Here is a 71,829-nt window from a genome sequence, read left to right as displayed (position 1 = left end):
TGGTTGTGGAGAAGTCGGGCACTATAAGAGAAACTGCCCTAAGGCAACAACAGCAGGTGGCACAGGGAGAGTGCTAACGATAGGGCAAGAAGAGGCAGTCGTTGATCCCATAGTTGTTTCGGGTACGTTCCTCCTCGACAACTCTTATGCATGCATTCTTTTCGATTCTGGTGCGGACAGGAGTTTTGTTTGTCATGCATTCAAACATCTTCTCAAACATAAACCTCAACCACTAACTGAAACATTTACCGTCGAGATGGCTAACGGTGAGAAAGAGAGCACTAATAATATATACGTAGGCTGTACCCTTACCTTGAACGATCATTCTTTTCCTATCGACCTTATGCCAGTCTCCATAAAAAGCTTCGATGTCATCATCGGCATGGATTGGTTGAGCCCCAATCATGCTGATATTCTTTGTTACGAAAAAGCTATCCGTCTCAACCTTTCCTCTGATGAAACTCTCATGATTTACGGCGATAAACCCAGTTCAAACCTTCGTATCATTTCGTGCATCAAAGCCCAGAAACTCCTGCGAAAGGAGTGTTATGCATTCCTAGCCCACGTCATTAACGAGAAGCAGGAAGTTAAAGACCTCGAGAGCATCCCCGAAGTCTGCAACTTTCCTGATGTTTTTCCCGAAGATCTCCCGGGAATCCCTCCCGAACGCCAAGTCGAGTTTCGCATCGACTTAGTCCCCGGAGCTACCCCCGTAGCTAAATCCCCATATCGACTAGCACCGGCAGAAATACAGGAGTTATCCAGTCAGCTCAATGAGCTGCTCAGCAAAGGATTCATCAGACCGAGTTCCTCACCCAGGGGAGCCCCGATCTTATTTGTGAAAAAGAAGGATGGATCATTTCGGATGTGCATCGATTATCGAGAGTTGAACAAACTCACAGTCAAAAACCGTTACCCTCTTCCACGAATCGACGACCTCTTCGATCAACTTCAAGGAGCCAGCTACTTTTCCAAAATAGACCTAAGATCAGGGTACCATCAGCTGTGAGTCCATGAGAGTGATGTTCCTAAGACAACATTTCGGACTCGGTATGGTCACTACGAATTTGTAGTGATGCCCTTTGGTCTAACCAACGCACCGGCGGTATTCATGGACCTGATGAATCGGGTGTGCCGTTCTTTCCTGGACAAGTTCGTAATCGTAATCATCGACGATATACTTGTCTATTCCAGAAGTGAAGAAGATCATCGACAGCTCTTGAGATCGGTGCTGGAAACCTTAAGGACGGAGAAGTTGTACGCGAAATTCTCCAAGTGCGAATTCTGGATTCAAAAAGTAACTTTCTTAGGTCACGTGGTAAGCGAGGAAGGCATACACGTGGACCCCTCCAAAATCAAGGCGATAGAGAACTGGTCAGCACCGAAGACACCCACAAAAATCCGTCAATTCTTGGGTCTCGCTGGCTATTATCGCAGATTTATCCAGAATTTCTCCAGAATTGCCAAACCCTTAACCACTCTAACTCAGAAAGGCGTACCCTTTTGTTGGAGTGAGAAGCAAGACACTGCGTTCCAAACGTTGAAGCCGGCCCTATGCAGCGCACCTATCTTGTCTCTGCCCGAAGGGACGGAGGACTTCGTTGTCTACTGTGATGCATCCAATCAGGGCCTAGGCTGTGTGCTCATGCAACGGGGAAAAGTCATTGCTTATGCCTCAAGACAGCTGAAGGCACACGAAGTCAACTACACAACGCACGACCTGGAATTAGGAGCAGTGGTCTTCGCATTGAAGATATGGAGACATTATCTCTACGGAACCAAGTGCACTATCTTCACATAAAAGCCTGCAACACATCTTCGATCAGAAGGAGTTGAACATGCGACAACGACGATGGGTTGAGCTACTCAGTGACTACGAGTGCGAAATATGCTACCATCCCGACAAGGCCAATGTGGTGGCGGATGCTCTTAGCCGAAAGAAGTACACGAGTCGCAGTACGAAAGCACTAACTATGACTATCCATTCCCACTTATCCGCAAAAATCAGAGAAGCCCAGCTGGAAGCCTTGAAACCAGAGAACATGTCGGGTGAAGCCTTAAGAGGAATGGAAAAGAACCTAGAGATCAAGGGAGACGGAGTCTATTATTTCATGGATCGGATCTGGACCCCAAAGTTCGGTGGTTACAGAGAGGTTGTAATGAACGAAGCTCACAAGACTAGATACTCCGTTCATCCAGGCTCGGACAAGATGTACCTCGATCTCAAGAAACTGTATTGGTGGCCGAACATGAAAGCAGAGATCGCTACCTTCGTGGGCAAGTGCCTGACTTGCGCCAAGGTAAAGGTCGAATATCAAAAGCCCTCAGGTCTTCACCACCAGCCGGAAATACCTGAGTGGAAGTGGGAAAGAATTACTATGAATTTTATCACCAAATTGCCCAAGTCTCCAAGTGGGCACGACGCCATTTGGGTAATTGTCGACCGACTGACTAAATCCGCCCACTTCCTACCGATCAAGGAAAACTTCAAAATGGAGAGACTCACGCGAATCTACATCCGAGAGATAGTTCGACTGCATGGTGTGCATGTGTCCATTATCTCCGATCGAGATAGCAGGTTCACTTCGAGGTTCTGGCAGTCACTACAGAAGGCTCTTGGAACTAAGCTGGATATGAGCACAGCTTACCATCCTCAGACAGATGGGCAGAGTGAGAGAACCATCCAGACCTTGGAAGACATGTTGAGAGCATGTGTTATTGACTTCGGTGAGTCGTGGGACACCCATTTGCCCTTGGTCGAGTTTTCCTACAACAACAGTTACCACACCAGCATTAAGGCTGCGCCCTTCGAAGCCCTCTATGGTCGCAAGTGCAGATCCCCTCTGTGCTGGGCTGAAGTGGGCGACACGCAACTAGCCAAGGGGCAAGTCCCTGACAGCACTCTCACTGGTCCAGAAATGATCCGCGAAACCACAGAAAAGATCGTACAAATCCGAGAACGACTTAAAGCCTCACGAGATTGACAAAAGAGCTACGCAGATAAGCGACGAAAACCCTTGGAATTCCAGGTTGAAGACCGTGTCCTGCTAAAAGTCTCACCCTGGAAAGGCATGATAGGCTTTGGAAAGCGTGGAAAGCTAAATCCAAGATACATAGGACCATTCGAGATCCTCGCTAGGATCGGTCCCGTAGCCTATAAACTTCGTTTACCGCAAGAACTTAGCAACATTCATCCTGTCTTTCACGTTTCGAATCTTAAGAAATGCGTATCCGACGAAACCCTTACAATTCCTCTTGACGAGATTGAGATCAACGAGAACCTGAACTTCGTAGAAGAACCAGTCGAAATCATGGATAGAGAGATCAAACGAACAAAACAAAGTCGCATCCCGATAGTGAAGGTTCGCTGGAATGCCAAGCGGGGACCTAAATTCACTTGGGAGCGCGAAGATCATATGAAACAGAAGCATCCACATCTCTTTTCTATTCCAGGATTTGTATTATATGTTCGAATTTCGGGACGAAATTCCCTTTAACGGGGGGATGATGTGACAACCCGAAACTTTTATTCTGTACGCTTGGTCAACTTTATCAACATTGAACTTGATTCCATTGCCTTTTAACGCCGTTTAAGAGTTAGTTTAAGTGTTCTAAGTTTGAGTACAGCCAGGAATGAGATTAGAAATGAGTCAACAAGTCGTATAGAGACAAAACCAGGCCATACACCCTCTCGGGAGGAGTGTACGGCCGTACACCTGGGTGTGCGGCCGCACACCCACCCTCCAGCCGCACACTCACCCTTATATATATAAGGTGACCCTCTTCATTCATTCTTTTCATTTGGCTGCACTCTACTTCCTCTCTCTACTTTCTCTCTCTAAAAACTTCATCCAAGAACACTCTAAGGGCCTCAAGAACGTGAATTACTCCATCATTCAGCTTGTTATAGTGGTAAGACACCTTGATCTAAGCTTAAAACTCATCATGTTCTTCGTGTTCTTCGTCACTTGAAGGTGTACGGCCGCACACCTTCATAAGGTGGCCGTACACACCTCAAAGATTCTCCAAGGTGAAGAGTTTGGCCTTTATTTGCTAGTTGGACTTGGTATTAGCCTTGAAACACCCGAAAATCGACGTTTTGAGCATGAATGAAGAGTGTACGGCCGCACACTCCTGTGTGCAACCGCACACACATGCTGACCGCACACCCTGGCCGCACACACACTCTTTTGGCCGTACACCTCCCTTGTTTGATCATATAGGGTCCCGACAAGCATTTCCAAGTCCTTAGGGTGGTTTCCAGTCATGTTTAGTCATGAAACACCCTAGTTCTAACACACATATGTGTTATCACATGTTAATAGGATCCACTTGCGTACGAAACACCGGTTGACACTCAGCATTCGTAACCGATCATACACCCAGATCCTACGTCAAACGGTGAGTTCATACCCCTACACTTTTCCGAGTTTTTCATGATTTCAGGGGGGGAATACAAGCAAAAGTACAAGGAAACTTGTGCTCAAGTATATTATTTTGTGTAAAATAATTATATGTTCAGTATGCTTTTAACACAGAAAACAGTTTTACCAAACGATTAAGAAATTAACTCGTAGAAACAGTTTTCAAAACTAAAGCAAGGAACTTGTGAATCTTGTCATAAAATGTGATATTTTGCAAAGGATTCATACAAAACATAAACAGGATTTTCAGTATTATTACTTGTAAATTTGTTAGGCTAAGTTTTAAGACACGTCCTTGGTAACACTCCACCAGATTCGAGAGTGTAGGACTAACCCTTGTAACCAGAATCTCTTGGAGGGAGAGCGTGACTATTGTGTATAGATCTATATGAGACTGACTATCCCGCACCTTCGCTGCTAGCTACAGCAGGACCGTTAGGTTCAGGGGTGACAAAGTCATAAAAAGATACTGGCCCCGATACGTGCCTTATCCAGTCTAAGTACGGTTATGACACTCACAACTTAGGTAGCGAAAATTTACTTTTGTAATAATGAAACAAGTGAACTAACCTCAAAGTAATAACCGATTTGATTACTAGAGGGCATTAGTTATACCCTTAGGATCTAGTTCACTACTTATTTATTAGTTTTATTTATGTAATAAGGCTAATACACCTCACTGAGAGCAAACAGGGTTTTTTAGGAAACCACATCTAACGATACAAGTATGGTAGATACTTGTAGACTTCATTCCAGAACTGTTAACCAACTATCAACTTTTAAGGAAAATATAGGATTTTCCTGGGATAACTCAACCTTACATAAACAGGCTATTAAGCGAATAACGAATGGGTAATCAAACATCTTTTATAAGAAAATACAGGATTTTCTTGGGAAATACATTTCAAAGGATCAAAGAAACATTTCTTTCACCAGAACTAAATGCTTATGAACTCACCAGCTTTATGCTGATATTTTAAAACTGCTTGTATTCTCAGGGCAACAATAGACAGATACTCTTGCCAACTTTTGGAGAAGACGGAGCATTTTGGAGTCACGTCTTTTACTTTTGTTATATACTATTATGTATAAACCATGTTTTCAAACAATGTAAATATTCTTATTATAATGTAATGGTTGTGTTTACTTCGCTTACTATGATACAACTGTTGTGATACTACGCATGACGTCCTCCGCCCCGGAACGTTTCCGCCATCGGTTTCGGGGTGCGACAGTCGAGGATCACAAAACAGGGTGTGAATAACCATGCAAACTTACATGGTGCCCCCAATGTTACAGTCACCTATTTGATGTGCCGGTTAACCACACACGCTACACCGAACTATGACAAACATCGAGTCACCCTTCGCTACCTTTGCTTAGAACCCATTTAGTGTGCCGATTAGCCACCCACGCTCCACTAACGTCTTAGCAAGGGTACAAAGTGTAATTTCATGGAATTGCATCAAATTCACTTTTGCCTAAAGTAACTAAGATTGGGAATTTTGTAAACATTTAGTTACTTTATAATTCATTATACTTTTAATGGAAAGCGTTTTCCATATCCTACCCGTTCGGCTAACGACCCTCCACCAATCAAGGAAGCGGTGGGTGAGAGTGGACACCCATTAAACGGCCATTTTATAGGCCATAACCTTATACCCCCCTTATAGATCGGCTTCGTGAATGAGGCCTACTAACGGTAAGACTAGCATTTATGTTATACATATATAATATTATACTTTTAATGTTATATATAGTATAAGGGTGCATTTTACACTTTTAAAATACTATGTGGTCTACTTTAATAAATTACACTTTTAATTAAATTAAATATAAACCATGTCACTATGGATTTATTAACTTTCTTTTAATTGTACACTTAATTAATTTAATAAAACCATAAGGGTGTAATTTGAACTTTTCAAAACTTAGGGTTTTAGAATTTAAAATTTCAAAATTAAACCTTTAATCAAAAAATTAAATTCCAAAACTTGAGGGAAAGTTTTGAAACCTTTCAAAACTATCTAGATCAAAATACAAATAAGGCAATTAAACAATTAATTGGTGATTATCTAGTTTTTGACCTAATCCAATTTCATGCAAGATAATTGACCAAATAATTCAAATAATTTAACATTTATCAAACAAGGTAACAATTATCTAATTAGATGACCAAAATCTTTTATTTTTACAAAGATAATCATAAGGAATCAATAAAATTCGTATTTTATTAATTTGAAACAATTATGGCAATTATCCTAAGTCAAAATAGGCAAAAAATCCGAAAATCCGTCTGTCTGACAGCCAGACTCGTCGAGTCACCATATGGACTCGCCGAGTTCATCCTACTCGACGAGTCTACATTAGGACTCGAAGAGTTTGTCAGGCAGATGGCCAAAAACTCGACTTTGCAATCGAGAATGAAACACTAAGCATCAATACAATAGAAACCAACCTGGCTCTGATACCACTGATGGATTTTATACAAAAGAACATCCTATGTGCTCATGCAAACCCTAAAGCTTGGATCTAGGTTTCTCTATTGTACATGTAATTCATCCAAGACTTAAAAAACCCTAGATCTAGCATACTAATTTCAAAATTGACATGTAAGAACAGATCTAGATGATTACCTCTTGTAGAATGGCTTGAATCTCTTCAATCTTCTTTCTTTGGAGCTTAGAGTCACAAATATCACTCCTCTAATGGTTTACAAACACCAAGAGCAAGATAATGGCTTATGAGAAAGAGGAGGATCACCAAAAAAACGTCCTAAGGTTCTTCCAAAAGAGTTCACCACGTTTTTGGGGCCATAGGGGTCTTTATATAGTGAGGCTATTAGGGTTTTCAACTAGGAAACCCTAATTTGACTGCTTAGGCCCTAAGCAGCCCATGGACTCCCTTTAGAACACCCCTTGGACGGATTCCTTATGGGTTTCCCATATAATTCGTCCAACCTATGTTCCAAGGTAATCCATAGCCCAATTGCAATTATCTTATAATTACAATTCTAGTCCCCTAAGTTTAATTAATCTCTTTTATCCACAAAACTAATTCTTAATTAATTCTTGACTAATATTAATTAAACAATATGATTTCTACTTTAATATATTATTCATATAATATAATAATAAATCATAATTAATCCTCTCTCCTCATAAATCATCCTATCAAGTTGCTTTGGTGAAGGCAACCCAAAAGGACCATGCACAACCGGGTCAAATACTTACCATATATAGTTACGGGCTTAGACACTAATCCAACAGTATCAAGGGTCGAGGAAAGGTGTGTGTAGTTTTGTTTATTTTGATCTTCTCATTCTTAAGTGAACATAGATCCTCGCTTGGCATTTCAGTGGATTTTCGCTATTCGTGTTTGACCTTACTCTTTTGATTTTTCCTACCTATGATTCCCCCACATGCTCCTCTTTGGGGTGTGGGTTTTTGTTCACCTTGATCTCGTCGAGTGGGACTACAAGAGCTTCGGCGGTCAGACACTTATTAGGGTTGAATACGTGGAATGTGAGATGTATGAATCTGTGTTCTTGTGGTAACCGAAGACTATAGGTTACTGGGACTACCCTGACAAGGATCTCAGATTGATTTTCTAACGATGGTGTTCTAGAAGTAGTGTCCCTGGGCCTTAAGGGTTGGCATTATGGTTACCAAGGTTGAGGTTGCGTGTGATGCAGCTGGCCTTATGAATCCTAGACTGCCTCGGGAGTTCTCTTCCTACGGAATCCTGAACTAGTGTAGTGTCGGCCATTGCTTGATTCCTAGAGTTGGGTGAGTGGGCTGTCGATTCGGAACAATGAATATTGATCCTTGATGATGGGTTTGCTTGATTCCTAGTAATCGGTGGTCCTATGTGCAATTCACTTTTCTTCTTTATAGGTTAGACGGGTGTTATCTAAGGTTAGAGGCTTGGTCTGATACTTTCCTTACTCATTAGGTCGTTCTATTGATCGGAAAATATATGCTCTTGTGTTGGTGCTAAGTGGTATTGAAGGTTTGGTTACTGGAATGGTTCAAAGATTCGAGTCGATTCCAAACTCAACTTAGTACATGGGTGATGTTTTCGAAAGAACTTCGGGAATATCTGGGGGAGGTTGTAAACCTCTAGGATTCCCTTGATGTCTTTTGTTTCTTGTTTCACATCTTTATCGTGGGGCTAGAAAGGAGCCTATTATCTCTTACATAAGTATTCGTGTGTCTAGATGCTAGAGATGGTTCGAGGATTTGTCATTATAAGTTGAAAGAGTTTTGTTAACCGATTGGGTAAGACGAAAAGTCTCTTCGTAGGGATTGAATTTGGTATGGTAAGGACCGAACCAGTCCGTGTCAAGTGACGACGTTGGACTTCTTATTGTAACAGATGTTAAGTCGGCTTGGAAGGGAGATGACTGTTTAGAACGATAGCGTATTTGATGCAAATATCTTTGATGCTTCCGATTTTTATCATTGTTATTATTACTGCGAATCTTTCATAATGCAATCTCTACGAGGTACCTCTATAATCGCTTGGTGTATACAGGTCATGTATAATTGAGATCGAGAAGACGGTCGACTGAGTGGCCCTGCCCTAAATCCACAATCAAACAAGAAACAGGAAATAAGGCGGAATCACTCACTCTAAGCCTGCAAAATCTCAACTATGTATGACCCTAATGTATACGCTAAGCCATCATAGCTTATCTGTAAGGATCCTTAGTTTTTGTATGAATGACGTGCTTTTATTCGGTTGAGGAAACAATTTGTGATTTTTAATTTATTTGCCAAAAATTTTGGTGAAAATTTTGATGCTTAAATATTTTTGTTTGGGGACATACCAAAAATCCCGGTAGTAATCCTTTCTGCTTCTTCATGTCTAGTCGTCAGACTCCTCCAGCTTCTCCGCCATTCCTCTCTGTTGGGCAATCTCTCTTAAAGTGCCCCGTTTCCCCGCATAAATAGCACACTGGGCTTACTTCAGCGTTGAGGGTTGGAGTGGCGCGTGGTTCCGGAGCCCTACAGGAAGGGGCGGTGTGCCCCTTCTTGTTGCACCTGTTGCAATGCAACTCTCGGTATGCTCCATTATGATGGAAGCTGCACTTTGCATTTTGGAAGGTTTCCAACATATGGTTTTCTTGATGTCAAGGTAGTAGATTTAGTGGGGGTAGAGGCTGTTACAGCTTGTTGTCTTTTGGTAGGCCCTTGAGTTGAACTGTTTCCTTTCTTGTTCCCTTGCTTTCACTTCATGATCTTAGATTTGGGGTTCGGGGGCAGTATCCGTTATTTGTTAAGGATAGTTGTGGCCTTTTGACACAGCGTGGCTGGGTATGGGTACCGGTTACTGGAAGAGTGAGGCAGAAGATATTGGAGGAGGCGCACAAGTCCAAGTTCTCTATACATCCAGGGGCTACAAAAATGTATAGAGATTTGAGATAGAGTTACTGGTGGCCCTGCATGAAGCGGAAGATCGCCTGGTTTGTGGAGCGGTGCTTGACCTACAGGAAGGTCAAGGCCGAGCATCCGCGGCCTCATGGCAAGGTTCAGCCGCTACCCATTCCCATGTGGAAATAGGAATAGATCACTATGGACTTCATTACGAAGTTACCAAGGACGACGAGGGGTGTGGACGCCATATGGGTGATCGTAGACAGACTGACGAAGAGTGTCCACTATATTCCGATCTTTGACAGTATATCCGCTGAGAAGTTGGCAGATATTTATGTGCGGGAGGTAGTGGCTAGACACAGGGTGCCGGTGTCGGTAGTCTCTGATAGAGATGTTCGGTTTACATCTAGGTTCTGGAAGACGTTCCACGAGGAACTGGGCACTCAGTTGCACTTTAGTACGACGTATCACCCCCAGACGGATGGCCAGAACGAGAGGATGATCCAGACACTGGAAGATATGTTGCGAGCATGTGTGTTGGATTTTGGATGGAGTTGGGATACATACCTTCCACTGGCAGAGTTTTCGTACAATAATAGTTACCATGCCAGCATCGACCGACCTCCATTTGAGATGTTGTACAGTAGGAGATGCAAGACTCCGGTTTGTTGGGATGAGGTTGGACACCGAGTCATGCGGAGCACTGAGGTAGTGCTCAAGACTACTAGACTGATTCAGCAGGTGCGTGACCGGCTGCAGGTCGTGCAGAGTCGTCAGAAAAGTTACAGCGAACGGATCTTGAGTTCCAGGTGGGGGGCTGTGTGCTACTAAAGGTGTCGCCATGGAAGGGAGTCATCAGGTTTCGGAAGAGGGGCAAGCCAGGGCCCCGGTATATTGGACCATTCAGGATCACGACCCAGGTGGGTAAGGTGGCTTATCCCTTGGATCTGTCGGATGAGCTTAGCCAGATTCACAACACCTTCCATGTATCACAGCTTAGGAAGTGTATCAGAGACGAGGCCGCAGTCGTCTCTCTAGACGACATTCAGGTGGATGAGAGCCTGAACTACATTGAGAGGCCTGTTGCGATTCTAGATAGGAAGACCAAGGTTCTTCAGAATAAGGAAGTAAAGCTGGTAAAGGTGCAATGACAACACCGAAGGGGCTCCGAATGGACATAGGAGTCAGAGGATGAGATGTGAGACCACTACCCGACCTTATTTAGGTCAGCAGACTTCGAGGACGAAGTCTAGTTCAAGTGGGGGAGATTTGTAACACCCATTCTAGGTATTACTTAATTTATTTAAAGTTTTAAGGTTTTGTGCATGGACTCGACGAGTTGGGAGTTCAAATCGTCGAGTAGAGGCATTACTGGTGGATGCAGGATCGAGACCTACTCGACGAGTCGGAATGCCCGACTCGACGAGTAGGAGCTGTAGAGAGAAACCCTAATTTTTAGGATTTGCACCCTATTTAAAGAACATGTCCTGCCTCTTGTGGCCTCCCTTAGCACTCTATCAACCAGAGAAAACCCTAGATCGACCGTGCACCCTCTTGAGTGAAAGAAAAAGCATGTGTAAGCAATTTTAGGGTGATTGTGGAGAACTTTAGAGCTTGAATAAGAAGGAGATAGGAGAGGAACAGTAGATCCAGCATCTACATCATATTGGCCAGCATCATAAGGTATAAAGTCGTGATCTCGATCTCTAGTTGCTGAGATATCCTTTCTTGGAAGTAAATGGCCATTCTTGGTGCAAAATGGAGTCAAACTTGGATCTGGACTTATCACAAGGATATGGTTCTAGATCTGGACCTCTTTAGGTCCCATATGACATAAAGTTGCTTCCTTTATGCAGTTTAGTCATTTTCCATGCACAAAAACCTTGTAAGAAGCCTAGTTTTGAAGTAATAGCCTTGCAGGACCTTGCATGCACGTAAAGTTTGCAACTTTATGTGATATATACGCTAGGAGAGCTTGGATATGGAGTTTGGGACCTTAGATCCCACTGAAAAGGGCTAAACTTGTAGAAGACTGAAGGAACTCGTCGAGTCCCTTAGCTGACTCGACGAGTCGAGTAGGGTTTACCCGTTTTCGGGTCTCCCGAGTGTTTTCGGTTGTCATGAGCTTTCGGTTGTCATGAGTTTTCGGTTTCATGAGTTTTCGGTTTTGGATATGGAGGGACTCGGTGAGTTACTGATTATAGTAAGCATTCAATATTCATACCAGTAACTCGGCGAGTGAATGAATTACTCAGAAACTCAACGAGTTGCTAGATGCACTCGACGAGTTGAGGTCAACACGGATTGTTGACCTTGATTGTTGACCTTGACTTTGACCAGGGTTGACTAGGGTTGACTTTGAGGGTAAGTATGGGATTATGACAAGTTAATCATATGTTGGTTATAGGCAGTTGAGTTGGAGCTGCGCGTGGGACATATCTGATTCTAGCTTGTCAGTTCAGCATCCGAGAGGTGAGTATTCTCACCATACCAATGGGTCTACGACACCAAGGCCGACCCATTTTATGATATATGGTACACTAGCTGTAGTAGAGATATGTGGTATGATATTTAGCTTTATGCTAAGTGGTATGCTAGTGATTATGTATGTTATTGCATGGAAGACCCCGAGTGGAGCCCGTGGCAGTTGGGATATAAGACCATGTGGGGGAGCCCATGGCATTCCTAGGTGAAGACCATGTGGGAGAGCCCATGTAATGAAGGTATAAGACAATGGGGGGAGCCCACGGCATCCTTATATGTTTATGTATGTGTTAGGTAGTATGATAGATACCTCTGTGATATATGATATGCTAGTTGATTATATATGTGATTTGCATGGAAAACCCCGGGGGGGAGCCCGTGGAAGTTGGATATAAGACCATGTGGGGGAGCCCATGGCATTCCTTGGTAAATACCATGGGGGGAGCCCATGGCACGAGGGTATAAGACCCTGGGGGGAGCCCATGGCATCCTTATATGTTGTATGCATGGCTTATGTGGTAGAGATAACTTTTAGAGCTAATTTGATATGTGTTATATGGATTGTGTGTGAGGTTTGCTCTGAGGGACTCACTAAGCATTAGCTTAAAGTTTTTGGATTTGTTTCAGGTACATCTGAGCCCAAGGGCAAGGGCAAGGCGTGATGGCGCGGCGTGCACTCTCTCAGGTATTTTTATGGGACACTCTGACGTTTTGAAATAAAATTGTAATTGACATGGGTTTTTGAAAACAATTGTACTGGAATTTTGTGGTTTATGGAATGTGTTTGACTAATCAAAAATGAAAGTTTTCTTTTGAAAATTGGGTCGTTACACGTGGTTAACTTGATTATTTAAGGTGTTAAATTAAGTTTTTATGAACTTGCAAAATTAGATAAAAACCCTCAATTCATAGCTATTTTCTTTAGTTTAATTAGTAGTAGTTATTTTCTTATCAAAATTTATATTCCCTGAGTTCAACACCCTGCTTACTTTACTATACTATTACACGACTAGGTACATTGCCTATTTGTGTTTTAGTTGGTTAAATTAGTTAGGTTTTATAAATTTGAAACTGTTAGTTAAAAATAAACACATTATGTTTTAAGTCAGTTTATTTTATTAGACTATCTTAAGCATATCAATAAACTACATATAATCATATTTTATTTGGTTCAAAATACATTTTATATGTTTTACAACTAATTTAAAAACAATTAACTATGATCTAAAAATGTAACACCCCGATGTTCAGGTACTTCCAACACTTTCATGTCATGATAATTGGTCTAGTGGTTGCAATCTTGGGGTTTAGACACGACGTGTTGGAGGCACCAACACGATGTGTCTATACTTTAAAAGACGCGTGTTTTGGTTGAGCAACACCACGTGTTTTCCCTCTGGGCACGGCGTGTTGACCGCTGTGTGTGAACCCCTAATATTCTGGGGTTTATTCCCCTATTTAAGGAATATGGGGGCTAGGGTTTGTCCACCCTCAGTCTCCATCTACCCTCTCAAGCTCAAGAAGAAACCCTAATCTTTTCCTCTCCTATTTGTGAAGATAGTTGGTGTTTTGAAAGAAGAAGGTGAAAGAAGGAAGCAAGGATTCAACTAGCAAGCATCATACGTCAATGTAGCACTCTCCTGGACCATTGTAAGTGTCTAAGTCCCGTTTTTTATCACTCATAGTCACTAAATCTTGAGATATGTCCCCTTTTCTATTTGTTATGGGTTGATGCATTGGGGGGGGGGGATCTCATAAAGTTTGCAACTATATGAATCTCCATGTGAAGGAGACCGTGTAGTGGCTTGGATCTGGTTTCAACCAAAGTTTTGATGCCATGCATAGAAAGTAGGTCATGAATCCCCTTTTTGAACTAATATGGGTTCAAGACATGCATTGGACACGCATGTCTTAAAAAGCATAAATCCTTGGAAAGGTTTAGGTGGTTGAACCACTTCTGGAAGGAAGGAACTTTGAATCTTAGGGATTGAGGACTTTATGGTTAAGCCCTTGCATGGTTAAGCATGTAGTTTGGATGTTTGGACCCTTTTGCGGTCCCAAAGGATAAAGTTGGAAACTTTATCCGTCCTAACCACATTCCTAGTCAAGATTTGAGCCTTGGAGCTCTTGGGGTCAAAAAGGCAGCTGAATATCTTAAGTTGTTAGGAATCTGGCAAACACGACGTGTTGGCTGAAGTTTTCTCGTCTGTGGAACTGTTCGCGGAACACGACGTGGTAAAAAGGGAACACGACGTGTTGGATCAACCCAGGCCGTTGACCTTGACCTTTGACTTCGACTTTGACCAAGTGTGACCTTGAGGGTATTTTGAGTATTCTGGGTTTTGATGGAATTGGTCATTTGATGGTTGTAGGATTTTGAGTTGAGAGCTGAGATTTGAAGTTGGACCTTATCAGTTTTGTGTTGCTTGTGAGGTGAGTTGTCCTCATTGTACTTTCCGGTCGAAGGCACCAATGTCGGCCCATTGGATTGATATCCTATTTTGCATGCTATTGTATTGTTATGATCTGTTAGATCGATACCCTGGTAGTTAGGATATTGGTATGCTTAGTGATCTGTAGATTTGTGTGTTTGGCTGTAGACTGTTACATGATTATCTGTTACATGTGCACATGGTTGGTCGGTGGCTGAGGCTTCACTGCTTTATGCGTAAGCCAACAGGCCAGAGGCATTCCAACCCAATGGTTGAGGGCCTAGGGTATTCCATCCCGAGGATGATTGGACCCATAGCATGTTGGCATTCCAACCCGATGATTGAGGGGCCTGGGGTATTCCAACCCGATGGTTGATTGGACCTATAGTATGTTGGCATTCCAACCCGATGGTTGAGGGGCATGGGGTATTCCAACCCGATGGTTGATTAGGCCCATAGTATATTGTTATTATGCTCGTGTTATTTGCTATGTATTGGTATTTTGGGGGAAACTCACTAAGCTTTGGGCTTACAGTTTTGGGTTATGTTTTAGGTACCTTAGATGTTCGCCGGAAGGCAAAGGCTGATCGTGCACCTCCTCATGTTTTGTTTATGATTTTGGAATACTCTGATATTGAACTCATTTTGAAAAAAATTTATAAACAATGATGGTTTTCGGGTTTGTCAAAAAGTTTAAATTTTCATGAATTTTATGTATGTTACAAAAAAAAAATCCAAAATAAAAGAACTAGATGCAATGGAATTTTGAACTATAGTTATAAATATATTTTTTTTTTTGTAAAAAAGGAAAAAAATTAACTAAAGTTTTAAATTTTTAAAAAAGATTAATAATATTGAAAATATATAAATAAAAGAAATTTATAATTATAAATATATATAATTTCATTCACTGAAGGAATTAAAGAAAAAAACATACATATATCCCTGATGGAATGAAAATCAACACACGACAACGAATAATATTCCACGAGGAATGCTATGTTCCATTCTTTATGGTAACCAGACAAAATTTTTTCCGTCATTATACTCAATTCTTTACCTCTTCAACAAAAACATACCAAATGTACTTTACATTGTTTATTCAATTCTTTTGTGTTGGAGACACATACCCTTTCACAAAAGGCGATTTGGAGGATCTTGAGAACTAGAGGAGTCCCTATGAGATATGTCATGGATATATGCGATATGTATTATCGGGCTACGACCTGTGTCTGAACTCCTGTTAGAGACACAAACCCTTTCCTGATAGAACTCGTCATACACCAGGGTTCGACTCTTAATCCTTATATCTTCGCATTGATCTTAGACCATATGTTTTGTGAGATCCACGGGAGGTGCCTTGTTGTATGATTTTTGTCAATGTCATTGTCTTGGTGGATGATTCGAGGGCCAATTTGGATGTCCGACTGGACACATGGAGGGCGACATTAAAGGATAAAGGGTTACAAATCAACACTGTTAAAATTAAGTTTCTTTAGTGCAATTTTAGTGGGGAAGCGAATGAAGGAATAGACACAACTTTATGGGAGATTGCTATTTTCTCAAAGGATAAATTCAAGTATGTAGGTTCTATGTCCCTTGAAGGATGGGGTGTAGAGGCAGACATTTCATATCACATAAATGTCGGTTGGTTAAAGTGGAGGGAGACCTCTAGAGTACTGTGTGAAAGAAAATTTTCGTTGAATCTGGAGGGAAATTTACAAAGTAGCTATTATGAATGTAATGTTGTATGTATCCGAATGTTGATAGAAATTTGGTTGATAAGATAGTTATAAGAAACTCATTGGAGTGACACAGATCAACGAAAAACATAAGGTAAGGACATTTTAGATGGTATGGACATGTCTTAAAGAGTATACCATCAACAACAGTAAGGAGGGTAGAGTCAATGATGATTGAGGGCAAGGGGAAGAGTGTACATCCTAGAAAAATATGAGGGGATAATGTGAGGCTTGACATGGAGGGACTTGCTCTTATCAAGGACATGATCTCAAATAGGGTGGTTTGGAGGCGAAACATTATGGTTGATGGATAGTCTCGCCACCAAACGTGTATTGCTTTCTCGATCTTTGCTGTTGATAAAGATTTCATGATCTTATGACACTTTTCTGATTATCTATGTATTGCTTAACTACTCTCTATCACTCCCTCCCTTTTTTTGCAGGTTATTAGATCAGTACACCTATTTAAGAAATATTATTGTTTATGTCTTATTGAACATTGTCACTTAATTTTCCTTTGTTTGCCCGATTTTACAGGTTATCGTTGTGTACATGTCATATGTCATCTTAGTGACACAATTGATCTTCATTCAACGGAGACATGACTGTCGACTTATACCCCTACCCCATTCTAATGAGATTCTCGGGGTTTATTGTTGTTGTTGTTATTGTTGTATTCAATTCTTTAATAGAGGCTTATTCTAACATATAAAACATGAGATGTGATATTTCCGCTTATATTTTTATTTATCAACTTAACAATAAGGTGTTTTGACTTTTATACTTTTCATTTTAATTAAAATGAAAGACTCATAAGGATACATTTTTTTAACTGGATAGATAAAAAACACAAAATAAAAATTGTAATATCCAGTTTCAGGATGTTTCTTATTTTGAGATGATGGACTGTGATTCGATCATGTAAAGACCTTGGGCTTAAAGGGAATAAATTTTAGACCTTATTGTATGTTGATAATGATAGTTAAGTGATCTAAGCCCTTGATTTGTGTTTTAGATCCAAAAAGGGTAAAATGGGAAAATTTGATATTTCAGGACTTCTTGCATGAATTAATGAATTTAGTTTGGTATGTTATAACTTACAAGTAAAAAGTAATTGGATAGATTTGTGGGGCTTGCTGATACCTTCGTGTGCATATAAAGATCACCGCAAATAGAGTTGAAACAAAGAAATTATGGTTGTTTGAAGCTGAAATGAAAATATGGAAAACACGTCACGACGAAGTGGTCGTTGTGTAGCCCAAACCCATGATTTTTATGGTTTTCAACGTATTTAAAGATAAGTTCCACATTTTAGGGCATTTTATCAGTCTCCACCACATCTAGAGCTCCTTAGGAGCAACCCTAGCCTCCCTCTTCATACCTTGAGCTTCTCCCCTCTCCTCTCATCTATTTTTGGTGTTTTGGTGCATTATTGAAGAAGGTGGTGTCATTTGGAGCATCAAGAAGGAGTTTTCCAACCTAGATCTTCTACTTCTAATCATCTTGTGTAACATCCGGATTCCCAGATATATTAGTTTATCATTTAATTTGAGATTTGTGGAGTGACTCGACGAGTTGGTGCCTCAACTCGTCGAGTATAATCGCGACTGGTGACGTGGATTAATGAATGGACTCGACGAGTCTGTGAGGCGACTCGTCGAGTCAGCGCTGCTGAAGGGAACCCTAAACCCTAAGGCCTGCGACCTATTTAAGGGTACTTATAGCCTCCATTTCGTCTCACCAGAACCCTTACACCCTTGAGATAAACCCTAACGTCCATAGTGAGCTAGAGTGGTGAGGATAGCTAATCTTGTGTTCATTTTGGCTCATTTCCTTGAAGAGGAAGGAAGGTTCTTCAAAGATCAAGAAGGGAGGGCCAGTGGATCTGTTTCTTCTTCGTCTCAAGCTTCAGATCGAGGTAAAAAGCTTTTACCTTTCTTGTAGGATGATTAGATCTCAAGTTCTTGAGATTTAAGGCTTGTAACACCTTCTTGATGGGGCTATGGATGCATCAAGCCCCTTTTCGAGTTTAGACTTCAGATCTGGACCTTGTGAGGTCCAGAGAGTCCAAAAGTTTAGAGCCTTAGTGAATCAACCAAGGAGTTTTGGGTTTTGGAAGCATTAATGGAGTAGTGGTGGCATATAGAGCAATATATGCCATGCATGGTCGTCAAGATCAAACCTTTACGTGACTTTTGGGTATTAGGAGGCTAGATCTAGAGGTTGGAGTTGCAGATCTGACCTTAGGAGCCCAAATGAGAAACTCGAATGAGTTAACTCGCCGAGTCTATGAGATGGATCGACGAGTCGGATCGGGTTGCCCCAACGTTCTGAACCCAGTGATAACTCGTTGAGTTGGGGGGTTAACTCGACGAGCTGAGTGAAACCCTAGGAAGAGCTCTGAGGATTCAAGTGGACTCGGCTAGTCACAAGGGTGCACTCGACGAGTCAGGTCAACTTTGACTGTTGTTTCGTATTGACTTCCGTTGACTTTATGGTTGGGTCAAGTATGAGCATTTGAGACAAGAGAGGGGTAAAATGGTCTTTTACCCATTCCAAGGGTTAGAAAGAGTGTAAGAGAACTTTTGATGTATTTGAGTAAGAGTGGGGTATTGAATTGAGATGCTTATCTAATATGTTAGGCGGAGGCTAGATCGAGGATTTCGAGCACGAGATTTTACTAGCTAGCTTACGAGGTGAGTCTTCTCACTATACTTTGCCTAGAGTGGCATCTATGTGTGACCAGAGGGTCTTATGTATTATTTGAGTACTGTGATATTACTGCATTATGCTTGTGTGATTTATGCTATGTGTATTTAGAGTTTACAGAGTTAGGACCGGAGGGTCCCACTGAGACACATTGACCGGAGGGTCTTACAGAGTTATAGCCTCGAGTGGCTAATATGTTGTATGTGGTATTTTGGGGAACTCACTAAGCTTTATGCTTACTGTGTTATGTGTTATGTGTTTTTGGTACTTCCGAGGATCGCGGGAAGGCACCGACATGATTGTACACACGTGTTCGAGATTATGTTGAGGATTCTGGGATTTGACTTTTGTTGTGGATTTATGTTGACTTTGAGACACTTATGATTTTTATGAAGTATAATATACGAGTTTATGTGATTTAAAAATGAAAAATTGGTTTGAAAAATTACGTCGTTACATCTTGTAGACTATTGGGAGGTATAAAGTATCAACCTTGGTGCTTACTTTCTTTGGATCTAGTTTTTTTTAGATAGTTCCTTCTTGTTAGAAAGTTTTGAGATGTTTTTGGTGATAAAGTTTGCATCTTTATTGATTAATAAGGTCCTTTGAGTATTATATGTGTCAGATATGGACTCACAAGTTGTTTTGATGGCATGCACAGGGTTTTGACCCTATTTCCCACCATTCTGACCTAGTTTTGGGAAGGAATGTATTGGACATGCATGCCTATAAATTAAGGATTTTTATGGTTCTTTTGAATGCAAATAAGCCTTCTGTAAAGTTTGAGCAAAGGACTTAACGTATTAACGAATGGAAAAATGGAATTGCCAACGTGACCACGGCCTTGCCACGACGTGGTGGAAATTTCCATCATGTTTTCTAATCAAGCAGACCATCGTGTGGCAATGGTCTTGCCACGACGTAGTGGTCTATTGAGTTGACCATTTTGACTTTTGGTCAAACTTGGGTAGAATTGAGTATTTGACTAAGGATTGGTCTCAATTTGGATCTAGGAAGCTTGGGTTAGCCGTTCAGTTGCTAAGTGTGCTATTGAGATTCTGTTGAGTAGTTCAAGTGAGTCTTCTCGCTATATTATATAGGATGCTAGTTGTCTTTGTGACTATTGTATGAAAGACCAGGATCTAACCCCTAACAATTGTATGAAAGATTAGGATCTGACCACTGACAATGGTATGAAAGATCAAGATTTGGCCCCTGACAAATGCATGAAAGACCAAGATCTGGCCCCTGACACTTGTATGTAAGACTAGACTTTTGGCCATTGACAATGCATGAAAAGACCATGATCTGGCCCATGGTAGGAAGTGATTATAAGACTATGATTTGACCTATATCATTCAGCTGGGGTTGAAATAGGCCCGTTATATTATGTATGATATGTGGTATCTTGGGAAGCTCACAAAGCTTTGTGCTTACAGTTTTATGTTTAAACGTTATAGGTTTTCTTATATCAAATGAAGGACATGACATGATTGCATCACATCCATCAGAGATTGCCGCACTTAATAACTCTTATGTCGATATTATGATAAATGTTTTGAATCAAATGGTTTTATTTAGATATTTGAAGTTGTAATTGGAACAAATGCTTTTATTTTTAAATGAAAATTTTGGTTTGAAATTTGGGACGTTACAAAAATATCATTTAACATAAAATTTTACAAGATAAAATTACAAGATTCGTCTCTGGTTCAAGAGTCAAATTGTGCGTTTAGTCTATATTTTAAAAAATTAACCCGAATCGTCCTTTATATGTTTAAAAGTTGCATGTCCGTCCTTGGATTGGTTAACCATACCTAAAAAGACTATTTTATCCTTATCTATTTTTTATTATTATTAACAATTAAAAAAACAAATGGGACCCACTATTAAAAACCCATCACATACACACTACCAACTGCTTTGACCCCTTTCTCTTCTTCTCTTATCTGTCTAAAACCTACCACCAAACCCACCACCTACCACGACAGCTCCATCTGAAACCACCGACCACTGAAAACCACGGGCCACTGCCGCTCCATATCTACATTACCCTCATAACTTTTGCCGCCACTCTAATGGAAACCACTAAACTCCGATTGGTCGAGAAGATGAACATCGTGGCTGTTTTCTCTCTCTCTCTCTCTCCCTCTCTCTCTCTCTTTCTATTTCTTTCTTTCTTTCTATCTCTCCCCCTCTCTCTCTCTCTCTCTCTCTCTCTCTTACTCAGCTCCAACAGACACTACACACCATTGTCACCTCCCAAACTCTTTCTATGATCCACGATCGTTTGTCTCCATCATTTACCATCTAAAGTCGTCGAAGGATATAGCCTCGAGTTAGAGTGTAAGTATGGACGGTAAGGTAGAAGGCGAGGGATTGGGTGGGTGTGGGGGGGGGGGGAGACAACTAGAGTTGCAGGTTTCATGGCAATGGAAGTATATGGTGGTAAAAAAGTTGTTTCTCTACTACCCTGTCACCGGAGTGCAAATCTACTACTCTCTCGTCAGAAAAACAAGAGTTGGCTAGGGTTTGGTGCAATGATGTCGGAGAAGACAAAATAGAGGTGTAGTGGTGTGCTAATCTTTTTGGTGGGTCTTCACCATCGTAGGTGTGCATATCTTTTCGACGAGTCTTTAAATTCCAACTTCAAAGAGGTGTGGTGATATTAAAGGTGGGGTCATAATTTAATTAATATTTTTTTTATAATTAAAAATAATAAAAAAACTTAAAAATATATGAAATAGTAATAGAAAATGATAATACAATCATTTCATGTGTGTCAAAGACGAAGAATGTAACCTTTTACGATATAAGAAACAATATGAGTTAAAATTTTAAAATAAAAACTAAACGCATAATTGCTTCGTATAATTTACTAATATTATAATTTTATTACTAAATAAAATATAAACTGTTTTTACATTTCTTACATGAAAATTGAAAATTGTATTAGGGGCGAGGCTAAATATCGCATATTCGAATCAAGAAAAAGGATGGTAAAAAGGTTGTTTCTCTACCACCCTCTCACCGGAGTGTAGATCTACTACCCTCTCGTCGGAAAAACAAGAGTTGGCTAGGGTTTGGTGCAATGATGGCGTAGAAAATAGAAGAGAGGTGTAGTGGTGTGCTAATCTTTCTGGTGGGTCTTCAGCATCGTAGGTGTGCATATCTTTTCGACGAGTCTTTAAATTCCAGCTTCAAAGAGGTGTGGTGATATTAGAGGTGGGGTCATAATTTAATTAATATTTTTATAATTAAAAATAATAAAAAACTTAAAAATATATGAAATAGAAATAGAAAAGGATAATACAATTATTTCATGTTCGTAAAAAACGAAGCGTATAACTTTTATGATATAAGAACAATATAAACCAATATTATAATTTTATTATTACAAATAAAATATAAACTGTTTTTACATTTCTTACATGAAAATTGAAAATCGTACAAGGGGCGAGGCTAAATATCGCATATTCGAATCAAGAAAAAGGGTCAATGTCAAAAGCCACATTTGAAAACCACCGAGAGATAAAAAAAGCCCTCTTTTGATAGACCTTCATACACAACATCGCCGATCGTTGCGGTGGGACGCCACCACCCACCACCGGCTTCTGTTAACCTGGGGATTCGAACTCATACCATCACCATTTCTCTCTCTTTGTCTCCATATATCAGTAAGCATCATCTTTCTCTATCTCTGTCTATAAATCTCAATATTTCAATGTATCAACGCATATGAAATTAGGTGTGGGTTTTGCTTTCAAGTAAACTCCAATTCACACATGGGGCGTAAGAAGCGAAACGTCGCTACTCGCTCCAAGGCGGCGACACCTGCTGATAATCCTCACCAGCTGCAGCTTTCCGTCGGTACTAATGACCACGATGGTGATGGTGATGTTAGCTCACTCACTACGGAACACAAATTGAGTGTGAAATCGTCGATTGTTCATGAGATACAGCCGAACCTAGAAAACGAAGTCTCGTTAGCGATTGAATCAGATGGTTACTCTGCTGTGAAAGTCGAGTGCGAGAAAGCTCTAAATGCGCTTCGACGTGGGAATCATACGAAAGCCCTGAGGTTGATGAAGGAGATGTGTGCGAAACATGAGAACAAGGCTTACTCGGCGTTGATTCATCGAGTTCAAGGGACTGTCTGTGTTAAAGTTGCTTCCATTATAGATGATCCCAATGCTAAGCAGCGGCATTTGAAAAACGCAATCGAGTCCGCTAAGAAGGCAGTGATACTATCACCAAATTCCGCAGAGTTTGCACATTTTTATGCAAATCTGCTGTATGAAACAGCTAATGACGGAAAGGATTACGAGGACTCGGTGCATGAGTGTGAGCGTGCTTTATCTATCAAGAATCCAATAGATCCTGGGAAGGAGAGCTTGCAGGATGAGAGCCAGCAGAAGATCTCCTCAGCAGATGCAAGGATCGGGCATGTCCAGAATGAGCTTCGTGCATTACTTCAGAAGGCCAATCTTGGTACTATTTCAAGTTGGATGAAGAATCTAGGGAATGGGGAGGAGAAATTTAGGATTATTCCTATCAGGAGGGCTCCCGATGACCCCATGGATGTAAGAGTAGTTCAAGCCAGAAGACCAAATGACATCAAGAAAGCAAGTAAGACAGATGAAGAACGAAAGAAGGAGATTGAGGTTAAAGTGGCTGCAGCAAGGCTGTTGCAGCAGAAACAGGAGTTGTCCCTAACCCAAACAGAAGGGGATAAAGCTTCAGAACCTTCTTCAGGGCCTGGTCAACGAATTGAACGTAGGAAGAACGGAAAGGTGAGGAAGAATGCATCTAATGCTGAGAGAAAAGAATCTATTCTCCCTTTTTGGAAGTCCATGAGTGTGGATTTGAAAAAAAATCTGTTTAAGATAAAGATATCGGATATCAAGGCCCATTTTAGATCACTAAAAGATGGGTTGGCATATGAAATCATTTCTGAAGCTTTATCCTTTGGTGTGAGTAATAATGATTGGAAATTTTGGATGTGTTGTCGATGCAGTGAGAAATTTTCAGATCCTGAGTCACACAAACAGCACATTATACACGACCATGTGGACAGTTTACCCCCAAAATTACAGGCAGTGTTGCCTCCCAATGTTGATAGTGAATGGTCAGAAATGCTTCTTACCTTTCCTTGGAAACCATTAGATGTGAATGCTTCAGTCAGAATGATTGAATTGCAACCAAATTTTGACTGTGTCCCAATAGAATGGGATGAAGATGAAGTTCACAAGGGAGATTTCAACCCTAACAGTTGGCCTTCATCTAATGACATCGAGCGAACAAAGCTTCTTGAAAAAATAAAATCTTTATTCCATTTGCTTATCAAACATAAATGCCTTGCAGCTAGTCATCTTACTAAAGTTATACAGTTTGCAATTGAAGAGTTACACCCTCAGCTTCTTAACTGCAATGTGGAGCAATCACCCATTTGTATATGCTTCCTTGGAGCTATAGAGCTTAAAAAAGTGCTTGTATTTCTTCAAGAACTTTCTAATTCATGTGGGGTAGGTAGGTATTCAGAGAAAGGTAATGCCATGGAAGAGTTACACTTGCAGAGTGTCACACAAGGAATTGGAATGGCTGAAAGAATAGTTTTCAATGAAGACAGTTCAACTCTCTTGTTGGATGAGAACAGGTTATCACATTATGATGATGATGATGATGATGATGATGATGACGATGATGATTCTTTTTTGTCCTGGATATTTTCGGGTCCCACAAGTCGCGAACAGTTGACACATTGGACACGAGGTAGAGAGGAGAAGGTGAATCAAGGAACAGAGATTGTACAGATGCTTGGTAAGGAATTGTCCCATTTGCAAAGCTTATGTGATAGAAAGTTAGAGCATATAAACTATGAAGAATCATTACAGTTAGTTGAAGATCTTTGCCTACAAGAAGGCAAGAGAAGAGAGAATCCTACAGAATTTGTTTGTCAAAGTTACGAGTCTGTATTGAGGAAACGAAAAGACGAGCTTGTTGACCATGACAATGAAGTCAACTGTGTTAACAGATTTGAAGTAGAAGCCTTGACTAACATTCTAAAAGAAGCAGAATCTTTGAATGTTTATGGTGGTTTTAATGTGAGTATGAGTTCTCATGTATATGACTTGGAATCCGGTGAAGATAATTGGAGGGTGAATGACTATCTCCATCAGTTAGATTCTTGCATAGAAGTTGCAATCCAGAAACAAAAAGAACAGCTGTCTGTCGAGGTTAGTTACATTTATAAAAAAGATTTTGTTTTTCACATTAAAAAAAAGATTAAAATCCTTTTTCTTTCCACTTCATCTCACTTTCTCAGAAATGCAGCTTAGCAAAATCGATGCAAGAATCATGCGAAATGTGAGTGGAATGCAGCAGCTGGAAGCAAAGTTAGGTCCTTTATGTGGTCATGATTTTGGACTCATAGTTGTGCCTCTTGTAAAGTCATATTTACGGGTTGGTAGACAAATTTCCTATTGTTATTACCCATGCTTCTTTTAAGTATGAATGTGTTTTTCATGTTTTGTTTAGGCACATATAGAGAATTTAGCAGAAAAAGATGCAACAGAGAAGTCGGATGCTGCTAGAGAAGCTTTCTTGGCTGAACTTGCTTTAGATTCTAAAAAGGGGACAAAGCAAATTAATAAAAGAAAGAACAAGGAATACAGAAAGATGAAGGATGCAAAGGTTTGAATTAACTTTTTTTGTAATCATTTTTTTTGTAGATTGTGTTGAAAAATATTGTTGCATTTGCAGGCTACAAGCACTTGTGACAGTGAAAGTGTTGATGAAGATGGTGTTGATATGAATAAACATGAAGATGAAGCTATGAGAAGAAAAATTGAGCTTGAAGCTGAAGAAAGGAAGCTTGAAGAAACATTGGAATATCAAAGAAGAATTGAAGATGAAGCTAAACAAAAACATCTTGCAGAACAACAACATAAAAGTAACTCAAGAGTACAAGTTTTTGATGTTTTCAAGAATCAAACAAATGGACATGTGGAAGATGGTTCTAGAAAGACTAAAGCAGAAGATGATGATGAAAAAAGATTCCAAGCTGACCTGTCAAAAGCCGTCCGCCAAAGCCTTGGTATTTATTTATCTATCTGCTATAATAAATATATTTTTTTTTTTTGCTGACATGTCCAAATTGCTATTTTTTTTTTGAAATATTCCAGATGTGTTTCATTCACACTATGAAGGTGGAGAAGAAGACTCGTGTGTGACATCTATTGAAGTTGTTGAAGACAATGTATATGGTACAGGCTTGAAGAATGAAGTTGGTGAATACAACTGCTTTTTAAATGTTATTATACAGGTTATTTTATAATAATAAAAAAAAGATTTAGTTCTACAAATCTCTTCTCACATATCAATTCTAATTTAAAAAAAAAAAAAATTCCTTTTATAATTTTACAGTCTTTATGGCATTTGAGACGTTTTCGCGAGGAGTTTTTGAGCACGTCCACGTCAGCACATGTCCATGTTGGCGATCCGTGTGTGACATGCGCATTACATGACATATTTAAAGCTTTAAACACAGCTTCTACAGAGTCAAAATCTCAAGCTGTTGCTCCTACTGCTCTCAGAATCGCTCTCAGCAACTTGTATCCACACAGTAGTTTTTTTCAAGAGGTAAACTATTTACTAAACATAGGTTATATATTTGTTAAGTGTTATTATTAAATAAATTATAAGATTATTTGATTATGTGATTTAGGCACAAATGAATGATGCTTCTGAAGTATTGGGAGTGATATTCGACTGTTTACATCAATCGTTCATATCATCTGGTTCTAGTGTTATTTCTGATATTGAGGAAAAGGAAAACAGTGGAATGGGAATGGGGGAATGGGAGTGTGAAAATAAGGGAAGGTGTACAGCACATTCACTTTTTGGAATGGATATTTTTGAAAGGATGAATTGTTATAATTGTGGATTGGAAACAAGACGTTTGAAATACACCTCTTTCTTCCATCAGATCAATGCCAATTCCCTTCGCACCATGAAGGTATATTATATACCTAACCCAACCCTACCCTACCCTACCCTTTACTTACTTTTTCATGCATAAAATTTATTTATATATTATTTTATTTATTTAGGTTATGTGTCCAGAGAGCTGTTTGGATGAGCTGTTGAATCTTGTTGAAATGAATCACCAATTAGGTTGTGATCCTGAGGATGGTGGCTGTGGGAAGCTTAACTACATTCATCATATTCTTTCTACTCCTCCTCACATTTTCACAACAGGTATTTTTTTTTTTTCTTGAAACTTGTTTTTATGAATTTTGTTAAACAGTTTTATTTTGTTTTTGTAGTGCTTGGATGGCAGAATACTTGTGAAAGTGTTGAAGATATAAAGGGGACATTGGCAGCCTTATCCACAGAAATTGATTTAAGTGTTCTTTATCGTGGCCTTGACCCCAACAACAGGCGCATCCTTGTATCAGTGGTACACCTCCCTCATCTCTTTTTATAAATTATAAATTATAATTAAAAAAATCTTTTTTTTATTTTTTATCTAATTATTGTTGTTCTTTTAAGGTATGCTATTATGGGCAACATTATCATTGTTTTGCATACAGCCATGCTCATCAACGATGGGTCATGTATGATGACAAAACTGTCAAGGTATGTATATATATATATATATATAATATGTATGTGTTTTACAATCATTTATGGAATGAGACTTTCTTTCAAACATGTTTGTTATGTACAACTAGAAAAGTAAATGAAATTAAACCTTGGTAAATAAAGTAAAAAGAATGTAATTTATTTTATTTATGTAATTATTTATGATGTTGGTTGAAATGAAAATAGTATGTGATTGATGTTGCTTGTAACAGGTAATTGGAAGATGGGAGGATGTGGTTTCAATGTGTGAAAAAGGGCATTTGCAACCTCAGGTTCTCTTTTATGAAGCCGTAAATTAGTTTCTTTTTTTTATATATAATATATAATATATAATATAGTTGCGGAAGCTGTGTATGATTATTATTATATATATATATATATAAGGAAATTTTGTCCTAGAGTTGGTAATTTTTGTTTCGAGGTAAATTAGTCTAGTCTTACTCTTCTAGTTCTAGTTCTATGAGTGTATGACCTTTGTATTTTTGGGTTATAATTACATTACATTACATTTGCCCTATAAATAAAAAACCCCCAAAACTGGAAAATGGGCTTTTACCTATCCATGTTATGTTTTTGTAGTGACTATGAGTCCATCCAATATTTAATTTATTTTGATCAAGTCGTTTGTTTATTTTATTTGGTGGGTGTATCTACATTACTCTCTAGAGTAGTAACACCATAGTTTTAACTTAAGTCTAGCTGTTACATCCATCCATCCATCCATCCAATTTAACATTTCTATTATTACTAAATACCAAATCTACTCTATTTCTATAACATGAGTGTGAGTGTTACCAAATCACCACGCTTTTATTCAATTAATGTCTCTACATGTAAAGTATGAAATGCTATGTATCTCTAAAATGATAATGTTAACAGTATATTAATTGAGAAAAAAAAAGAAAAAAAAAGTTTAGCTATTATGGCTTTGAAAAAATGGCAAACCTCACGCAATCGCTATTCCTTACTTGACTGGGTCTAATAAACTAGCCGAGTCATTTGAGAGGAAACAAACTTGGCTAAGGTTTCACACATGACCCACCCTCAACTTCTATCAAGCTCCATCATTTAAGGTGTAAATCACACAACACTAGTTATATGATTTGTCATACTATAAAGCCTTAATATATCATATATTTTTTCAATGGGCCATGAGATATTTACTATTTTCTATTTTTTTTTCCCAATAATTCCCTTTCAAGCTTAGTCAGTTAGTTGTGGTCTTCCACATTTTACCTATGGTATGGATAAATGCCTTGATTATTTAATGTTTAAAACATTCTTGCCATAATTAAAAGCCGAGTACTCTACCGTAGAGTTAACAATGTAGATAGAAAATGACAATCAAAATAAAAAATGATGAAAAAGTAAAATGTATAGAATTATACACTTTTTTTACTAGTATGTGTCAAAAGGCGTCTGTATAATTCCCAAAAAAAAAATGATAATAATCAACAGATTTTATCGAGATTTTTTTTACTCAAGAGGTTGATCGCAAGATCTCGAATCAACATATTGGTCTTATGATATATCATATATATCAGTATCGAGGATGATACCAAAGCTTTATATTTGTTTATAAACTTTCGTGGTAGATGGGCAAACTGAGGTATGCCTCAAAATAAAACTTTATTTATGCATAAAGATATGTCTCATTTAGAGGAGAGAGCGGTTTATGAAGATCCCAACAAAAGTACGTCAATATTTTTTTATAAACATAAAAAAAAATGAAAGAAATTTCCTTAATATTGGATTTTTTGTTTTTCAATATTTTTTTTGTTAGGACCTACCAAAAACCAATTCGGCAGCGAATAGTGAACTTTGTCAGTGGTTTATTGCGAAATTAATTGTTTTTTGTGTAAAAAAGGTAAAATAAAGGTTATTTAATGGCAAAACAAAAACTATAATTACTAAATTAATGTTTTTCTCATATTATTTTTGTCAAAATTAGCTTCTGTTCAAGATTGATATAATTCAACTGTTTAGATCATACAATCTCTCTCTCTATATTTCTGTTTCAATTTTGTTAAAAACGTTTTGCTTGTTTGGAAACAAAGCATTTTTCATACCAAAATCCTTTTCACCTTATATTATTGTTCCAAAATAATTAATTATATATTTTATAAAATTTTATATAAATATAATAATATATATAACTGAAAATATAAAGTACCATAACATTTTTGTTTATTCATAGATATATTATTACCATATGTTTTAATTATTTTGGGGTTGTATTGTAAAATGGGAAGAATTAAACAAGAGTGGACATGTAAGTTGTAACTTGGTATCCATTTCAAGCTTTCATCAGTTGTAAAGCTCATATGGGGTTGATGTTAAATGACCATTATCACCATGTCATAGCATCGCCTGACACCTGTGGCCTGAGTGTTAGGTAAGGATAAAAATGAATAAGGTCATTGTATGAGATTTCACTCCCCTTGTACTTAGATTATACGCCCTCATATGTATATGTGTCTGCAATTTATCTATATGCTCTTATTTATATTATACAACTTTTATAATATAAATCAACTGAAAATATATTTATCATTTAATATTCAATAAAATAATTCATCATATAAAAATAGTTCTGATTTGTTTCCACCTAATTATATAGATCAACGTCTTTATATAATCAACTAGCTCGTTTCTTATTTCATAAAACATCTATCTAGAAAACATATAGATCAACGTTATTATATATTTTTATTTGGTTTCCAAAAGTAGCTGAAACTAGTCAGTTTTGACAAACATAATTTATACTTAATCTGGATGGTTTATGATTTATGGAAAAAATATAAATTAAAGCTATGTACTTGGTTTTTATTTATATACCATATTGCAAAATCATTATTTAAGTATCTATGTTATAAATCTATAATTAAATAAAAAACCTGATCACCTATCTTTTAATAACCGTGTCACTTATTTACTTAACATAGTTTATAATTTAATTAAAAACTTATAACATAAACAACAAAACATTCATCTTAACAAAACTTTCCAAAAATAAATTTAGTTGAAAGCAAAAAAAAAAAAAAAAAAAAAAAAAAAAATCATGCAATTTGTCCTATTATTTTGTGACTACATAGTACCTGACCTATTTATTGCTGAGTAAAAGAATTATTTTTTTCTGTCATCATATAATTGTACATTATGTATTAAATAAAAAGTTCTATATAAAATTTTCGTAAATAATATATTTAAACAAATTTCAAAATTGTGGTACTCCTCTATATTTAAGTTCCATGCATCTACTCGACTTATGACCAAACATCAACCGTTGACACAATTTTTGCTAACCACTTCACTCAACAAACCGAACCAAAATGACCCTCAAGGGTGCGACCACCCAAGCATGTGCCGCCTGCAAATACCAACGCAAGCGGTGCACCCCTGACTGCACCCTTGCACCACACTTCCGACCCGAACACCCACTGGTCTTTAAAAACGCACACAAGCTTTTTGGTGTAAAGAACATCTTAAGAATCCTCCAACAAATCCAACCACACCACAAAACCGAAGCCATGCGGTCCATAATCTATGAAGCTAACATGCGAGACCAGTTCCCCGTTTACGGTTGCCTCACTGCAATCTATGACCTTCAGTACCAAATAAGACAAGCAGAGGAGGAGCTCCATGATGTACTCGCTCTACTTGCCTTTTGTAAACAGTGTCATCAAAAGCAACATGCGACAAACTTGTCCCATGTTGTATCCCATGATTCTTTACAACTTGGCATGAATGTAGTGCAACCAGATAATGCACCACTCACATATTGTCGACACACTGCAGCTCTTGCTCATGAAATCATACACGACAATGAGGAAATGTTCCCGGTCTTTGATAATATTGAAAACTGCAGTCATACATAGGTTCGGAGGAGTAAATAAATCGACAATAACGACCATAAAAGTGATGACTTTTACGAAGAATGTATGTATATGCACGTTTTAATGGGTTTTTGGTGATTGTCTACATATGCATGTATGTATATGCCATATGTAATTTGGGGTTCGTTTAAATATTGATTCAAATCTTGTTTAAGATAACGTTAAAGTTTTGTACATATATGATTTATATTTTTCTATAAACTATTAGTGTCCTATACTGATCCGCTTCTATATATATATATATATATATATATATATATATATATATATATATATATATATATATATATATGTTATGTTGAAGTCTATATTTTTACAGTGACATTTTTAATAGAAGATATAGGATTTCACATATTAAATACCCAACTAACATGGTGTCAAAGCTAACTTTTAGCATCTGGATATTTAAAATCTTTTTTGTATTTTATGACTAGAGTTGTTATAGTTTTTAAAAATCAAAATACACAATCTTATTTTATGTTCATACAAGACATAATCTTATTTTATGTTTTATTAAATCCATTTATGTTTATTAAATCAATTGATTAACCAATAAAAAATCTAACATCTAAATATAAAATAAAATTTTATTAAATATAGGGATCAAATGTGATAAAGTTTGAAAAAAGATTAATTAAAGAATAATAAGTGTTTGGAGAAACCTCTCAACAAAGTTTTTGTTCTCTTTCCAAAAACTTATCGAATGTAAATAAAGATGCTCTAATGTTGATTAAGAGATATATTGTTATTGGTAAAATCAAATTTAACTTCTTAAACTCTAACCATAATCGTTATAAATGCAAATTAGAAAGAAACTTCTTTCATGCGAGGTCATAGACTATATGGATCATATGAAGGTATAGACACATTGTTGTCTTTTACACCCTCTTCCCGAGTTTCATTTAAAAGAAAGAAAAGAAAAGAAGAGAAATATGGAGAGAAAAGAAAGGAAAAGAAAAGAAAGTAAAATGTATTTTTCTGTTCCAGAGTTTAAGAGAAAGGAAAGAAAAATTATTTTTCTTTGTGTTCCTGAGTTGGAAGGAAAAGAAATAAAAATTAAAAGTGGACAATTATACCCTTGTCAGAGAAGCAGCGGTTTTTTTTTCCTGTAATGTTGACGGGGGTAGTTTGGTAATTATAGGGATTTTTTTGATGAGTGATTGTCTTCTCTCCAAATCTCTCCGATTTGGGAGGAAGATTAGGAGAGAAAAGAATGCTGTGATTTTCTTTCTTTCTTCCCAAATCACTCCAAAAAATAAACTCGGGAACACTCTTGACTCCTTCTTTCTCTCCTATTCTCTTCTTTTCTCTCCGCTTCCCTCGTTAATTTCGACTCAGAAACAGGGTGTTAGGCGCAGAGTATTTTGATTTTTGAGGAGCAATATTTTTGAAGCAATGTTATTGGTTGCTAATAGAAATAGTAGAAGTAGAATTAATTGGACTGGTTACAAAATTCAGTGTTTCACGACTCTTTGTAATTGTTTTCGTTTCTAGCTACTCGTTATAATAATAATAAAAATAATAATAATAATAATAATAATAATAATAATAATAATAAAAAAACTTCTTTAAAAAAAATAATACGTATTTTGCGTTTTGCCTCCAATTCCGGCGATTGTAGGATGAAAGACGAGAGACCACGGGACAACCCTTTTATGATTGACGCCAAGCCACTCGGTACGATTAACGACATTCAACTGATCGGAGGCGGAGATGGCCGTCGACTGGTGACTCAACTCTCAAGGCAGAGGTCGGAGGATACAGTCCTCCTCCTGTCTATGCAGAGGCGGAATGAGAGAATGGTTCAACCAATTGGCTAGGTAATTAGCAACTACGCATTTCAGTATGCTAATTCAGAATGTTCTAGAAAATGTACTAGGCCATATACTTAGTCTCGATGAAAATGAAGAACATTCTTCCATTGTTGAAGAAACGTCGCTGTGTCGGGAAATTACCAGCACAATATCTCCCAAATCCGCACCTAGGGTTTCTCTGTTTATGTTTATTAATTTGTCAGCCTTCGTTAGTCTTATGCACTAGAATCTAGGCGAGGCTGTGCTTGAGATTGCTGCTTTTGCACAACTTAGAACGTTGTGCTTGTTAATCGTGGACTTGAGATCAAAAAAAGGGTAATCTGGATGCAATCAAGTGATCATTGCTAATTAAAGAATAATATATCTAATCAGACATTCATCTGTTTTTACTTTTAATGTTAAACTCAAGAACTACTGGGACGTTTCATTGTTCAAATGTCATTGCATGGAATCATTGATATCCTCTTCATCTTCATTCTCTTGCTTCTTCTTCATCATTCTTCTCCATCTCCAATTTGCACCAACTCAAGTCTGATTCTACTTCTCTCTTTATATCTATCTGTTTATGTTCATCTTAAGGTTTAATTTCTTTAATCTGTGTTGTTCTGGTTTTGGTAAACAGGCAGATTGAAGCCATGTTCTGATAATGGAACCAACTGTTGGGACTCAAATGACCTTCAACCTCCTAAAGGTCTATGTCTTGAAAAACTTGGAAACAGTTCCTATGTCCACATGGCTCCACACCCTGATGGCTCAAACCGAGTTTTTGTGTGCAACCAACAAGGTAAGATATGGTTAGCCATGGTTCCTGAAGTGAATGGTGGTTCCACTTTCACCCAAAGTTTACTGATAGACGAATCAGACCCTTTTCTTGATTTAAGTGATCAAGTGCAATTCGCAACAGAAATGGGACTCATGAGCATGGCATTCCATCCAAACTTCACCACTAATGGCAGATTCTTTGTTGCTTATAACTGTGATAAGTTTCAACAACCTGGATGTGAAGGCAGATGTTCATGTAATACAGATGTAAATTGTGATCCTTCAAAAGTCACATCTCTTCAAGAAACTTCCCCTTGCCAGTTTCACATTGTAGTTTCAGAGTTCACTACAAATGGCACCACCGCTTCTTCAAAACTTTCATGGGTAAGTAAGTAAACTTGATTTGTGTGTTTTTGTAAATATAGCCACACTTTGACTTTTAAAAAGTCAAATCTTTTGTACAGAAGGGGCGTGTGAATTCAGTTGAGGTGAGGAGGATTTTCACAATGGGGCTTCCATTTGAAGCATATCATGCTGGGCAGATTCTGTTTGGCCCTGATGATGGATTTTTGTATTTCATGATTGGTGATGCTTCACATGATAATGATCCATACAATTTTGCACAAAACAAAAAATCATTACTTGGAAAGATACTGAGGCTCGACATTGATATCATACCAAGTAAAAAGCACATCTTGATTATCAATTTATCTCCACAAACAAACTTTTTAATATTCAAATCTGAAAAGGGTATATTTGTCATGTTTCAGGTGAAGAAGAAATAAGCAGGCTTGGTTTATGGGGAAACTATTCAATACCAAAAGACAATCCATACACTACCACAGATAAAGAACTTGGGCCTGAAATTTGGGCCATGGGTTTTAGTAACCCGTGGAGGTGCAGTTTTGATTCAGAAAGAGCTTCTGTTTTCATATGTGGAGACATTGGGAAGGTAAATTTTTTATAAACATATAAATTAACACCAACTTATATAAAGATTATAATTTTTATAGAATCAATACGAAGAGATTGATGTAATCAAGAAAGGTGGGAATTACGGGTGGCGTGTTTACGAGGGTCCGGATCCAGTACATCTACCCTATGCTCCTGGAGGGTACACCCCACCAAGCTCCATAACTCCTATATTTCCTGTAGCAGGATATGGTCATGATAGTGTTGATACAAAGAAAGGTCCTGCTTCAATTATGGCTGGCTATATTTACCGTTCTGCCACTGATCCATGCTTGTATGGCTGGTTAGTAATACTACTTGGTTGAATAAAGATAGGGATAGTTAGGTAATTTCATATATTTTTTTTTAAGTTGTTAACAATCATATGGAAACTTTTGCAGGTATATATACTCGGATTTGTATAATTATGCTATATGGGCAGCCATTGAAACGGCTAAAAACAGTGATAATTTCAAGAGTTTTAGTGTTGCTTTTGGGTGTGCCCATGACTCACCCATGCAATGTGGGTTCAAGCCAGGGGTGCACAAGGTTCCTGATTTGGGGTATGTGGTGTCATTTAGTGAAGATAATAATAAAGATGTGTATCTGTTGACAACCAGTGGTGTGTATAGAGTTGCAGCCCCGAGTCGATGTGGCTACCCTTGCTCCAAGGAAAAATATTCAAATTTGACGAAAATGCCCTCATCTGGAACCTCAGATTTAGTACCATCTTTCGTCTCTCTTATGGTGTTTGTTTTTTTATTGATTTCTTGATGGAAAACAAGATATTTTGTTTAATTTATGCAAATATGTTATTGTTACTCCGTGGACGTGTGCCAGATTGATCTTTAATCGGAAAGCATAAACCGTATTTTAGTCATTGTGGTTTTTTATTTAACAAATTAGTTACTTGGTTTGACTGCAAATGGTCATCAATTATTCATTGAATCATTGGTGGAGGCATATCATTTAAATTATAAAATACTAGTGCTAAACAAGTGGAATGAAATTTGATAAAAACCACACAATTAAATTTTTGCTAGTAACAAATGGCATCTCTAAATCGAAGATAACAACTCAAAATCTTGTGTCATGTGATTTAAGAAACTACGAAATAACCAAAAAACGAAGATGTCATGTGAGATTAAGTGGGAAGTTCCTTGGTGTATGCTTTTTGCTGTTTGGGCGGCTGAGTCAACAACTGAGTTGAATAGTCGGTTGGACATCCGGAGGTCGTCGTTTGAAGTGAAATGGCTACGAATCAACATTGTTAAAACAAAGTATCTTTAGTGTAATTTTAGGGGGGAGACAAAATGAGGAAGGAGTACACATAAGCATTAGGGAGCAAGCTCTTTCCCTTGTGGAAAACTTCAAGTTGTTGGGGTCTATGATCTACAAAGGAGGGGTATAGAGGTAGATGTCACCCATCGTATAATGACAGGTTGGTTAAAGTGGACGACGACATCAGAAGGTGTTTTGACAAGAAGGTTCCGTTGAAACTGAAAGTGAAGTTTTATAGAGTAACTATTAGGCTTGCGATGATGTATGGACCTGAATGTTGGACACACAAGAAGAAGAATAAGAGGAAAATGGAAGTAGCAAAAATGAGGATGTTGAGGTGGACTTCAGATAGAACTTTGTTGGATATGATACCAAATGTGACTATAAAAGATTCATTGAGGGAAGGATGATTGGGATGGTATGGACATGTGTAGAGGAGGCTACCGACTTCGACTGTGAGAATGTTAGATCAATGTCGATTGATGGTAAGAGGAAGAAAGAACATCCCATAAGGAAGTGTGAGTATAATGTAAGGCAAGACATAAATGAACTTGCTTTTTTCAATGACACAACCTTAGATACGAGTGTGTGGAGTCTAAATACCAAGGTCCATGAGTATCCTAGTCACCTTATATGTTAATAGATTTTGTTTTTTGATCTTTATTGTTTTTACCTACTTCGTACTTATATGCTTGTATTGAGTTTTGTTCCTATGTATGTTTTGTTGTTCACATCAACTTACTCTTCTGTTAAGTACCTATAAGGTTCATATGCTTCGACCATGATTTATTTTTTATTTTTTATTTTGCTCATTGACTTATTCTTCCCATGTTTACCTCATTTTCTAGGTCATCGTTTTTGCTCTTGTCGAAAGGTCTTCTATGTGATGCAGTCGCTCTACCCCTAATGGAGACACAACTGTCAACATACACCTCTTCTAGCCTTTTAATGGGATCCTCGGGATCCGTTGTTGTTGAAATAACCAAAAAACAAAATTATATTTGTTTGTAAATTTCAAAATGCCAAACAAGAGTCTAAAGAATTTTGAAGCGTTGCTTTAGTTGGAAGATTTGAATTCTTGATAAATTTTATACGTGTTAGATTCTTAAAAAAACCAGGTCTATTATTTGAATGTAACTGAAAATACTAAATTCTGCCCACTTTATAGAAGGAATGCTTTTACGTCAATCTATTGAAATAGTTGGACTTTAAAAATGGTGCATTTTGATACCTTTTATGCAACATTGAAATAATGAAACTAGGTGGATATGACTCCACGAATTTGTCCTACGATTGTCATGAACACTTTTACGCATGTTTGTGTTATATTTGATCTGTTTTAAGTGTCAACAAATTATATCTAATGACTAAGCTAAATCATAAGAGAAACATAATATTATATATTTTATTGTCCTAACTAAGATTTTTAATCCATAGTTTTGCTTGGGTTAAAGTTCATAGGATCAAGACTTCATATATGTCCCATACATAGATCATACTAGAATATCCATCACTACATAAGTAGATCTTTATTTTTAAAAGCATTGATAATTTTTATGATTTGAGAGGTCAAATATAAGAACTAGCGGTAACAAATATAATGACCTTTAAATTACACTTATACATCGACCATTTAAGTTAATATTCAAGTAAGTAGAAAATGTAAAGTATAGACAAACGAATTGGATGATTTAGAGAGATAAAATGGTATAATACTATACTTAATTATATTCATTCTCTTAAATTCATTTTGTTTCAAAATAAGAGGTTATTTTTTTATGAATGATGATACAATTTTTAACATTAATTATAATTATCACACTAAAAAAAGTTAGTTTTTTTTTTTTTTTTGTTTTTTTGTTTTTTTTTTTTTTTTTCACTCAACACATCGAGACTCTTTGACCTAACAGTAAAAACATTCGTTTGAACTTTGAACTTGTTAGCCAACTCACAGAAAAAGAAAAAACGAAGCAAGATTTCACGCGTAAAACGCTGTCGTTCTCATGTTCAACCCCCTCTCGTTCTCCGTACTCAAAGCCCTCGCCTTTGTCGAACAGAAACTGGTTTTCCCCTACACCCACACCCTTTCTGCCCTAATCTTCTTCTTCCTTTACACTCCACTTCCATTTTTATATTTTTATCAAACCCCTCAACCTCTTCACACAATTTCCCCAATTTATATCTCTTTCCAACTTTTCAATTTCAACAACCCCTACAAATTTCGTCGCCTTACTGGATTTCCTCTCTCTCTACCCCACAAAAAGAGAGGGAAAAGTAGATACTCGTATGTTATGTGATGATGATTTTTATATTCATGATGTTATCTCATTCAAAATCTGTTTCAGTAAGCAGATTTTCTTGGTAAAAGTTCCTATTCAACGCAACCAATGATCTCTAATGTGTAGATTCTGTAGATAATCATTATCTTTAGCATTTCCTCTTCAAGATCCCCCCACCATGTCCGACGAGCAACCCTCGTCGCCGATCCATTCCGACGACGAAATCAAGAACAATAACAATGCTACAAACGGCAACAACGTTGTAGTGAGGAGAGAAAGGCCGTCACGTGCATGTACTGCTCGCTCGGCTGCTCGAATTTACGAGGCTGCAGTTGCGGAAGCAGCGGTTGTGTCCACTGTTCGGAAGCAGAAGCCACGGCGGAGACCTCGGCGAGAAGTGGAGGAGGAGGAAGAAGAAGAGGAAGAGCCACCGCCTTCTCCGCCCAATCCGTACAGCGACATCATTACACCGTTGGTTAGTGAGCCCGAGTCGTCACAGTTGCCGCGGTGGGAGATTAGGTCTATGTGGGAGTTGGCCTCAGTTCTTAACTTCTTAAATGTAAAGCTTTAAACAAAAGAAAAAAAAAGAGAGACAATTTTCAAAGAAATAAGCATCAATTCTATTGATGGTGCTGTTATTGCAATGTGAAGTATTATATTCTGGTTTATGATTTGCAGGTTTTCAGGCCTCTTTTGAATATTAAAGTTGAATTCTCGGTGGAGGAGCTGGAAACTGCTCTGATTTCACCGAATAATACATTGGGTGAAGTGCATATTCCTTTATTGAAGGTTGGTATAGCATGCATACAATTGAAAGTTTAAATCTTGCAAACTGCTACTTGTACATTCTACATAAAATCCTTAATTTGCATTTGAATTTCTTGTTAACTTTGAAAACTATATGTTCTGGGCTTTGGAGAAAGAAAAAGATTACTTCTTTTCACAGATAAATGACATTATAGCTTCTTGCTTTTGTGTCTTGGTTTATTTGGTAATTTTTGAGTTGAAGGAGTATATTTACCAAATAATGTGGCAACTGGTTGTAGTTAGAATACAAAAGCATTGCAAACATCATGTGCTACTTAGTATATTATTAATGTTTCTTGTGTGCATTATGAAGGAAAAAGAAAGATCGTTATGATGTGTTTCATATCTTGTAAACATATAGTAGTTTGGCTTCATGTTTCTTCTTTTTTTTTTTTCCCATTAAGTGCTCACTTAGGAAAATTTAAGGAAAAAGTAAATGAGGGGAAATTTGTAAAAGTTAGGACTCATTGGAGAAATTCTAATTTCCCAGACTTAACTCTATTAGCTCATTCTTTATGCACAAATTTCAAAAAAATAAAGAATAAACTCATATTTAGTTTGCCAGATTAATTCATGTCATCATTAAACCTGTTAAACAACACCTTAGTGAGTTGATCAAAGGTGACATATATGGATTTGTTATATGCAGTCATTTTTGGGAGGTTGGTGATGGATAGATGTAATCAAACTTTATTTGAGTAAATGTTGATTGCATCTGTATTGGTTACAAAGACATTCCATTTAAAAGGATGAAAGAGAATGGAAGAATAATGTTTCCTCATCATGTGTTTTGTGTTTTTCATGATAAAGTGGAGGTGACAGGGTGTCAAATAAGCTACTGTCTTTGGTATATTTCAGGAATAATACCCTTTTTTTTTAAATATTTTAATGCATCCCCAAATATCTTTTTGTAAAGGTAGTGCATAGTGCATGCCTACTTGAGATATTTTGATCCATTATCATTCAAGCCTAGGTGCATCCTGTAAACTTGTGCTTCTACACTAGAGAAGTTTTTTAGGTTGCCCTGATAACTTTATTTGGCACTGTAGTTTTTCTACTCGTATGTGGTGCAGTTGAATAGAGGATTTTCAAAAGTAGTAGAAAGGTATATCTTTTAAGCTAAATATAAGATGTGATTAGGTCATGCTTGACTAGATGTAGCCCTTTAGGTGCTGTTTCTTTTTGACTTAATGTGTAAAGGACTTAATCCAGACAGCTATATAGGGCTGTTTCTTTTTGACTGGGTCAAGCCAAAAATGTGAGCTTTATCCATTCAGCAATTCTTCTTTACAAAAATACCCCTCCTCTTTCTTTACCTGTTCAGCCCTGACAAATACATTGAATTGATTAATTTGTGATTAGGTTTAGGTTTCTTGCATATGTATTAGTTATAAACAAAGGGTAAAATGGTGATGGATTTTGTTAATGGTTTAGGGTAAAATATGTGAAGTAGGTTTAGGTTTCTTGAATTTGTGATCCATTTTGTTAATGGTGATGGATTGAAACTACGAACACTTGCATATGTATTATTTATAAAAAAAAGGGTAAAATGGTCATATAGTCTCATTCAGACGGTTTATTCGGTTCAATAAAGAAAAAGACTTCAAAAAAAGAAACAACCCTAAACTTGAAAACTTGAAAAGGAAGGCAAATCTATGCATTAAGACAATTTCTTCTTGTAATGAATGATAGTACATATTCATCTCCTTCCATAAATCCTAACTTTATTATTATTTTAATGTGTTTTCCATTTAGGCAATACCTCCAGTTACTCGAATGGCATTAGGACAAAACACTTGGGTTACTGTTCTATGCCGAAAGCTAAGAGATTGGTGGCATTGGGTACTTTTGTAATTTAAGTCCAGACTCTTTTTATTTTTCCATGTGGCATTTCTAATAAATGACCACAATTTCTTTAACACTTCATTGCAGGTTTCAGAGGGGGAATTGCCTATAGTTGCAACACATGGGTAAAACTCATATTTATCATCATTCATTTAAGCTACTTCCACATGGCCTTTGTTTTCATCACTGATTTTCCAACTTTTTTGTTTTTTAGAGCCGAAATCGATACATACAACACACTTGATCCTTGTGTTCGTGTGGTCATACTAAAAGCCTTATGTGATATTCGTGTCGAGGTAACATTTGCCTTTTCAAACCAACATTGATTGCAAAAAAACAAAATGTAGGTTTTTTCTGTTTGCATATACGTTTTCATAATGAAAATATTAATTCATTTTTTGTTTTTTTCAGCAAGATGATATTCGAAGCTATATAGATGACTCTATAAAACATGGTGTCCCACTTTCTGCATTTCGTAAAGAGCGTACAGGTGGCGATTCTCATGGAGTTTCTTACTGGTATGAAGATGATCCTATCATCGGACAGAGGCTGTATCGTGAAATTAGAAAAGTCGAGGTGAAGAAAGGGAAGGGCAAAAACGTCCAATCCATTCCTTCATACCAATGGGAAACCGTTTCAACTAATTTGGACGAGTTTCAAGACGTTTCTGTAAGTTTCATGATTTCTTTCTTTCCAATATTATCCATCTTCCTTGAAATCATGTTTTTCTTTTGTGGTCAACAGGAGAAACTATTTTCTAGCAAAAACAGAACGGAAGCTTCACTCGGGAAGAAACTAAAGAATGACATGCTTCCCGAGATTGAGAAGGTGCAGAAGGTAATTCACATTCCATTCCGTTCGTTTGTGATTCCGTTCCATTCCAACCAAATTTATTGATTTTTTGTTCTTGTGAAGAGGAAAGAGAAACTGCTAAAGAAACAACACAGACAAGCACTTCTCCTGGATGGTATGATTGTGGATGGACTGGGTCCCGGCCGATCCCTTCGTGGTAGAAAACAAGTCTCCTACACCTTTGGTAAGACTTAATACCAATTTTATATTTTTATTTTTCATACGCATGGCATGGTGTTTTAAATTAATATATTTTTTTAGATGATTATGACCGATCAATCAACGAGGCCATCAAGATAACCAAGTAAGTAATCAACTTTTTTAACTTATATTTTAAATCATATAGTTCTCTCTAAAGCCACGTGTCACATTTCTATTGGTTCATTTTTTTCAGAAGGAAGCAACCTTCTCCGGAACATACTGTAAGAAGAGAAGGTTTGAGACACTCACATGATGCTTCCCAAAACGGTAGATGGGGTCCACCCGCAGCCCCTACACATAATTCCACATTTACCCCTCCATCGCCCGATTCTCTAAACGATGTCGGAAGTGATTCCGATCATAAATCCGAACAACTGGACCGCAGGTAGGTATATTCTTTCGACTTTTCCTTTTCTAAATAAAGTCCATGGCTAAAATCGTCATTTTACATTTTTAGTAACCGGAGGAGAGAGAGGCCTCAACGGTACTCCGCACATGAGTTTGTTGAAGCGGACATGGATACAGATTATGATGAAGAAGACGATGATGATGATGATATAGTTGGTGAAGCTGTGTACGATGAAGAATATTTAAAGAGACGAAAAGAAAGGAGGAAGGTGTCAAGTAGTTCAGAAGGAGATGAAGAGTATCGATGGGATGGTGATAATAATGAGGAAGATGAAGAAGATGAAGATGAAGGAGACGATTCTTTAAATGAAAGTGAAGAAGAAGAAGACAGTGATGATGATAGCCCAAAAAGATACAAGAAATTACCCCGGACCAGGCGAGGAACAAAGTTGAGATCGGTCAATGAATCCAAGTCGGGCCCCAGACGCAGCAGACGCTCCACCCGCAACCGTATCGATTACAAACAATACGAGTTTTCCGATACGGAACCGGAACCGGAATCAGCAAAGCCGGAGACTTCCGAGAGCTCCGATAAACACTCGGAATCCAGCGAAGACAAATCCGGGTTCTCAATGGGAAGCAGTGATGATAATGACACTGAAGGTGAGAACAATGATCATGATCATGATCATGAAGAGATGAAGATAGAGGAACAAGAACCCATGATTCAAGAACATGAAAAGATCCAACACCAACAGGAAGAGGAAGAACCCATCAAGTTAGATAGTCCGGTTGAAGATGAATTTGAGAATGGTGCTAGAAAAAGAAGGTTTCTTGATTTAAATGAGCTTGCACCAGGTTCTGGTTTTGAAGATGGTTCCATTAAGGATGATGATACAGATAACTTCTAGATTTGTGAGTCAATTTTTAAGCAACTCGGTGAGTCAAACTCATTTTTCAGTCGGTGTAATGTTTAGTAAGAATCGTCATAACTTATAATATAGACCATCTCTCAGGATTTCAGTTGTAGAAGCTAAATTGTACCATTTGTTGTGCTTAAAATATCAACCCCAAAAGCTACTAATTTCTTATTTCCTACATTTTGTATGGAAAAAATTTGATTCTGTATGTGTCTACTGTAAGTTACAAAGACCCTAGCTATGGTCATCTCATGTTACAACATTCTGGTCGTCCAAGAAGCTGTAATTTGTTCCACAAGCATAGCATTTGTCTTGGAGATTGATAATGTGCTGTATAATAATCTTCGATGCAACCAAACTGGCAATACTTCAAACTATGAACGTAATCAACCGGATTCTTTTTGTTGAATTGCTCAACCCACATTCCCATGCTCACATCTTCCATCTTAAACAACTGTTTCCAAAACCAAACCATGGTTAATTTAGTTCAACCCACTTAAAACACATGTCAACAACAAGAACCAAAGTTGGACCTCACCTTCAATTTATGCTTCTCGAATTCCGATGCTATGAACTCGGCAATATCCGATGATATAACATAGCCCGGACCGTTTGCGTATGGTGGATAATCTTCTCCCGGCCATTCCTGTATACAAAATTATTGACATCAGTGTCGGTGTCTTCTTCTGACATCCAATACAGTACAAGATGTACCTCATATGTTACGGCCCATTTCCCATAGCGTAAAGGTTGATGATAGTAATTGATGTTTCCCACATATATGCTTTTGCCATCGCTTACTTTGTTTGCCTCGTTTAAAACAATGTCGACTCTAACAAACGTGTCATCATCACATTTCATGATATACTTTGCGGAAGCCGTATGAACCTAAATCAAATCATGCTACAAAAAGTTAGTACCCTTTGTATAAAGATTCCATCTTTTGTGATTCAAAACTCACACCGTATTCGCATATTGCAACGGTTTTCAAAACAACGAGGTCGTAATGATCCATGTAAGGTACAATGACGATATCGCCAAAGAAGTCGGCTTCTTTCTTTAACTCGACATTCACTGCCTTTCTTGCGTGCTGTACATGTTATATAAGGTCAAAATAGTAATTTTACACATTGTGGCGTAAATTGTTAATGTCATTTACTTACGAGTGCCACAAAGAAACGAGCAACGACATGAGAAGACTTGATGAGATCATGTTGCATCCATGACTTCCTAACCGCCATTCGCTCGGCGAAATGATTTCCTGATGAAAGAATTCCAATAAACAGATCGATGGGCCCGCTTGGATGAGGTGGTGCCTTCCATTTTTGGGACATCTCAAGGTGTTTTTGGGGCGTGAAACTTGGATGTGCAGAAGGAAGAGAGGCAGCAAGTATTATGTGGACATCAATGTCACCTTTCAAAGCCAAACCCGTAGCATCCTCCAATGCAAATCCCTATGTCAATAGGAGACTGCATTTGTTACATGGGACAAGACAGTCTTGATAAGACAATACAAAACATGTTTGGACAAGGCTATACCGAACAATCTTTCTAGGACTATTTTAAATAACTTATGATGAGAGCATTCATGTCTTTTGCATGAGCATCGAGCCCTTATTCTATCTTTTTTTTTTGTCCAATTACAATCTCGGTCTAAGTCTAATACATACCAAATATAACATGTGTTGATGCACTTACTGTTCGATAAGGAAATGAAGTGATGTGTCTGCCATCAACATTGACATGATAACCCTCTAAACCCGCGCTAAGAGTGAGGACAAATAGCTTCCCTTCAACAAAGGGAAAGGGCCAGTCAAAAGCCACCTTGGTTCGGCCTATCACTCTCTTCAACCACCAACTTGCTTTTGAATCTTCGAGGTGACCATCATCATCACGAACCCACTTCTCGCATTTCACCTTACCATCAACTAAAAAGAAACATGGAATAACAGGAAACCTTTTTATTTTCAAAATTCGATTATTTTGGTCTTAAATTATCATAAATCACGACTTCATGTCATAGTAACAAGTTTAGATGCATGCATAGTAAATAATAGTCAATGTCATGTCAACGGTACCACATAAACAAAGGTTCTTTCCAAAGAAGAAAATGACACCAAGAGGTCCATTTTCATTAAATTCACTCATAAATACCATCAAAACACTTGCTACCTTCATCCTAAGTTTCTTTTTTATGATGCTACGAAATAACTATACCTTTTACTTTAGTGAAGTTTCTATACACGATCAAAAAACATGATATAATTTAAGTTTTTCAATGAGATTATCCTATTTCTTAACCTAATATTTCAATCGAACTTTGGGACCAAAGGAGCATTAAGGTTGAAGCCAACATCAAAAAATAAAGTTCATTTGCTAGTGGACCATTAAATTGAAAAGCTACTTGTGGACCATTGAAATGACACCGGCTTTTGAAATATATTCTATTATTATTACTGGATGGGCAAAAGCATTTTTTAGGTAAAAAGGAAACGAATTGTATGATTTACAAATCATCCACGTGTATATATCTCCTAAAATTGTCTTATTTTAAATTATTATTAGATCAATTTTAGTAACAGTTTATACTCATAAGTTGTATATTACTAATGAAATCAAAACAAAAAGGTGAACTTTAGTCGATTCAAATGGACTCTTTTGGCAATTCTTATAAATTAAAAAAAAATTATTTTGACATGTCACCAAACATGCTTGACACGTGGACGCACACGTTGACATGACTAGACAACTTGTAGAAATTTATCAAATGACAATTCATTCATTCATGGGAACAGAGTTTCTAAGCATTGGCCTACTTCTAAATAAAAGCTCCATAGTTCATACATTTTGGTGTTGTTTTCTTCTTTTAATATAATTTAACAATCTTAATGAAGATAATATTTAAATATTTAATTCGACATATAAGATTATAACTCTTAATTAAATATGTGACTTACCAGTCTCTTCTTCAACCCTAGACTTCCATCCCTCGCATCGATGAGCAATTCCCCATTGCATTCTGTAACAAGTGTTCTGTTCAATCACAGGTTTTCCACTCCAATCACCCTTCAATCGAGGATTAAAATGCAAAATTCTTGGTGGGTCTTCCCCATCAACAGTTTTCAAACCCTGCAACTCCATCATAAACTGTGAAACCTCACCCTGTTTCAACAATGAGATCTTTGGGTCTAGTTCAAAATGAGCCTTTCTAGGTTTCCCGACAAGAGTTATATGTGAACCCAATGTCATCCCACAAGGAAGCACGATAATGTTTCCCTTGTTTTGGAAACCAGAACCTGATAGCGTAATCGAACCAGGGCAAGTCTCCATAGTTTGGTTTTTGATACCTTCTGTTATGTTGTTTTTCGATGGTGATTCAACTTCTTCCCAGAAACTCTTCCCTACGAGAAAAGCTTCTTTTGCAGATGTTTGAATTCCCCCAAATCCAGGTGTAGTGTTTACAAAGTCGACGTCAAATTTCAAGTTTGATAAAGCTTTGAATTCGCGGATTTTTCCAACACGCCTAGGATTTGATGGAGCATAATGGGGGACTTTCAGAGGTCGAATTGGGGATTCTTCTTCACTGTCTAAGACTAACGATTCCTTAGACAATCCGTCGGTGAAGAACAAGGTATTTCTAGAACTTTGTTCTGCATCTTTTTCTTGAGTAACTGATTTCAACAGGAAGGGTACTTCGAAATTGACCATGAGCAGCAGATACAAAATCCCTACGCCGATCAGAAATTGAATCCATCTTTTCTGTCTGAAAGACATGAACCCGTCTAATTTAGTCCGTTTCATGGTTAATCTCTTTAATTATCCAACTAAACAAGAACAAGAACAAGAACAGACTCAGAAGTCGGAAAAAAAAAACCAACCGTGGTGTGAATTATCGTGGATCATGAGAAGGAAACAAGTTCCGATTGATTTTGTATAGCTCTTGGCTCTCAGAATTGAACATGAAACATCAGACACGTTTGGAGAGAGTGTTGCAGAGAGAGACGAAGGGTTATGCGGTGGAAGGGGAGGTAGAGTTTTACATGGAGACGTGGAACTTGGAAGTGTGTATAGAAAAAGAAGCTTTCGCAGGCGGTGGCCGGTGGCCTCTACCTGAAACCAAACAGAAATTGAAATAATTATCCAAAAATTCAAATTATGTGTACAAGTTAATCTTTTATATCATAGTTATCTATCACACTGACAACTCTAATATGATAGAGTCGTTAAAATTAAACTTTTGATTTTAGTACTTATTCTCAATTAAAAGATCATATTTTGTTCTGATGTAGCATATTATATTTATTTTAGACTTTAACAAAATAATCTTATAGTAATCATGAATAAGAATAACCACAATAATTGCGAATAAGCCTGCGAATTCGCGGTAACATTTTTTCATATACCGATAAACTTAACTTTTGTGAATAATAGCGTTTTTTTTTTCCAAAATATATACAAGTACAATACATTTGTAATATATGATTTCAAGCATAAGGGAAGTCCGAAACCTAAACAAGTCCCATGAAACTAGTAAACACTAGTTTTTCCATCAAGCGTACACTAACGTACCTTGAGGGTAGAACTTTTCACCCCTCAATCTCCGAAGACCGCCACCTTGTTTTAAAGCTTGTTCCTAAGAACTATCCATTGGTTTTGAAACGTTCCATTAACTAAACAACTATTTGTTGTTACGTGATTTTAGTGTCCCCATAGCATTTTGTGTAATTGGAACCTACATGTGAGCTAAAGGACTTCGTAATTTGTACTTTAATATATTTTTGAGTATGTGCGGAGTATACACATGCATAAGATCGAATTGGAAGCCGATTCGACGACAAGTCGGGCGTCTGGGGAAGCACCCCCATGTTCGGGGTTTCTAAAGAGGCAGGGGGGACCTAGGGTGACACCGACAACCCCTGACTTTTCTGGCCGCAGTGGAAAAATTTTCGAAAAATTTATTTTTTTTACTACCGTGCAACCCCTGACTTTCCCGTACAACCCCTACTGTGAAATCCTGTGTCCGCCTCTGTAAAGGGGCAGCGTCCCTAGCGGGGTCCAAGGGGCAGAGCCCCTAGCTGGGTAAAACTAACTAAGATCGTCAGTTTTAGAAACCATTGATTTCCTCATTAATTCCGCATTCTCTTAACTTGTTTCTAAAGGAACCCATGACGACCAACCCTAAGACGAAACCATACATATCATTTTCTATATAAAAACGACTCTCCTTTTAAGGAGAAGATATCACTTTTTAGCTCTCGTTTTTCTTAATACGAACTCAGAATTCTCTAGCAATTTGGCTTACGTTTTTTCGTGCCTAGATTCGTAAGTATCCCCATGCGATTATCCTCGGCTGAATTTCTTGTAACCCGGACATAAGGTAGAAATATCAATTTGAAAAGTGTTTACACGATCCAAGGGGTATGAAGATCTCCACTATAAACCCTACCCAATTTCTAACACTATTTTGTGAAGGAAGATACCATCCCAATAGTTTCTTAAATGGAGTCTAGAGAGTAATATAATCCTTAGCGATGCAATTTATACTTTATGATGCACAATCCAAGTAAATTTTTTTCTTTCCAACGACATTTATTCACAAACAAGTGTCTTATGCAATATATGTAAAGCAATGGAGTAAAGTCATAATCTTTACCATTAACAAATCAAACATATTTCATTTTATAAACATAATTAATAACACATAAAATACTCTAGCATATGTCTTATGTTGGTTAAAACATCACCAAGTTATTGTAAAAACATTTGAATTCACTAAATGGAAGCTACAAGGCACATAAGTACTAAAAGTTTGGATATGTAAATGGGTCAAATTGTCGCTTAAAAGCTGAAAGTGAACACCCTCTCAATAATAGGATATATACCCGAACTCTCTCTCTCTATCTTGCTCTCTCTCTCTCTATATATATATATATATATATATATATATATATATATATATATATATATATATATATATATATATCCCGGTGACCGAACCATATATATAAATCCCGATAGCAAAGCGAAGCGCTGCCGAAATCGCCAGTCACCCACATTTATCAAGTGAGTGCATAGTTATTTTCAGCTTACACATAAATATGAAGTATCTATTAAATGCTATATGTGTTTGTTATCTGTGTACTTGGTATTTGTGTTATAATATGATACGATTTTATTTATATAAAATACTTTATCATATTGGGTAGTAAAAGGTTTTTGGAAAAAAATAGAATAACGGGTTGGGTAGGGTTTTTGGGAAAATAAAATAATGGTGAGGGGTCACACATTTTATTACCGGGGCCAGTCATCTAACAAAGTATATGTGGCGACCACTAACTATTCTAGGTAGTGCGGTGGAACACCAGAATTGAAGGTGGTGTTAATGATCATACTTTTCAGGAAAAAAGGAAAGTTGTTCATTCGGGTACTCTACCCATCCCCCCAGGGTTGCCTTATCGACATATATTGCTACGGGATCCCCAAAGTAGTATTGTCTACTGACATAGAATCTTAGGATATGTCTCTTGGGTTTAGCATTTAAGGTCAGAGAGTGAGAATAACAAAAATGGATAACTGGGATTATTTGTTTAGGTGCAAAATATATATAATACAATATTGTGGATTGAAAACCCTATGTGCTCACCAGGTTTCCCAACCTAAACCACCCAATTTCTTTGTATCACATGTAAGGGTTTGAAGGTACATTATGCTGAGAGATTCAAGGAGTTTTAGGCCCTTAGTATAAGTTAATGTAAGGTCTGTAATATTTTTGTTATGCTTATGTTTCTGTATTGACGATGACATCCCGAAGTTATTAATGAAACACATTTCTTTGGAAATGTTTGGTAATAATATATTATCACTTTATTGGGAACAAATTCCGCATTATAATTATTTAAAAAGGATACTCTGAAATGAAATAAGAAAATTTAAATCGGTCTTTTCTGGTTGTGAAAATTGAGGATGTCATAGTTGGTATCAGAGCATTAGATAAAGCGGACTTGGAATTTTAGGGATTTTGTAGACTTAAACTTAGAATCCTAGGCAATGATTGTGAGGAGTCTATTTATTATATTTAGGTAGTTTACCTAAACTAACACAAGCACTAGAATACTTTAGGATAAATTCCTAAATTACTATCATATGCTAAATGACTTATGTTATAACATGCTTTAGGATACCTGCCTAGGATGCTATTAATAGAATGGATCTTAAGTTAGTTGCCGTCCAGATCTAGAAAATTATGCGTTCAAAAAATATAAATAATAGAACTGACATGAAATTTTTGGGAATGATGTGGAGGATGTAAGCGTCAAAACATAACTAAAACCTCCCTTATCATAATAAAATCGCCTCTCGGTACACTAAACACATGCTTTGGTGTAGAGAACGTCATAGTGATCACAAGGAGCAGAAGTGTCGTCAATAATGAAGGAGGTCAACTCCTAGGCATAAAAAATCAAATAATAATAACCAATTTCCCCGACAACGACACCAAAACTTGGTGGGATGTCAAGTCCACCAAGCGAATTACACCCTTTGTTTGCAAATAAAACGTAATATAATGGTAAAAAGGGGTATCGATCCTCGAGGAAATGGTTGTATTCAGTCACCAATGCAATCCAATAGAACTAGTGTAATAAAACTAACTAACTATAATTAAACTAAAGAGGGGGGGGGGGGGGTTGTGATTGCTTGAAAAATAAAAGACTGTAACACCTGTTCCAAGTATTATTTAATTTATCTAATTTTTAGGGTTTTGTGCATGGACTCGGCGAGTTGGGGAGCTCCAACTCATCGAGTAGAGATCGTTAGGAGGACACGGATTTTAAATCCTAATCGACGAGTCGGAAGGCCCCGACTCGACGAGTAGGCGCTGTAAAGGAAAACCCTAATTTTTAGGGTTTTCACCCTATTTAAAGAACATAATCCGCCTCTTGTGGCCTCCCTTACCACTTCATTAGCCAGAGAAAACCCTAGTTGAACCTTGCACCTTCTTGAGTGAGAGAGAGAGAGAGAGAGAGAGCTTTTGTGAGTAATTTTGGTGTGGTTGTGAAGGATTTTGGAGCTTGAAGAAGAACGAGCAAGGAGAGAAGCAGTAGATCCGACATCTACTATGTATTGGCAACCATCTTGAGACAGTTGAGTTGGAGTCGTGCGTGGGAATTATCCGATCTTAGCTTGTCAGTTCAACATTCGAGAGGTGAGTCTCCTCACCATACCAATGGTTCTAAGGCACCAAGGCCGACCCATTATTTGTATGTGACATGCTAGTTGGTTATGTGATATGTGTATGCTAGTTGAGATTGTAGTACTTGCATGAAAGACCTCGGGGGGTTCCCGAGGCACTTGGGTGTAAGACCTTGGAGGGTTTTCATGGCATCCTTAGCAAAGACCTCGGGGGGTTCCCGATGCACTTGGGTGTAAGACCTTGGAGGGTTTCCATGGCATCCCTGGGCTAAGACCATGTGGGGGTTCCCATGGCTCCCAGAGTAAGACCCTGGAGGGTTTTCAGGGCATCCTGATATGTTTGCATGTCTGGTTTGTATGGTAGTGGGCTAAGACCATGTGGGGGGCACCCGGAGTAAGACCCTGGAGAGTTTCCAGGGCATCCCTATATGTTGTATGCATGGCTTATGTGGTATATGTAGCTTTTGTAGCTAATACGATATGTGTTTATGTGGATTGTGTGTGGGGTATGCTCTGGGGAACTCACTAAGCATTAGCTTACAGTTTGTGGATTTGTTTCAGGTACATCTGACCCTAAGGGTAAGGGCAAGGCTTGATGACGCGGCGTGCACTCTCTCTCAGGTGTTTTATGGGACACTATGATGATTTGAAATAAAATTGTATTTGATATGAATTTTGAAAACAATTGTATTTGGGATTTCATGGTTTGTGGAAAGTATTTTGGTTAAACAAAAATGAAAATTTTCTTTTGAAAATTGGGTCGTTACAAGTTGGTATCAAAGCCTTGGTTTGAAGGATTCGGGCACACTCTCGGGTGTGTCGGGACTCAAACTAAGGAAATGGTAAAAATTGTTTTAAAAAAAAATTTAAAACTTTTAAAGAATGGAAAAGAGGAGAGTGCAACGCGCGTGATCGGCTGAGCCAAGTAAGTAGTTCCCCAATATGTTAGGCATGTTATACTGATATTTGAGTATGATAATCGTATGGATCTTGCTATGTGTATGCTTTTAATATTGTATACGGTTAGGAGATTATAGCCTTAGAATGATTGATTTGGCCTTATTTCCCGTTCCTCGTTTGGTTGTGGTCCTAGGGTAGATCTCTTATTCGAAAGTCTATTTGATCCTTTTCTGTGTATAATTTGCATGCATAAAGGCAACCTGTTATGATTGGTCTGATTGATGTGTTGGATTAATGTCTAAGTCCATAACTATAATTGGTAAGACTTGACCCGACCCGACATGGTCCATTTGGGTTGCATGGCATCATGCATTTGGATAGACTATAATGAGAGAAATAACACTTAAGGTTGGTTAATATATTATAAGTTCTAATATATTAATAAGGTTATTTAATTAGTATTGATCAAGAATTAATTTGGAATTAATTAAGTGATCAAAAGGAGACTAATTAAATATATGGGTTGATTGTGTAAATCATTCATTCTTATATATGTGGGCTTGTGATCCAAGATTCCTTATGTTGGACTAAGTCCATGGGGTGACCCATGGATACTCCATGGAGGTTAAAATCCATGGAGCATAAGGAATGGGTAAAGTTATGAGTTACATGGTGTAACCCTAATATCCACCATATAAAAGAATCCCATGGCTCAAGAAATCGTGCACTAATGTGTGAATATGAGGGCTAGACGATTTCAAGGAGTGTTCCATTTCTCTCAAGTCATTCCATGTGCATTTGGTGTTGTGTGAACCATTTGAGGTGTCATACTTGGGGCACTAGGCACTCAAGCTTCATGGAGACAAGCTACATCAAACAAAGGTATGTATTCTATCCATTTGATTACCCAAGTATCAAGTATTGTATGCTAGATAGGGTAATACCTTGGAAAGTTCATAATTGCATGTATAATAGAGAAAACATAGATCCAAGGTATTTAGGGTTGCATGTACACTTAGGAGTGTTAGAATGCGCAAAACCCATCAGTAGTATCAGAGCCAAGGCTTGTTTTCTTGTTATACTTGCAAAATTAGCTGAAAAATCGAATTGTATTAGTTTAAAAGTTATGCTAATTACTTGAAAAATTTGATGTGAATTATCTTTGTTCATATGAGTTTATTAGATTAATAGAAAAGTTAATTGATTATGTGTTTTCAATCCATTTTAATCTAAGAGTTGATTCTAAAATGTGTTTTTGTAACTTGTCCTCAAGTTATATGAAAAGTCACATTTAAGTTTCATAAAACTCATAAAAAGTTGGCAATGGTTACAAAAATGAAGAGTCTTGTCCTCATTAAATGGTTTTATGACTCCATAACTTGTCCTCAAGTTATGGAGGTTCAAGAGTCACTTCATTAAATGATAAAATGTGTAACCTTAATTAGTTCCATAAGTTACAAAAATAAAGAAAAGTTACATTCTTTTATTAGTTTAAAGTCTTCCATAACTTGTCCTCAAGTTATGGAACTTGAAGAGTTTTTTTTTAATTAAAACTACTTTAAACACATAAGTTATGGAATTAATTAGTTTTGAATATTTTCAAAACTTGCCCTCAAGTTTTGGAATTTGTAAAGTTTTCCCCATGAATACTTTAATTCCAAGTTAGCCCTTAGAATTTTAAAAGTTAAAATTCAACCCTTATACTTTATAGTATTATAAGTTAATAATAAGTATATGTATAAGAGCAAGTCAGTTTTACCGTTAGTAGGCCTCATTCACGAAGCCGGTCTATAAGGGGGGTATAAGGTTACTGCCTATAAAATGGCAGTTTAATGGGTGTCCACTCTCACCCACCGCTTCCTTGACTGGTGGAGGGTCGTTAGCCGAACGGGTAGGACAAGGACTATAATTCTCCCTTCATTAAAAATATTAATGATAAATACTAAGTAACTAAACACTTATAAATTCCCAATCTTAGTTACTTAGGAAAATGTGAATAAGGTGCTAATCCATGAAAGTACACTTTGCACTTTGTTTAAGTCGGTTAGTGGAGCGTGTGTGGTTAACCGACACACTAACTCGTATTTAACAAGGTAGGCAAAGGGTAACTTAATATTTATCATAGTATCGATGGAGCGTGTGTGGTTAACCGGCACATCGATTGAGGGGTAAACACTTAAGGGTACCAAGTATATTTGCATGGTTACTTCACACCTTGTTTTGTGATCCTCGGCATCCCAGTCACAAAACCTGAAGGGTATACTCAAGATTGAAACATGCCATTGAAAAGTTCAATGAATCTCAAAAGATCTAGGAGTTTCAAATCCAATTAAAAAAAACCTAATTACATTATTTCGTTTTTCATGGTGGAAATTGGTAAATCGTCATTTACCTACCTTCAACTATTTTATAACTCGGATTACGGCATCCCTCTTCCAGTTATAAATAGGTTGTTGGATCCTAGCCTTAATATTTCATATTGGGTGTTATATTAAGGACTTTAGATCAACTATCTTGAATATCTCCCAAAAGATGTCTAGTTCAGACATCTATGATCTTCCCAAATCTCTTGGAACTTTACTTCCTCCACCTCCTCCAATTATTCTCCCTAACCCACAAGTTCAAGGTCACTCAAGCCCTAATGGCAAGCAAGGTCTATGTGTGATCACATCTTAGAGATGAAGTCACATATTGACAAGATGGGAGAGTTGGGTGTCAAAGTCTTGAGAAAGTTGGATGTTCAATCACTTTCTAAGTCACATAGTGAGTTCCTTTGGGACTACTATGAAACAGACTATGACATGAACCTTAATGATCATATCTATTTGCTTGGTGCTGCTGAATCAGCAATGATTTGGAACGATAGTAAAGCAAATTTGATTAGAAGATCAACTTCCCGAAAACTTTATGGACAGTGACAATGGTGACACTGGAAATCCAGAAAAAGCATTCTCTTCCCAATGTAAAGGGATTGGCCATAGTCAACCCGATTGACCAAATGGTAAAGAGAAAGACTAAGTCTGAGATAGTCCCATTACCAAAGGGTCCATATGTTTATTTTGCCAAAGGAAGGGGCGTTGATTGCAAAGCTGCCAAATTTACCTAAGGATGTTGAAGTCAAACTCTACATCAGGTAGAGCCCATTATCTAACTCTGTTAAGTTCTATTCTGAGATCCTCATTACATGATGTGACTGGGTCACATGTTGATGTTTTAAGAACCAAAGAATATAGAGAAATCTTAAAGGAAGTATATGCTGATTCTGATCGCGAAGGTGGATTTCGATCGCATCAGAATTTTGAGCAGTTGCTTAAGAAGTTATGATATATTGCTAAGGAATAGATAACAACAATTTTCCATGTGGATTGTAAGGATAAGTTTTTCCGCAAAGTTTTAAAATAAAAGAAAATTGTTTAATTTTATTTATTTGAAGTATCCTTACAATGGCATTTGTGGAAAATTGTTGCTTATATGATTCCACTGACAGCAATATTGGAAAATGGATTTGATTCTTTCATTTGTGGTAGTGTCTAAATTTACCAAATCAGGAAAGTTCCTCATCACCCAAGTTTCAATTGGACCGAAACTTGGAATCATGCAAGTTGAATAGTATGATGAATGAGAACTTTCAAGCATTGGAAAATCAAGACTAATTACTTGTTCACATGGATGTGTGAGTCAAGTGAAGGACTAAAGGGATCGAGTACACATTCTTGTGCACTGGTCATGTCCACCACAAAGCTCGTTAAGACTATTTGATTTACTAAAGTTTAGTAAATATGGTTATACTTACAAGTTTAAGTATAATTCTGAAACATTGGAAAAGTCTCAATGTATGGCAGAACGAATGGGAAGAATCAAATTAGGCAGAAAGAAAAAAGTTTCTCAAATCTGAAAAGATGGGAGAGTACTTTAGTATCATGTTTGTGATCATCTTAATGATTTAGAAATCATATCACAATTAGTCCTCTAAAGGTCATCTTAGTGCATTCTTATGACTAAGAAGAGGAGTCATGAATTGTTGAAATGGTTAGATCAGGAAGATGAGTCATACTTCGTTTCAAAACAAGTCTTAGAGTCATACTCCAAGACTATAAGTTGAGTGACATATCTTAAAGAATGGTTTATAACACTTGTCAAATGTAAGAGTAAAAGTGTCCTACTCTTGTACATTTGAAGTTGGTAAGTTGTGATGTTTTGGATTAAACAAAGACCAACTAAGGCCAATTGTGTGAAGTGTTTGTCTTGATAAAGAATCCGCACTATCTCTTGAATATTTGGCAAGATAGTCTTATATGTCAAGAGGACAGTGGGAGTCTTAAAGATCCTAAAAAGAATTTCAAGAACTAATCAAGAATAAAACCTGAGGTTCTTCACTAGCACACGACTTGAGGTTTATAACCTATCATGTTGACATATTCTATGCCCATTCCAGTTGAAGTTGGCTTTGCATAGGAGTTCTGAAAGTTCTCAATTGGTTGCATAACAACTTGGAAGCAATGGCAGGCCCTGTACTGCCAGGTGGCAAGAAGTTAAGATTGCATAAGTTCAGTCCATATGAGTTTGGATTTGTCATTATCCTTGTCTTGTGACTATGGTTTTGACGATTCACATGGATAAGAACACATACACCATAAAATCTAAGGGTCATAAGGTTTCTCTCCGATTCATGAAAATGATGGTGAGGAAACACTTCCACCAAGTAGATTTGAAGCAGATGGCAAAAGGTCTAAACAATTGAGACTATGATTACGGCATCCCTTTTCATAGTTCTGAAATTGTTTAGATACACATGCATGCTATCTAAGGAAAGGTGTATGATTTTGATAAAGTTTTATCAAAGCATCTCGTATCAGAAATCTGAACTTTGGTAAGGAAGTCAATAAAGTATTTATTTCTAGAAGTCCAGCTGATTTCTGAGTACATGTCAAAGCTAGTGGGAGCATAAGTGTTATGCTAATAATCATCATGTTAGTGGGAGCATGATAATTATTGTTAGTGTTGCAAGTTAGCAATGTTAATTATAGAAAACAAAAGTTTCAATTCGTGAGGCTGCAGGGATTGAAAAAGTTGTTTTGCTATAATTAAGGGAGAGGATATACTTCATTTCAGTTCTAAAGGCTTAGATTGAGACCTTAATCATCTTTAGTCAAGAATATATATATGAATTTCATGTTGGATTGGTTCAACTTAAGGAAATTCTATATATTGCGTTCTCAAAATTCGATTATGATTACGGCATCCCTCTTCATAGTCAAATTTTGAAAACATGGCAAATAAAAATATTGTAGCAAAAGACTGGTCTAGAATCATGTCTTTATGTGAGACATCATGAATCGTGTACCATTTGCTTGGGGTACAGGATCGATTGCATGTGCTATAATATTTGTCATTTCTAAATTTTTCCAAATGCCCAGAGGCATTAAGAAGGGAAAAGGTCTAGAATTGGATATGACTAAAATGATTAAGCAATTGTCGAGGACAATCTGAGGTTTACCAAAGATTGGTTGCTCAGGGACAGTTGGAAGTATAGTGCTAATTTTGGAAGGACCATATTGACATATTCTGAAAAGAGGCATCTCTTATTCAGAAGTGATAGTCAAAATGAGAATATGGAGTTGTCTCCATAGGTGGAAGTTATCTGTGTAAGATTAGAAAACTTAATGCAAGAAGCATGTCCAAAGCAATGTACTTTGAATATGAGACTTAGTTTCCATGTAGTTGATCTCCATTGGAATACCTTATAATGACTGTTGACAAGTCTTTGTGACTTTGTACATATTCATTACAGGAGGGTCAGTGCATATAAGTTTAAAATCTAAACAGATTTCAATAAATGATAGGAATTTGAAATTCTCACATTTTTCGATAAGGATTTGGGAGTGTGAAATTAGAATCATTGAAATTATGTTCAATTGGTTTATTTCACAAAGTAAGGATCATAGACAAACATAGAGTGCATACTTGGTGTATGGCAAAGCTATTGTTTAAGAAAAACATAGTGTACATGCTTGGAGCATGGGACAGCTAGTGTTTTTAATTCAAGTATAAAGTTGATAAAACCGAAACAATGAATAATGAGTAATCAGTATGGTGATAAATAAAAGTGTTTATTTATATTCATAGGGTTTGATACCATATTTGATTCATTTATTCTTGTGTTTCACTTTGCATGTTTTGACTTCCAGAATAACTAAGTCGCTCTTCCTGAATGATTAAGTTATTCAAACCATCCACAGTCGGTCATATGTTGGAAGTAGATATGAATCAAGATTGTCATGGGTTGGTTTGTAGAGGTCCAAGTTGGTGGACAAAGTGGTGCTACAACACTCATGAGTGCTCATAAGTTCTGAGTATTGGATTCAACCCGCGCTCATTTGAATCACTTCATGGATTTTATCACGAGTGATCATGAGACGATAATATCTTATATTCTTCAAACCTAGAGATATGAGTTGTTACTATGACTTGGTTGTACATTGATTGCACGAAAACGCATTCGGTAACTCGATGTTATAAAACGTGCCTTTGTGTATGATTCAACAAGTAGTAGAACAAGCCATATGAGTCGAAGTTTATCCATTCCTTTTACCTTCGGGATAAAAGCGATATCTGTGGGCCCCTCGATGATTTAAAGATGATACATGTGAGTGCTTGGCCAAGCCAGGACTGATTTGATTTGTTCAATCAGTCAGTCATCATGAATCGGAAATCGGGAAACAACAAATGGACAGAGAGAATGATTGATAATCCATGTCTCAATCCATATGATATCTAGAATGGAGGAATATATGATCCCTTATCTAATGGACAAGTCATTGACAAAGGTCAGAGTTCATCGACAAGGTCAGAGTTCGACAGAAGCTTTTGAGAGCTACGATTGCTGATCGGTTCCTAAAGTCATACACAATAATAGTTTTAGACTTATCCAAGTGGGAGACTGTTGGATTAATGTCTAAGTCCATAACTATAATTAGTAAGACTTGACCCGACCCGGCATGGTCCATTTGGGTTGCATGGCATCATGCATTTGGATAGACTATAATGAGAGAAATAACACTTAAGGTTGGTTAATATATTATAAGTTCTAATATATTAATAAGGTTATTTAATTAGTATTGATCAAGAATTAATTTGGAATTAATTAAGTGATCAAAAGGAGACTAATTAAATATATGGGTTGATTGTGTAAATCATTCATTCTTATATATGTGGGCTTGTGATCCAAGATTCCTGATGTTGGACTAAGTCCATGGGGTGACCCATGGATACTCCATGGAGGTTAAAATCCATGGAGCATAAGGAATGGGTAAAGTTATGAGTTACATGGTGTAACCCTAATAGCCACCATATAAAAGAATCCCATGGCTCAAGAAATCGTGCACTAATGTGTGAATATGAGGGCTAGACGATTTCAAGGAGTGTTCCATTTCTCTCAAGTCATTCCATGTGCATTTGGTGTTGTGTGAACCATTTGAGGTGTCACACTTGGGGCACTAGGCACTCAAGCTTCATGGAGACAAGCTACATCAAACAAAGGTATGTATTCTATCCATTTGATTACCCAAGTATCAAGTATTGTATGCTAGATAGGGTAATACCTTGGAAAGTTCATAATTGCATGTATAATAGAGAAAACATAGATCCAAGGTATTCAGGGTTGCATGTACACTTAGGAGTGTTAGAATGCGCAAAACCCATCATGATGTGGGTAGAGCAAATCTTAGGATAGCCTAGGATTTGAGATATGCGGTAGTCTGTGGGATATGATTTGTTTTGGGACGAATTAGAGTTATCAGGTAGAGCCTTGGGGAAGGTACAGGTAGGTGTGGAAGATAATATTGGGCCCATACTACTGAAAACACAGGATCTGTACCCGAACCAATGTTAGATCTGGAAGCTCTAAGGAGGACCGGTATGGGAAGATCCCCTATATAGATATCCTGATCATTATGATTTATGACATTTCAGTTCAACATGGTGGTAACACGATTGGGAGCAGGGGGATCAGGATCGGGATCTGGATCCGGGTCGGGCAGCGGTACTGAGCCCGTTGATGAGAGGCTGCGCGAGCTCATTGCAGCCGAGGTGACGAGGGGCATCCTTGACACTACCCCAGTGATCTTTGGGACGGTCAAGAAGGGTATGATGGAGATTGGAGAGGCTCAGGTCTTTCAGATCCGAGATTGCTGCGGGCCAGGTTGGGGCCCGAACTCCCTCGTTCCGGGAGTTCAAGGCGTGCGGGGCGCCATAGTTTTTCGGGGTCAGGGACCCCATTGTTAGCCGACGCTGGGTGGCGGATATTAAAAGAACCCCATTCTCTAAACTTTACAATATTATTACTTCAAAAAAACATGCTACATGCATATTTATAATTTACATTAGTGGTCATATTACAAAAGACTGGATACAAACCGACTATTAAGAAATTTTTACAGAGTTTTATATATTACATAAATTCTCAGGAATTTATACACTAAGTACAAAAGTGATAATATTAACTATTCTACATCTTTTTACAGTACATAACTATACTAGATGCTTATCACCTGCAATAGTTAAACATTGAGAGTGATAAACGGGTGACGCTTAGTGAGTTTAATAACAGTTACAATATAACGTTATGTCATATATATATATATATATATATATATATATATATATATATATATATATATATATATATATATATATATATATATATATATATATATATATATATATATATATATATATATATATATATATATATATATATATATATATATATATATATGACAGGAGCAAGGAGGGACAAAGAACAACAAAAATATATGTGAATCATATGACAGGCTTTCCATATTAACCAATGATTTGTTTCAAAGATTTACAATCAATGAGATACAACAATTTCAACATGATATACATCAATAAGACTTCAGCCCAAGTGGCACAGAAAATAAACAATTTCTGATTATCATTTTGCTCGAATATACAGGCTTTCAACCCTACCTAGCCCGATGCCAATACCAAAAGTGATACGAGTCATGCTCTACATGGCCAAAGGCACAAAGCCAATACCAGAAGTGATACGAGACATGCTCTACATGGCCAAAGGCATAAAACCAGAATACACAGGAAAACACATTGAACATATAACACATAACATATAATTGTCCCTATATTGAACTTACCGTGAAATAAGTGGAGGTTAAAATAGTAATTTGAGCAGCACTTCGTTTCTATAATTAACTTTCTTTGATGAAAAACCGGGAGCTTTATTGAAAACCGGGCCTTGTGAGGGTTGAGCTTCAAACCGAAAAGATAAATTTCTCGGGGTCTTCGGGCACTTCGGGATGTTTTTCAGGTGTTAGGTATGATCCCGGGGATTCGGGGGATGTTGGAATAACTTAAAAATGGGTTTAGGGGTGAAAGATGTGAAATTTGGTAACATTAACCGGGAGGGTTCGCACCCTCTTATATAGGTGCGAGGCTTCGGCCGAAGGGGGGGGGGGGGAGGACAAGCGTCGGATGCGAGGCCGAGGACACGCATCAGTAGCGCATGCGAGGCACGCGTCAGCAGCGAGGGTGAGGTGGCTCGCTCCGGAGCTTCGGACGCGCCACGGGTCGGACACGGGGCAGATACGAGAGGCGGTGACGTGGCCGATTCCGAGCCAAGCATGCGAAGCTTCTCGGATTTTGTGCCAAAATCTTCAAAAATTCATAACTTTCGCATACGAGCTCCGTTTTCGACGTTATTTATATCCACGCGTAGGTGAGACTATACTCTACAACTTTCATTTAGACTCCGTCGGCTAATTTTGAATTTATTTTTAATATTATTATTTTTAACAGACCGGGACAGGAAAATCCGTTAAAAATTTATAACTTCTTCATCCGACGTCCGTTTTCGTCTGTCTTTTTACCGTTGTATTACTATTGACGAGACCTTCGATTCTCGTTTAGGTTGTGTCGGCTAAAAACCGCTCGATCTTTATTTCGAGTTTTTAGCTGTATAATGCTATACCGAATCTTAGAAAAATCATAACTTCCTCATACGAAGTCAGATTTTGACGTTCTTTTTATGAAATTTCTCGGTTTAAAGAATACTACGACTTTCATTTAGATCACTAAAGCTAAAAAGTGGTTTATTGAAAATTCACTTTTTACGTTAAATAGTGTTTTGCCGGTTTTGTCGCGGATCTTCGATTGGTCATAACTTCTTCGTTATAACTCGGATTTCGATGAGGTTTTCGCCTAAATGTTTCTAACGAGATAATCTACAACTTTCAATAACATTATTTTTACTTATTTCCAATTTTATATTTTCGTTAATTTCAATATTTGAATTTTGATTGGAAACTCATAAGACTTCCAATACTTCCCGCATGATTCTAAACATAGTTTTACTTCAATTCTCATAAAACTATCTTGTTAGAACTCAATACTCAAAATCATATATTATTTAATAATATTCATCTTTAAACAAAACACGATAAATGACCGTGTATGTTACAAATACCTCCTCCTTTTGAGGATTTCGTCCCCGAAATTACAACGATTTAAACAAATGGGAATATTTCGCTCTTATCTCATTCTTATTTTCCCAAGTATAATTTAGGCCTCTATGGTGTTTCCACTTGACAAGCACCAACTCTACTTCTTTATTACGTAGATTAGTCGTTCTTTCGTTTACGATCTCTTCAGGCTCTTCTACATATGTTAACTTATTATCCAGTTTCACCTCGGATAACGGAACCGTTTCATCCTATATGCTTAAACATTTACGCAGATAACTCACATGAAACACATCATGAATACCTGCCAAATCTTCAGGGAATTCCAAGCGGTATGCTTGTTTACCAATTCTCTGGATGATTTTGAAAGGACCAACAAATCCAGGACTTAGTTTTCCTTTCTTCCCAAATCGCATAATGCCTTTCCATGGGGACACCTTCAGCATTACGAAATCACCCACCTGGAATTCTATGGGTCGTCTCCTCTTTTCTACATAGGACTTCTGTCGATCCTGGGCCGCTTTCATTCTTTCTCGTACAATTTGAATCTTGTCAGTGGTATCTTGAATCAATTCAGGGCCTCCAAGGATTTTCTGTCCTACTTCACGCCAACATAAAGGAGTACGACATCTACGTCCATATAGTGCTTCATATGGTGGCATTTTGATTGAAGCGTGGTAACTGTTATTATATGAAAATTTGACAAGAGGTAAGTACTTATCCCAGTTACCACCGAACTCCAAGACGCATCCACGAAGCATATCTTCTACCATTTGGATTGTTCTCTCCGTCTGACCATCCGGCTGGGGATGATAAGCTGTGCTGAGAGCAATTCGAGATCCCAATTCATGTTGCATACTTGCCCAAAAATGAGAAGTGAAGCGAGTATCACGATCGGAAATAATCTTTAGTAGCACACCATGTCTCGCAACAATTTCATCCAAGTACACTTGTGCGTATTTCTCCATTGGGGCCGTTTCACGCATGGTAAGAAAATATGCGCTTTTAGTCAATCGGTCGACAACTACCCAAATACTATCATTATGTCTGGCAGTCTTTGGTAATTTGGTAATAAAATCCATAGACAGATCCTCCCATTTCCACATAGGGACATTAATACCTTCTGGACTACCATATGACTTTTGGTGTTCCGCTTTGACTTGTAAGCATACTAAACATTCCTGCACGTATCTTCCAATGTCTCTCTTCAATCCAGACCACCAATAATCAGCTTTTACATCATAGTACATTTTACTTGTACCAGGATGTATTGATAGCTTAGACTTATGAGCTTCATCTAAAATCTTCTGTCTTAATCCACCAATCTTTGGAATCCATAGCCGATTCTTGAATACCTTCAATCCTCGTGGATCATCAAGTAAAATATCAGCATAATGCACCATCCCTTCATTCTTCACATTTTCTGGCTTTAAGGCCTCTACTTGGCATTTTTCTAATTCATCAAGAATAGTGAACTTTACGGTAGTGTGGGTAATAACATAACACACACTATTATGATAAACCTTTCTGCTAAGTGCATCGGCAACTACATCGGCCTTTCCAGGATGATACAAGATTTCACAGTCATAGTCTTTGATCAGCTCCATGGCTCGTTGTTGTCTCATATTCAAAGTTTGCTGATTGAATATATACTTGAGACTTTTGTGGTCGGTAAACAATTGGCATTTTGTACCAAAAAGATAATGTCTCCAAAGTTTTAGGGCAAATACTACTGCAGCGAGTTCGAGGTCATGGGTGGGATAATTCTTTTCATACTCTTTCAGTTGTCTTGAAGCATAGGATATTACTTTACCACGTTGCATCAATACACAACCGAGTCCCAACCTTGAAGCATCGCTATGCACGGAAAAATCATTATCACCTTCTGGGAGTGATAAGATCGGAGCATGAGTCAAAAGATCTTTTAGAGTTGAGAAAGCTTTTTCTTGGGCTTCACCCCATTCAAACTTTACTTCTTTTCGTGTAAGACTTGTGAGAGGTACAACTATGCGTGAAAAATCTTTAATGAATCTCCGTTAATACCCCGCGAGACCCAAGAAACTACGAATTTCAGAAACATTACAGGGCGCTTCCCAATTCTGAATGGCTTCAATTTTGGTAGGATCTACTGATATACCGTCACCAAAAATTACATGACTGGGAAATTGAACTTGGCGAAGCCAAAATTCACATTTCGAGAATTTAGCATATAGTTTCTCCTTTCGAAGAAGTTCTAATATTTCACGAATATGAATGGCATGATCAGATTCAGACTTGGAATAGATTAGAATATCATCAATGAATACGATGACAGATTTATCGAGCATTGGACGACATACGCGATTCATCATATCCATGAATACAGTAGGAGCATTTGTCAAACCGAATGACATGACAAGGAATTCGAAATGCCCATAACGAGTACGGAAAGCAGTCTTCGATACATCCTGCTCGTGTACTTTCAATTGATGATAGCCAGACCTCAAATCGATCTTCAAGAGCTAACACCCTGAAGTTGATCAAACAGATCGTCTATGCGAGGTAGTGGATACTTGTTCTTGATAATTACTTTATTTAGCTCGCGATAATCAATACACATTCGCATCGACCCGTCCTTCTTCTTGACAAATAATACCGGAGCAACCTAAGGAGAGGTACTCGGTCGAATAAAGCCTTTGTCAAGTAATTCTTTCAGTTGGATCATCATTTCTTTCATTTCAGCTGGCGCAAGAAGATAAAGAGTCTTTGCAATCGGAGCAGCACCAAGCACAAGGTCAATTCGGAATTCTACTTGCCTATCCAGGCAATTCTTCGGGGAAAACATCAGGATATTCATTAACAACGGAAACATCATTTACAGTTTTCTTCTCCTCTTTTGAGATATCAATTGTATAGGCCAGATAGATAGAACATCCTTTCGATATGAATTTACGGGCTTTGAGGAAAGAGATTATTTTTACGATTTTAGGTCTTTGTTCACCGTAGACATAAATAGGATTCTCCCTTTCAATGGGAATACGTACTATCTTTTCATAGCACAAGAGTTCTGCGCGGTTCTTTGACAACCAATCCATGCCGAGAATAATATCAAAGTTGGGCAAGGAGATAGGAATTAGGTTAGCATGAAAATTATAAACTTCAATTTCTATGACACAATCTCTATAGACTTTATCAGCAAGTAATGATATACTTCCCGTAGTTTCTTCATGAAATGGTTGATCGAGTGCATAGCAAGAAATTTGAAAGTAATGCGCAAATTCATGAGACACAAAAGAATCTGAGGCACCAGAATCAAATAAGATGTGAGCAGTTCTAGAATTGACGAGAAATGTACCAGTCACAACATTCGGGTCTTCGCGTGCCTCCTCTGTGGTAATCTGGAATGCACGACCTTTAGCTTTTGGCACCTCCTCCTTTTTGGTTGGAGTACTCTTTGGTTGTTGAACAGAAGCTTGACTTCTCGCCGGTTGTTGAACAGAAGCTTGACTTCCCGCCATTTGGCTAGTAAGAGTAGGGCAGAAGCGCTTCCTGTGGCCAGTAACACCACAAGCAAAGCATGCAACATTCTTCATCGGACAAACGGGTTTCATGTGGCCCATTTCTCCACATCCATAACAAATCACCGATTCTTTTTCTGTTCTGCATTGGCCCTAGTGATTCTTTCCACATTTTTGACACGATGGTGACTGAAGAGAAAAAGATTGTGACCTACCGCGACCACGAGAGGTATTATGAGATGGTACTTGTTTTCCAGGATCAGTTCAAACGGATTGAGCTGATGGAATAGAGGAAACAGGAACAGTTCGATCAACATGTGGATGCTTCGGAACAGAAAAAGTGGCACCACGTATTTCTAAGTCATGCTCGCGCTTTCGGGCATACTCAACAGCTTTATCAAATGACAGAACATCACGATTGCTCACAAAATCGTGGATTTCATATCGCAATCCTTCCAAGAATAACTGAATTTTATCGTCTTCAGTTGGAATATACTTTGTAGCAAACCGTGCTTTTTGATTGAATTGAGTTTCATATTCATTCACGGTCATTCCTCTTTGCTTAAGTTCAAGGAATTCTTTCTCCAATCTTCTCCTCATGTCTAGAGGACAATATTTTTCTAGCAAACAATTTTTGAACATTGCCCAAGATAAATTCTCCTGGTCATACTCGTTGAGAGCTTCAAATGTTGCTTCCCACCAAACCAAGGCTTTTCCGTTGAACATTGCGGAATCATAATTAACCTTGTCTTCATTAATCACATGAGAGATACGAAATACTTTTTCTATGTTCTGGATCCAGGTAAGAAGAACAATGGGATTAAGGGCACCTAAAAACTCCGTAGCACCACTACTCTTGAAAGTTTTAAACGAGGGACGTTTCACCTTCTCTTTTGAAGATGCTCCGATGGCTTTCTCTTTGCCTTGATCACTATTATTTTTGTGTTCTTCGAGAGTCTTCTGAATAACACCAGTAAGTTTACCCAAGAGTCGTTCCTCACGATGGGATACTGGAGTATTTACTTCATCAGGACGAGGTTCTCCACCCACTTCTGGTGTATGGCTACCCTCCTTTCAGCCATTTTTATGAAAATTTGGAGTAACATAGTATTTTAGAATATTAGGATTTATTATTACCTAATACTTTACTTAAGTCTTTCCTATGGTTTGTATCAATGTACTTACAATGAATCCATTCATATATTGAACTTCTGACGGTTTAAGTCTAATACCAATCTGTGGTATTTAGTTCACTTAAACTACTGCTCTGATACCATGATTGAAAGAACCCCTTTCTCTAAACTTTACAATATTATTACTTCAAAAAAAACATGCTACATGCATATTTATAGTTTACATTAGTGGTCTTATTACAAAAGACTGGATACAAACCGACTATTAAGAAATTTTTACAGAGTTTTATATATTACATAACTTCCCAGGAATTTATACACTAAGTACAAAAGTGATAATATTAACTATTCTACATCTTCTTATAGTACATAACTATACTGGATGCTTATCACCTCCAATAGTTAAACATTGAGAGTGATAAGCGGGTGACACTTAGTGAGTTCAATAACAGTTACAATATAACTCTATGTCATATATATATATATATATATATATATATATATATATATATATATATATATATATCAATATGACAGGAGCAAGGAGGGACAAAGAACAACAAAAACATATGTGAATCATATGACATGCTTTCCATATCAACTAATGATTTGTTTCAAAGATTTACAATCAATGAGATACAACAATTTCAACATGATATACATCAATAAGACTTCAGCCTAAGTGGCACAGAAAATAAACAGTTTCTGATTATCATTTTGCTAGAATATACATGCTTTCAGCCTTACCTAGCCCGATGCCAATACTAAAAGTGATACGAGTCATGCTCTACACGGCCAAAGGCACAAAGCCAATACCAGAAGTGATACGAGACATGCTCTACATGGCCAAAGGCATAAAACCAGAATACACAAGAAAGCACATTGAACATATAACACATAACATATAATTGTCCCTATATTGAACTCACCGTGAAATAAGTGGAGGTTAAAATAGTAATTTGAGCAGCACTTCGTTTCTATAATTAACTTTCTTTGATGAAAAACCGGAAGATTTATTGAAAACCGGGAGCTTTATTGAAAACCAGGCTTTGGGAGGGTTGAGCTTCAAACCGAAAAGATAAATTTCTCGGGGTCTTCAGGCACTTCGGGATGTTTTTCAGGTGTTAGGTATGATCCCAGGGATTCGGGGGATGATGGAATAACTTAAAAATGGGTTTAGGGATGAAAAATGTGAAATTTGGTAACATTAACCGGGAGGGTTTGCACCCTCTTATATAGGTGCAAGGCTTCGGCCGAAGGGGAGGGGAAGGACACGCGTCGGATGCGAGACCGAGGACACGCGTCAGTAGCGCAGGCGAGGCACGCGTCACCAGCGAGGGCGAGGTGGCTCGCTCTAGAGCTTCGGACGCGCCACGAGTCGGACACGGGGCAGATACGAGAGGCGGTGACGTGGCCGATTCCGAGCCAAGCATGCGAAGCTTCTCAGATTTTCTGCCCAAATCTTCAAAAATTCACAACTTTCGCATATGAGCTCCGTTTTCGGCGTTCTTTATATCCACGCGTAGGTGAGACTATACTCTACAACTTTCGTTTAGACTCCGTCGGTTAATTTTGAATTTATTTTCAATATTCTTATTTTTAACAGACCGGGACAGGAAAATCCGTTAAAAATTCATAACTTCTTCATCCCACGTCCGTTTTCATATGTCTTATTACCGTTGTATTACTATTGACGAGACATTCGATTCTCGTTTAGTTTGTGTCGGCTAAAAATCGTTTGATCTTTATTTCGAGTTTTTAGCTGTATACTGCTATACCGAATCTTAGAAAAATCATAACTTCCTCATACGAAGTCATATTTTGACGTTATTTTTATGAAAATTCTCGGTTTAACGAATACTACGATTTTCATTTAGATCACTAAAGCTAAAAAGTAGTTTATTGAAAATTCACTTTTTACGCTAAATAGTGTTTTGCCGGTTTTGTCGCGGATCTTCGATTGGTCATAACTTCTTCGTTATAACTTGGATTTCGATGAGGTTTTCGCCTAAATGTTTCTAACGAGATAATATACAACTTTCAATAACATTATTTTTACTTATTTCCAATTTTATAGTTTCGTTAATTTTAATATTTGACTTTTGATTGAAATCTCATAAGACTTCCAATACTTACTGAATGATTCTAAACATAGTTTTACTTCAATTCTCATAAAACTATCTTGTTAGAATTCAATACTCAAAATCATATATTATTTAATAATATTCATCTTTAAACAAAACACGATAACTGAACGTGTATGTTACAAATGTAGAGAACGCCCATCGCACGAGTTCTTGCCCTGATGCGGCGAAAGTGGGCTTTGCTTCATGTATGCTGAGAGACAGAGCTCGAGACTTGTGGGGAGAGATGACTAGTCAGGTGGGAGCAGCCGGTGTGGCTGAGATGACATGGGCTAAGTTTGTTCGGTGATTTGATTTGGAGTTTGCACCATCTATCGAGGTGAAGTGGTTGGTGAGGGAGTTCGAGGAGCTCCAACAGACCACCGAGACTGTGGCGGAGATTACCGCTAAGTTTCGAGAACAAGCATTGTTGATCCCACAGTATGCTACCGATGAGGACATGAGGAGGACGAGGTATCATTCCATGTTGAGGGATGATATTCGGGAGTTTGTGAGATTCACAGGGTGCAAAACCCTGAATGAGATGGTGGAGAAGGCCCGTGAGCGGGAGATGGAGTTGGACTTCCGCACCAAGCGGAAGCTTGAGCAGGCACAGATAGTAGTAGGTTAGGATAAGAAGCCTAAGACCTCAGATTAATCCAGTAGGGGCCAGCAGGGCCGTGACCGGTGTGCCAAGTGTGGGAGATCTCATGGAGGGGTTTGCCGAGGGACGGGCTCGGTGTGTTATACGTGTGGTCAGCCGGGCCACGTTAGCAGCGATTGCCCCAAGAAGGGATTGATTTGTTTCACTGCAACCAGACCGTCCATAAACGGGCCGATTTTCTGAGGTTGCAGGGAGGGGGAGGAGCAGTGGCGGCGCCTGCACCGGCCACGATGAGGATTACTGACAGCCGCCCTGCTAAGGTGGATGCTCCAGTGGTGAAGAGCCACACATTTCAGTTGACCACCGAGGAGGCTCGGGCAGCGCCAGACATTATGGCTGGTACGTATTTTATTTCCCTGCTCTAGATTCATTTCATTGATTATGTGTATATTGTGCTTATGTATAGGGACTTTTTTGGTCAATGGTATGTCTGCTCACGTTTTGTTCGATTCGGGTGCTACCCGATCATTTGTGTCTCTTGCGCTTAGCAAGAAGTTTCGGGATGCGCCGAGAACCTTGGATTCCCCGCTTGAGTGCTGCGAGGGTGTATCGGGACCGTGTCCTGAATATGCTTGAGGAGAGATTTCGTGTTGATTTAGTTCTGATACCATTGCGAGGGCTGAAGGTGATTGTCGGTATGGTCTGATTGGGGGCTAACGGGGCCATGATCGATTGTGAGCGCCAGTTGGTGAGGGTTTGAACCCCAAGTGGGGGAGACCTGGTTATTCATGGTGAGATGGCCTCACAGGGGCCAACCTTCTGTTCAGTTGCGAGAGCTAGGAGATTTTTGCAGAAGGGTTGTACGGGATTTCTGGCATATATCTCGAATACGAGGGTTGAAACCACGACGGATGTGGGCAGTGTGCCGGTTGTACAGGAGTTTCAGGATGTCTTTCCCGAGGAGTTACCGGGAGTGCCTCCGGAGAGGAAAGTGGAGTTTCACATTGATTTGGTGTCGGGTGCCGCTCCAATAGCGAAGGCACCGTACCGGCTAGCACCGTCCGAGATGCAGGAGCTATCTACGAAGCTTCAGGAGCTGCTAGACTGAGGGTTCA

The 71,829-nt window shown here is 37.9% G+C and overlaps 4 protein-coding genes across 8 annotated transcripts; 3 read left to right on the top strand and 1 right to left on the bottom strand.

Annotated features, from left to right (window-relative positions):
* The first annotated feature begins 22,656 nt into the window (after window positions 1-22,656).
* Window positions 22,657-28,372, top strand: LOC145111364 (uncharacterized). 3 transcript variants are annotated; one of them, XM_079047650.1, is made up of 12 exons: window positions 22,659-22,846; window positions 22,938-25,405; window positions 25,503-25,631; window positions 25,707-25,862; window positions 25,932-26,265; window positions 26,354-26,493; window positions 26,595-26,810; window positions 26,896-27,186; window positions 27,281-27,428; window positions 27,497-27,630; window positions 27,723-27,809; window positions 28,028-28,372. In XM_079047650.1, exons 2-12 carry the CDS (start codon window positions 22,955-22,957, stop codon window positions 28,112-28,114), a joined length of 4,173 nt encoding a protein of 1,390 aa, XP_078903776.1. In that variant the 5' UTR covers window positions 22,659-22,846; window positions 22,938-22,954; the 3' UTR covers window positions 28,115-28,372. The 3 variants fall into 3 exon arrangements, 2 of the variants coding, with proteins under 2 accessions (XP_078903776.1, XP_078903775.1); XM_079047649.1 differs by having other exon boundaries at window positions 22,918-25,405; XR_013710251.1 differs by lacking the exons at window positions 27,723-27,809; window positions 28,028-28,372 and having other exon boundaries at window positions 22,657-25,405; window positions 27,294-27,428.
* A 4,962-nt stretch (window positions 28,373-33,334) lies between these two features.
* Window positions 33,335-36,062, top strand: LOC145112532 (HIPL1 protein-like). Of its 2 annotated transcripts, none has more exons than XM_079048687.1 (6): window positions 33,335-33,531; window positions 34,148-34,671; window positions 34,752-34,968; window positions 35,058-35,239; window positions 35,301-35,542; window positions 35,640-36,062. In XM_079048687.1, exons 2-6 carry the CDS (start codon window positions 34,258-34,260, stop codon window positions 36,010-36,012), a joined length of 1,428 nt encoding a protein of 475 aa, XP_078904813.1. In that variant the 5' UTR covers window positions 33,335-33,531; window positions 34,148-34,257; the 3' UTR covers window positions 36,013-36,062. The 2 variants fall into 2 exon arrangements, with proteins under 2 accessions (XP_078904813.1, XP_078904814.1); XM_079048688.1 differs by lacking the exon at window positions 33,335-33,531 and adding an exon at window positions 33,540-34,060 and having other exon boundaries at window positions 34,190-34,671.
* Window positions 36,063-38,505: 2,443 nt separating this feature from the next.
* LOC145115240 (DDT domain-containing protein DDR4-like) lies at window positions 38,506-43,942 on the top strand. The gene is made up of 11 exons (XM_079051489.1): window positions 38,506-39,357; window positions 39,477-39,587; window positions 41,361-41,447; window positions 41,538-41,575; window positions 41,665-41,746; window positions 41,862-42,119; window positions 42,195-42,287; window positions 42,366-42,486; window positions 42,564-42,606; window positions 42,697-42,888; window positions 42,961-43,942. The coding sequence occupies exons 1-11, from the start codon at window positions 38,977-38,979 to the stop codon at window positions 43,760-43,762; spliced, it is 2,208 nt and encodes a 735-aa protein (XP_078907615.1). The 5' UTR covers window positions 38,506-38,976; the 3' UTR covers window positions 43,763-43,942.
* A 9-nt stretch (window positions 43,943-43,951) lies between these two features.
* On the bottom strand, window positions 43,952-47,958 carry LOC145115241 (hydroxyproline O-galactosyltransferase GALT6-like). 2 transcript variants are annotated; one of them, XM_079051491.1, is made up of 8 exons: window positions 47,650-47,957; window positions 46,729-47,534; window positions 45,470-45,699; window positions 44,935-45,225; window positions 44,733-44,861; window positions 44,486-44,659; window positions 44,310-44,417; window positions 43,952-44,225 (listed from the first exon to the last, which is right to left on the bottom strand). In XM_079051491.1, the coding sequence occupies exons 2-8, from the start codon at window positions 47,477-47,479 to the stop codon at window positions 44,016-44,018; spliced, it is 1,893 nt and encodes a 630-aa protein (XP_078907617.1). In that variant the 5' UTR covers window positions 47,480-47,534; window positions 47,650-47,957; the 3' UTR covers window positions 43,952-44,015. The 2 variants fall into 2 exon arrangements, with proteins under 2 accessions (XP_078907617.1, XP_078907616.1); XM_079051490.1 differs by having other exon boundaries at window positions 46,729-47,958.
* Window positions 47,959-71,829: the final 23,871 nt, after the last annotated feature.

Source organism: Lactuca virosa, chromosome 5 (genome assembly GCF_052849685.1).
Source record: "Lactuca virosa cultivar CGN04683 chromosome 5, Lactuca_virosa_CGN04683_v6, whole genome shotgun sequence".
Lineage (NCBI taxonomy): Eukaryota > Viridiplantae > Streptophyta > Magnoliopsida > Asterales > Asteraceae > Lactuca > Lactuca virosa.
Note: the sequence above shows the minus strand (reverse complement) of the source record. Positions and strands in the feature narration are given on the sequence as shown.

Coding starts and splice junctions, on each gene's coding strand:
- LOC145112532 (XM_079048688.1), top strand. CDS start 33,961: ATGTCATTGCATGGAATCATTGATATCCTCTTCATCTTCATTCTCTTG. Junction 34,061..34,189: donor TTGCACCAACTCAAGTCTGA/TTCTACTTCTCT, acceptor CCAACTGTTGGG/ACTCAAATGACCTTCAACCT. Junction 34,672..34,751: donor CTTCTTCAAAACTTTCATGG/GTAAGTAAGTAA, acceptor TCTTTTGTACAG/AAGGGGCGTGTGAATTCAGT.
- LOC145115241 (XM_079051490.1), bottom strand. CDS start 47,572: ATGAAACGGACTAAATTAGACGGGTTCATGTCTTTCAGACAGAAAAGA. Junction 44,862..44,934: donor CTCGTTTCTTTGTGGCACTC/GTAAGTAAATGA, acceptor TAACATGTACAG/CACGCAAGAAAGGCAGTGAA. Junction 44,418..44,485: donor AATGGGCCGTAACATATGAG/GTACATCTTGTA, acceptor TTTTGTATACAG/GAATGGCCGGGAGAAGATTA.
- LOC145115240 (XM_079051489.1), top strand. CDS start 38,977: ATGTCCGACGAGCAACCCTCGTCGCCGATCCATTCCGACGACGAAATC. Junction 39,358..39,476: donor CAGTTCTTAACTTCTTAAAT/GTAAAGCTTTAA, acceptor TATGATTTGCAG/GTTTTCAGGCCTCTTTTGAA. Junction 42,607..42,696: donor GAGGCCATCAAGATAACCAA/GTAAGTAATCAA, acceptor CATTTTTTTCAG/AAGGAAGCAACCTTCTCCGG.
- LOC145111364 (XM_079047650.1), top strand. CDS start 22,955: ATGGGGCGTAAGAAGCGAAACGTCGCTACTCGCTCCAAGGCGGCGACA. Junction 26,266..26,353: donor AGCCGTCCGCCAAAGCCTTG/GTATTTATTTAT, acceptor GAAATATTCCAG/ATGTGTTTCATTCACACTAT. Junction 27,187..27,280: donor ATTCCCTTCGCACCATGAAG/GTATATTATATA, acceptor TTATTTATTTAG/GTTATGTGTCCAGAGAGCTG.